We start from the raw sequence: 72,089 nt of genomic DNA, 5'->3' as shown, positions 1-72,089 counted from the left end.
ACACATTCCTAATAATCTTATTTTTATTATTCGATATTCATGGCCACAGGTCAGATAACCACATTCTTTTGCTTTGAATTAATAATATAAAAATGGCAGAACAACATATATATGTACCTTACACACGTGTATACACATACCTATGTATAGATAGTCCACAACTGCTTCAAAGAACAAATAGTGACATTCTAAATGACATCCTGAATGTACAGTACCACAACAGATTCTGGTTTCATTTAATGATAGAACACATTTGAGCAACTAAATCCCAGCAGAAATAGCCATTTATTTGCCATAAAGTCACCAAGAAAGAGGTACAGAAGGAGGTTTGGTCCTTCTGCCCCAGGACTTGCCTTACTGTCCCAGAACAGACCAGAAAACACTGAGACATTGCAGGTGTCTGCTCCACTACTCATAGGTGCTTATCCTTGATTATGCTAAACAGAAAATAGGAATGAGAATAGAAAGGAAAAGAAAAGCAGCTTAATGGAATCTACTCTTTTAAATACCAACTGATATCTCCTTTTAAATGCAATAAATATAGACAATGCCATCTCTGGCACCCCCCCCTAAACCTTTAGATCTATAGTTAGCTCAGCAAGCGAACAAGAGTAGAAGAGAACCGAAAGTGACGATATATATTTTAAGAGAACTGATAAATCATTCATCAGCCTTTAATTATCACACTCTATAATCACAGAATCAAGCAATAAGCATTTCATATCCAAATTAACACTTCTACCTGGCCATTGACTAAAATTGAGAAGCACTCAAATACTTCTGTTTTGTTTTAATTATAAGCAGCTCATTTTCAATCTATCCTTTTATTATATCATTTGCATCTCATCCTGAAAAAAATACATATGCATTTCATCATCTTTAATTGTGTGATTAAACCAATGACACTGCTATCAGAAAAATGTTTCTTTTATTTTTGAGTAATATTACTCAGGCAACAGAATGTATTCATTTTCATAGAACTTAATCACATTTCACTGTATTTTAGGAATGCCCTTCAGTATTCAAATTTAAGAAGAAAAAAAAAAAAAAAAAAAAAAAGAAAAAACCCACCATCTTTACTGACCTCTCCTTCTTTTGATTATGCATTCTTCTAAACATGTTATTTCTTCTACTATTCAAAAACTAGCTGGGACTCCAGAGAATTTATTCTGCTACCATCCTGGAAAAAACTATCAGCTAACAAACCGGCACGTCCAAGAACTAGATAGACAGACCACAGATCACTTGGGTGTCATAATCTACACACACAGTTTTTAATGTGGGCAATATCACATGAAGAATTGAGTAACTAACACACAATTTTGTGACATTTTAGTAATACTCGTAAAAACCTAATTCAGAGATAATGGAGAAGTGTTTTAAACAGTGTTTCATTAAAGCCTCTACTGCTTCTCAAGAGCAAACCCCAATCTGAGTAATTTTTCCTACAAATATGTAAGTCTGATACCTTAGAGGTTGTTTTCCATTTATTATTGTCATGCTCTGTTGCTGCAAATAAATGTTTATGTAAAAGGTCATTCAATTTTAAGTGTTTAAAAAAAAAAAAAAAAAAAAAAAAAAGACCAGGGTTTTACTCAAGGAAGAGGAGATATATGTGCAAAATTGCCTTTTATTATGTTAATTTAACCCCCTGGAAATAGGACGTTTTTCTACGGGCACAAAACTTGAATGTATATTTTTAATTGCTTGCTGTGTACAGCATGGCATACAGCTTCAATTAAGATACAATCTTGATAGTCTGTTTAAGGTATAACTATAAGCAACTTTTGATATCCTGTTTATACAATCACAATGAAACCCACTACTACTTCTGCAGTTTATTTAGTGAAAGTACACAAGAACTCTTTATTACAAGGTCTGACAAGACTTAAAAATTTAAACTTATTTGTAAACAGATGTCTCCTTTAACAGGAAATTGTTTTTTCCCCAGGATCTTGGTTATGAATACCAGCTGCACCTCAGAATTAATCTGCATTACAGCACCCTCACACATTATCTCGCCTAACTTTGTTTCAAAGAAAGCTAAATAAGTCATCCAAAACTGTCAGCCTAGATACCAATGAATATTGTTCCTCTTGGTTTCAGTTGTGTTGGTGATAGAATTGGCTGGAAAGTCTCAAGACCCATGGAGTTGTGAAACCACTGTAAGTTTCACAAGTCTGTTCTCAGAAAGACCACTGACATAGGCCTTAGCATACAGCTGAGGCATCCACTGACAAAAAAATTAAGAAATTTGTTCCTCATTTCTAAGCTTCGTATTTTGTATTCATCTGAGTCTTACCATATGGCTAGTAAAGTGTTTCCCTCTGAACATGTCTAAACATGCCAGTTAAAAAGAGAAGAACCCCACAGAGAATGACATTTTCCACAAAAGCCTAATATTAAGAGATTCCTTGAAGTCACATACAGAAGCAAGCACAGAACACCAAAAACTCTATAGTTTATAGAAAACAATAATAAAGTTAAACCAGGAACCATATATTTAACTGTATCAAAACATTCTGTTCTCAGGTTCTGTTTATCATTGCCAAATTTCAAATAAAATACACTTTGAGACTTAAACTGGTAAGTGACCTGGGAGAGTATTTCAAGTTCACCACTTAGATCTTTCTGATTAAAAGATGGAAAAGCTCCAGCACACGGCTCTAACACGTAGCCGTGCAACTCTTGTCCACTATTAACACTTCTTTTGCATCTCCAAGTATGTTAATACTAAGGACATACTTCTTCAGACTTCATACAGTGAACCCCAAATATGTAATTCCAGATCCAGATACAATAAAGTTCCAATTTACAGAGGTGTCTTCTCTTTTCTCAGCTTTTTTTTTTTTTTTTTTTTGGTAGGCAATGGGTCAATGTCATTGAAGAATAATATCAAACGTCAGGTCCTCATATTTTATAAAGGGCAGAGAGTTGACATTACTTCCTTCCTATTGAAATCTCATCCATATTATCTTTAGAATATAGTTCTTGTTCATGAAATCTATCAAAAAATAATACACACAAAGAAGCTTATCAATCCATGCAAGTTTTCCATCCTGACATGTTGATCAGTTACTGGCTATCAATACTCTCAATTATATCAAGGTTTTTCCCTAAACTTGATAGAAATACAAATACCATGTGAAAACTTAAGGCAATTAAAAAAAAAAAAAAAAAAAAAAAAAAAAAAGAAGGTCAAGCAACATCATTCACCTCTAGGTATAAATTGGGAAGGTGCTGGAATAGAAATGAAGTTTCATGTTTCCTGTTGGCTCCCATACTTCAGTCCTGACTACCGACTTACTAGAACTTCATTAGCGGAATCTCACACATTAGGATCTTAATGTCAGCTAATTTCCTGGTCCTGATGGGAAGAGGTAACCATATTTGTAAGTATGGGTTGTAAGGTCCCTTCCAACTTAAGCCATTCTGTGATTCTGTGATAGAATTTACTGAGCTCCCTGGGCTTTGATTGGGGAAGACCCCAAGTTACCAAAGACATGAGATAAAAGCAATCCTAGTTGCATCATAAAACCCATGGATAAAGTCTTGATCCTTTGTGATGGCTAAGCATACACTGACGTTCAACATTGACTTTCAGAAACCTTTAATTACTCACCATTTTCTGGGTAGTTCTATTTCCAAGTAACCTATTGAAAAGTGAGCTGATTAAAAGAGTCATAGTACAAACGTTTGGAATATTCAACTGCTCCTGCAATTAATTTGTGGCATACAGTTACTAGATATCCATCCCTCTATGAAAAGCTAATTAACTGAATGTATTAATAGTTGAAGAATGGTGCTGAGAGATTAAACACTGAGAATATAGTGCATATATTGCAGTTACATAATGCTAACACTTTATGTACAGTTTCTGTAGATGAATATAACAAATGTTATGCCTTATGAAGATGATGGACACAAAGTCAAAGATCAGACTTGCTAACAGTGCTGCAGGTCTTTTCCTAATACAAATTTGGCACTGTTTAATAGTTTTGACTTGCAGTTCTGTTTGTTACATCAAGATGTAACAAACCTAAGTTTTGCTGGTTAGATGTAGTCTTAGTTTAGCTTAATTCAAAAGTGCACCTGTTAACCAATGGTCCTTAGACACTGTTGTTAGATTCCTGTGTTATTTCTCAGATCACAGCTACCTATATTTTTCAAAGAAACAACCTCAATGCTGTGCTTGACCTTGGTTCTCCAGCTGCTGCCATACATCCCCACTTCATGTGTAAAAGCATTGTCTTCCTTTTCCTTGGTACATGTTTTTCTACAACATTTTTTAAATTGGCAAGTTCTTGTCTTATGATTGCATGCTTTAAAACAGAAGAAGCTAAAGCACGTACTCTCAGCTGTCAAAAGGTTATTTCCACAATTGTTACAGCAAGTGTCCTTCTTTGTCAAAATAAACCCACTTGCACAGACTGCGCTGGAACCTGTGGGTTTTGCCAGTTGGTAAGGCAAAAACAAAAAACAAATCACCCAACCAACCCCAAACCTAAAATAAAGCATCCTGCCAAGATGCAGGGCATGAAAACTTCTTTCCAGCCCAATACAAAGAGTAGAGTCACTCATACATTGCACTAGAAAATCCTATAGAATTATTAAGAAATAAGATATACATCGGTTGTATGATACACGGGCAGATCAAAAGGATGTCAACGTGATAGTCACAGCTTTGAGTGACTTAAAATTTCAATGGTAGTTAGCTTGTGCTAAATCAAGATGAAAGGATTTTGCCTATTGTACATTCCCATTACCTGACCCATGTCACGTGAATGTCTAAGCTGTCTTGTTTTGCATAGCAATGGAAAGTCCAGCAAATTATCAGTTACAAAAATTTAATTCTCCTGTGATTTTTTTTTCTTCCTAACTTTTAATACAGATTAAACACCGTTATCTAATATACCTAGCTCTGGGTACTTAGTGCAGGCTTCTCTACCTATTGTAAAGTACAGTTTCCAAATTACTGCATATAAAAAGCCTTCCAAGCTGTTCTTACTCTACGAGAGATGCAACATCATCTGTTGTTGATGTTTAATTCTTACCTTAATTATATAATTATTGCTATCAAATATGTATTTGCTTACTACTCAATATCGGGACACTATCTTTGTGCACCTTCGTGTTTCATGCTAAATTTGGTAACATGAATTACATAAGGATGAGATATTTTTTAAACATATCTCACATTTCTTCACAGTACCTTGGGTTTCAGCTGCCACAGTTGCTGTGTTATAGGTGAAAGACAGTTCTTATCACAAATTCCTTGTTACACTGGCTGACTATTGCCCTCTGAAAGCTTTAGGTTTCATATTTCTCTCACCTATTAAAAAATTAATGAGGTCTTTCCTGCACTGCTCCATATTGTCAGTCATTTTTCATTTCAGTGGCCCTTTAAATAGCTTTTCTTTCAGTGATGTTGCTCTAAAGGCTTTAACTTGGCATTCTGAAATAAAAGCATACATTCACCTAATATATAAAGTCTTTTCCTAATATTAAAAACTATTTGTTTGGAAGATAAGCTAAGTTAAAATTTCATTTCATCACACAGATTTTTCCAGTCAATATTTTTCTCTGCCCATTGTTGGGAGCAACATTGTTCACTTTACAACATTATTTGGTGTACGTGTTGTTTTCCATTCTTGTATAGTATTTTTAATAACTCAATACTTGCAAAAGAAAAAAATAGGCTAAGAGTTCTAAGACAGCATCTGTTCCTTCACTAAAGACACTCAAACTTGGAATTTTATAAATTAAATATATAAATAAGCTTGGAATTCTGAACTTTTGATACCTGCTACTTCACACTAACCAGCAGCTCTCTCACATAATCAAGTCTCTCAAAGTTTGCTTTTGAAGTATATTATTTTTTTAAGCATTATTCAGCATTCACACTGTAATAATTCCTACATTATCCGTTCTTGTTACAGTACCTAGGAAATAAAAACCTTCAAGCCCTAATGGAAAAAATCCAAATTCCTCTGTGTGTATAAAACAAAGTATTTGTGGAAAGGAAGTTTTAGCATTAGGTGGCAGAAATGATCATCTAAGAAGAATCTATACCCAAAGCAGGGAAAATTGCTTGAGTTGCTTACAGCTGATCTTTCTTTCTCCACCTATATTAATCAACATCAAGAACAACAAAGAAGACAAAAGAATAAAACGTTCATTAGAAAACTGGTGGTTTGGGGAAGCATTCATATTTTGTTCTTTTTGAAGAAAAAAAACAAACAGTAGGAAGACATAGAATAGGTTATATACAGAATTATGGACATAAACACCAGATTTTTTTTTTTATTTTTTTTTTTCTCCTAATGAACTTTTTGACTTCAGTTACTTCTTCCTTTCATTTCACTTCTTGATGGGGAGTAGGGGGAATCCAAGGCTAAGCCCATTCCATGCCTGCCAGGGATGTAATCTTTAGGAAGTTCCAGTAACTACTGCAAGGTTCACACAGCAGTTCTACCAGCAGCCACAGGGTGGACTGCTTCCCACCTGTGTAGCTGCATTACCGTCCTCAGAGAGGGACTTAACTTTATGCCTTGAAACACGTTGACACACCTCAGCTACCACAGCAAATCGCTGTTTTAACAATGCATTACCAGCAGTTGTGCAGTCACGAGGCTATTTGCGTCCCTGGCAGATGAGAAGCTCATGACACCACTGCACAGTAATTAAAGATTTTGCTGCATAGTACTGATAGGACAAATGCATCCTATGTCAATTGCTTTAGGATATAGAATTCAACCACTCCAACATTTAGGCTTCTCATTTTCTTGCTAAAATAACCTATGTTAGTAAATAACACTGCACCTATTTTTCTATAAAGAAAATATTTTGACTGTTGGCAAGTGACCTCATGTGTCAATGTTCCTCCCCTTCCCCTGAAAATAAAACAGAGGATAGAGTCACAGCAGCATACCTGGCCCAGCATCAAAATATTGTTCTGCTAGATATTACTCTTTATTTTACCTTGAACTCTCAACTGATTAGATATAAATAAACTGCAGAAAAGAACTTTAGAACAGTTACAAAACAGCAGCAATATTCTATAGACCTGACTTTACAAGAAGTGAAGAATCATGACATTTGTGTAACTAAATTTTTGTTGGTATTGTACAGCAACATATTGTGGAATCTCAATTGCTCGTTTTATTAAAAAGACAATGAGAACCACAGCGTTTTGAAGGGCGAGACACTTCTGTGCTCTGTATATAATTACCCACAGACTTAGAGGTCACATTTTACTTTTAAATAATTGTCATGTACAGAAAAATATACCTGAAGAAATGGAAAGAAGACTCCTGAGCCACTTAAGGTACCTGGTAGGAGAATAAGCACTTGTCTGCTACCCTTAATGCTGAAACTGAGCGCTTACTGAGGCTTTCAAATCTTTCAGCAACTTCAACAAGAGTTTTAAAGCCATTTGAATTCCATTGCATTGATGTTCTGATGAATTATAACTAAATAACAGATTTTACATTTAATTCAGTCCAGATAGCATCTCATCAAATAACCACCTAGAAATTTGGAATTGCACCTCTCAGATTCCTCTGTAGTCATCAGTAAGTGATACAACTTTATAAAAAAGTGTTTCATTTCATTCCAACAATCTCAAAATAAAATAAATAAATATAATGAGTCATCACTGTTGATGAAATCTAATTAATTAGTCATGGCTGAGGATATGCGAGATGAACTCTGCCTCTAACGACCTGCAAAGCAGAGTTTTACTTTTAAATCTGACTCCTTTTCTCACTCCTTTGTCATGATACGAGAATCAGACAATTTTCTCAGCAATTGTGAAAGTTTGCTAACAATAAATTTTTTTTTGCTCACAGCCTGACCCTGTTAATATTGTGCCCTCTCATTCCCTTCAGTAAGGGCACACAGCGGTAATTGGGAAGGTAGTTCTACAACCAGGTACTGAATTACTGATGAAGATACAGAGACACATTCTCCGCATCAGAATTGACATGAGTGAAGACTTCACAACTACTACTTTTGCCCTCAACACTGCTCTAATATTTTAACTTGATTGGTGGCATTAAAGAAGGAGAAAGAGTTGATGCTTCTTTTTACAGAACCACTAAAGAGGTACTGGCTGAACTCTGAAGCAAAGACAAATTAATAGTGGTACACAGAACCTCAGAAGAGTTAAGAGCGCACATCAATATCCATACCAAAAGATTAGATATTAACGTTTTAATGAAAGAAGCAAGTAAATACTATAAAAGTTAAAAATACCCTCCAATTAAATGAACTGCCTTTCCACACATTACCTGAGCAGGGCTAGATCTTTATAGCAATTGCTTGATTTGCTTCAACAGAGTCATTTAAACTGATATGGGCAAGGACCAGATCCACAGCTGCTGCAACAAACCAGCTGAACTGAGCACAGCTGTGCCAGTCTGTCTTCTGGGGGAACTGATCCTCACACCTATGGAGCTGTTTACCATAGTCAACCTCAGAACTTATTAGTTTCATTCTGAAATATCACTTGGATTAGCTTGGATTTCCAAAGGCCTTTAAGTGGTATTGCTATAGCTTTCCCTTAGGAAAATAAAGCACAGTTTCTTTTATTTATTAAAACAGTTTCAATTCTAACATCGACAATGATCTTGAAAAAGAAAAAAAAAAAAAAAAAAAAATTTTTTTTTTTTTTTTTTTTTTGCTTGTTTCTATAGCCCAGAAATTATTTCAGCAGCACATGAATGAAAACAGTGATTTCCTAAAGTAACCATATATACAGTCTATTGTAAAAGCAAATTCATATTGCAAATACTGGCTTATAAACTTAACCATTCCAGGATATATTTACAGGAGTGAAACAGACAATATTTAAACAATTTAAAAAGTGCTAAGTTCACCAAGCAGCACCCTAGCTTACACAAAAACTTAAGTTCTGCCTATGGGTGGAGGGCTCTCCAAGAAAATTATACATATCTATCTCCACGTCCTAACCTACAAGAATACAAACAAACAAAAAAGCAATAAGAAAACAGAATAAACCAAATTAATGAGAAAGAACTCACCTTGGAAACCAACTACACAGAAAATAGGAGACTTAAGCCAGAGAAGAGCTGCCTACAGCCTCCCCTTTTCACACTGCTGGTAAATGGCTGCCGCCAACACCTGGGCCTTCAATCAGCCCCACATGGCAGTTCTCATGTTTTTGTCTGCACAATTCTCCATAGATATAAAAATAAACATGAATAATTATAAAATATAAGGGAAATGCAGGGAAGCAGTGCTACTATCATTTGGATAAGTACTTTAGAAGAGACAGAGTCCAAAACTGAGCATGAAAACACAATGTTACAATGACATAAGTTTGTTAATGGCTGTCCCAGCACAATCCCAAATACAGATGCTTGACTAAACTTGAAATTTTAGCACTAAGCAGGTCACATAAAAATGAAATCCAAAATTCTAAATATCACTTAAATGTTTGCTCTATTGCTCCTGCAGGAGGTTTCCAACTCGAAGTCACAACAGTGTGTACAAGAGTGTTTTGACTGCATATTGCCATTAAGCACAGATATCTCCTTACAACAGCAGAGGTCAGGAAGCACCTGGTGTGTTCTGCTGGAAGATAAAGATCATCTGTAGATCCTCAGTGGAGTAAAGGAATGGTTGAATCAAACACAGTGGGTTTCTAGACGGTGGAAGCCAGCACCTGACAAGCTAACGCATGCATTATATTCTCTTTATAAACTTTTTTGTGCTCTCTAAACATACTTGCAAGAAAGCTTCATTTTGCTACTAGACACACTGAAAAAATCCCCCTGAAATCTAAAAGAATTTTGGCTAATTAAAACTTCACAAGTTGCAATGTTGTCATTTCAGATAAAAGCAGCAAGACAGGGAGAGGAATTAAATGTGTCCAAGGTCACCTAAGAAGTCAGCAGGGTATTTGGCTTCCAAAGCGCAAAGCAGCAAAATTTATCCCAGTATCACGCATTTAGGTTTAAGAATTCTTATGACCTATTGGCATTAACTGCATTCTTAAGTGTTTGGCATGGATTTGAGCACATTTTAAGCATATCTCTAAATTCAGGCTGTTATTTTAACTCTGCATCTTTTAGTTCAATCAAAGGCAAATTTATGTATTAGGAAAATGGTGAACTGAGTTTTTCCGGATTTTTTTTTTTTTTCTAAATTTAGGAATGTATTTTACCATTTCTTATCTCTGGAAATATTTTTTTACATATTCACTCATCTTCCTTATGAGTAAATAATAAGTAGCAAAACTCTATTAATGCACTAAATTATTTATCTCTAGACGAATTCTTAAAAGAAAAAAGAACTCTGAGGTTCTTCTGTTTAATTAGATTTTACCTTATCTAATTTTAGTAGAAATCTACAATATGAATCCATTTTATTCCTTAAGTCAATACAAAAGTACAGTGCAACTCATTAGTCCATAGGAATACGAACTGCCCGTTCATATACCAAACCACCAGGCATAATTCGAAGGTTTGAGTACCAAACATTTCCTTCCAAATGTTGAGCAAAAAGGTCAATGAGTCACAAAATCACTCATTGCTGAAGTGCAACTGAATGATACCCACAGTAGATTGACAAGACTGCACTCCTTCCTCTGTGGGAGAGATGTCTTGACGTAGGTTTGCTACATTTATACTAAAAGTGCGATGAAAGCTTTGGGGGGTTGTAGACGTACAGCAAATAGTTCACCTCACCAAAAGCACTGAGTTACAGCACAGGGAATGAACACATATGGTGTTCATATTCCAGTACAGATAAATCCAGCTGTTGCGGGGAAAGCTCCCTGAAAAAGATCTCATCCATGAGCACCACTGGATTTACCAAGCTTTTGTAATCCCTGCAAGCTCTCTGATTTTGACCTTTATTCTTTTTGATGGCTCTCATTAATTCCCCAGTGGATGTTGTTGCTTGTTTGTTTGTTTTAGAAAACACATTATTATCCCATTCTTCCTTTCTGATGTCAGACAAGAAATCCTACTGTCTAGGAAAGGATCTTTCATTCCTGACTTTACGGGTTGAATTTCACGGTGATGTTTAGTGTCTGTCTCAATGGATTAGAATGTCTGAGAAAACTGTCAGTAACTGGGCTTCCTGTTTGAAACATCACATCTGGGGACTTTAAATTCAAGAGACAAACATCATCTCGCAGTTTCTGGGCGTCAACTATCTTACAACTTTATTCCATTTTTAATAGATAATGGATTCAAAGAAGTGCCACTTCCAATTTTCAACACAGATCTAGAAACACCACTCATATTTCTTTAATGGGCGTTGTATCTCAGATGGACTCTTTGAAAGTAGTGCAACTTGGTTTTGAAGATTCTCATCTTTATTTCCCTGGAAGTTCTTCTCTTTCGACTCATTTTTTGAAAAGGAAAGAGATGATAGATAGAATCCTACTGTGAGCTAAAAGGGGCATAATAAGGGTGATGTTTAATTGAAATCATCAAGTGTGTTTTGTAAAAACACTAGCTGGCAATGACGTGTCCTGTTTTCTTTACCGTGGCTGTAAATTAATAATTAAAAAAAAGTTAAGCAACAACTTTTTTATGACTACTGAAAGAGCAATAGATATTCTTTGATATATTTCTGAAACACAACGAACTAGAAATCAAATTCAAATCATATATTAGACAAAATATTTCTATTTAATCACACAAGCAAGACTTGTAAATAACAGAGTTCAAAGCTCTGGAGCAGATGGGCTTTCAGTTTTAATTCTTCATCTGATCTGCTGTATGCCAGTAAATCTCTGAGTTTCATTTGCTTTATTCAAATCCCTTGGCTATTCAGGACACTTTGTGTCAAAGCATTCTGCTGTGGAACTTCAGCTGTTTTATACAGGCTCGTAAGCTAAAACAGAACATACGTATATTTTGCACACACAAAGCAGGACAGTATTAACAACGAACTAATGACAAACAAAATTCTGCCTTGGTCATTTGTATAAATGCCCTGCATGAGCAAAGAAGGAGGATGTAGGCACTTCAGTAGTAGGGCCAATTTCAAGTAGTGTTTACTGGAAATTCAAAAGGAAAAGATAGCAGTATGTTAGGAGTTAAAGACTTAAAACTTCTTCGCTACTATAAAATCTATGCCAGTCTATGCCAATTTGAATTTGACTTAATTCATGTATTCTACCAAAATAGGATTCAACTGCTTTAACAGCAGAGCTAGTAATCACTTGCATTAACATTAGGGCTCAAAGCACCACATGTAGTAGCAGTGCCAAGTTAGTTTTGGCTGACTGTTTAGATTTAATAACATCGTTTTCAATGGATTTAGCTTCACACTATCTTGTAACATGAAAGACATCGTAGAGTCCTTTTGAGAACTTTCCAGAGTCTAAAATCTGTCCGGAAAAGAAAGAGATCTTGACCACTTCTTTTTCCAAACGGAACTACAAAATCCTGCAGTGAGATGCACATCAGCTTATATTGAGTTACATGGAAACACTGAATCCAAATGAATCTTTCCTTTCTCATTTGACCAATTCAGTGAAGAACAAAATCACATCACTCACAGCTAATAGAAACATTCCTATATATCTGTACATAGCTTGAAATTTTCAAAGATATGTTTTTAAGTACAGTGCCTGAAACCCATTGATAAATGTATTACTCTTAGTGGTGTTTGGGAAGGAAAGAGAATAAGAATTGCAACAGATGTGTCCTCCAAAAACCACTTGTTCTTAGAAATAATATTCCTGTTGGTAAAAACAAATTATATTTGTCTTTAAAAGACTAGACATTTTCTTTTACGTATTTTTTTTTCTTAAAACCCAGTTATTTTGTTACCACAATTCATCTTAAAACAGCCTATTTGTTTGATTAAATCCAAGCAGTTTTAGCATTTACTATGGAATGACATGGTAACTGTGATAACAGCCCTTGAAAAGAAAAGAGAAAATCTGGGTTATGTGTGAGCACTGATGGACAGGAAGCTCAGCCATGAAGGAAAAATAGTTTTGTCCTACTTTCCGAGCAGATGAGAATTAGAGAGAGAATGAGCCACTTCCAATTTTAGGTCAATATTTTCACCAAGGGAGAACTCCGAAATACGTATTATCCTTTGGCATGCAGCACTCATGTCCACGGAGGCAGAACATGCTGTGTGACCTTTGACACGTTACTATAACCCTTGGCACTCTGCTAAAATAAAAACCGTTGCCATTGTTTAGATACCAATTAAAATAAATCAAGAGGGGAAACATGGGATGCAAGGTCATGTGCCATTGGCTCTGAAACTACTTCAGCTTGTACATGGCACAGAGGTACATGAACTATTCACTTTTCAGTCCATCTGTTCGTCTGTCTCTCTAGCCACCTATTTACAGACACACACATACAGTGAATGTATATAGAATTCATACGTCCATAAGAAATGAAGGGGAAATGAAATAGTGCAGTTATGCTGAGCATTTATTTATTTATTGATGCAAGCTTACAGTTTTCATCAAGAAGATGGTTTAAATGTGTGTGTCTACACTCACAAGGTCATTGTTAATTAATAATTAATGCCTTAGCGACAGGGCAAGGGATATCAAAGGTTTTTCAGTATACGACTTCTATATACTTTAATAAAAATACCTCACACTGTTTTCGCAAACTCTGAGGACCTCAGCACACTTGTTGCTTAAGCAAAACCCTGACACTTCATGACATGAATAAAAACATAGAAAATTATGTTAGCAAACATGTTGCATGTTTGGAAATAGTTCTAGCCACTAAGAAAGTGTCTGAATGCTCATGATTTGAAAAGTCATGACTTAAAATCCCCTTGAGAAGTCACCAGGTTTTCTTGTTCCCCACTTCCCTGTGCACTGTTAACAACCTTGAATCAAACTATGATGAACTACATTGGAGATGCCAAGAAACAAAGCAAGAAGTCCACAGGTCTCTTTAAAATAACTTGGCCATTTAATGCTGATCATAAGGACTATGTGTACCTGGTGCCCTGAGGGACTTTGATAAACAACAATTCTGCTTTCCTTGTGTTTAGGGAAATAATTGCAGTGTTATAAGTCAGGCACTTATCCAAAATGACCGCCACCTTGGAAGTTATTGCCAGCCTTAGCTATGAATGTCATTGCTTTGTTGGGTTAAATCAGATCCTTCTCACGCTGTTACAAAGCCAAAAGTACCATGTTTTTTGTGAGGATAGGAAGAATGAGAAATATTTGATTTTAAAAAACTGGGTAAAGCTTGCAATAAATGCATGAGCTGTAACAGAGGATGCCAACTTATCTCTGACAAAATATATGCATTCTGACCTCTCTTGGAGCAACACCATAGGAAGGAACAGAAAATGGATTGGTGATGGCATTAAGAAGGAAAGAAGGAAAGTGTACAGTATTTAAGATCCAGTAGGTGCATGTGATACAAGGATTCTTTCCTTCCCAGGAACGCTGGTAGTGCTTCCTAAGGAAGCACAGGCACAGAGGAGTTCGTATGGTCTTTGAAAAGAGCTAAGGCAGCTGACCACGTTCACGGCAGTTAGCAGCGTCTGCCACTTCTGCAGAGGGCTGGGAGCGGCAGAAAGGTGCGCCTAGCCACAGCAACCTGCGGCCGGCAGGTGAGCGGCGGCTCTCTGTACCTGCTGCACCCAACTTTCCCCTCGCTCCCCCGTACAAGTGCCGGCACCCGCCGAGCTCTCCCCGTTCGTTCCCACCCGAGGAACGGCCAACGGCTGCGGGGCGAAGTGCCGACAAGTCCGCGCGGCGCTCCCGGTGACACGCGTGGCCGGGAGGAGGGGGAGGGTCGGGGGCGTCCCTCCCGCCGCGACCGCGGACAGGGACGAGCGGGGCTGGGGGTCCGGGCGCAGCAGCCAGCAGAGCCGAGCCCCGGGGCCGCTCCATGGGTATCCGCCGGTAAAAGGCGTGGGAACGCGGGGAGCGCCGCTCACGGAGCCCATTTCCCACGGCTGTGGTCCCAAACGCACGCGACCCGCGCTTCGCTGGAATCGCACAGCAGCTCTGTCCCCGCCTGGCTGCGTACCCCGCTCCCGCCCCGTCCCTGGGGGTACCCCGGCTCTACAGGCGCACACGCCGAGTGCTGCATCCTCTCCGTTCCCGCTACACTTCATTCATATGTGTGCCGCGATTAAATATTTGATCAAAGGTTGAACGCTAACGCAAGTCGGTTGTATTTTTAATTTTAACCCTTAAAATAGAGCGGTTTGTAGACGGAGAGTGTCCAAAGATTCCCAGCCCTCCCACCCCCGGCCGTGCCGCCCCCCCAAAAAATAATAACGCTGCAGATTGTAGAAGGATTTGAGGCTGCAGCCAGAGAGAAAGGGATTAGGGCGAGAGCGCTGGAAGTTAAATTGTGCTGCATATAAAAAATGGGCGGATTGGTCTCTAGATGAGAGCTTGGTACCACCTTCCTTTCTAAAATAAAATCTCTCTGGCATGAAGTCACAGCCTATTTCACATCCGGTTTACCCTGGGACGTATTACTACTGTCTTGGTAAAGAGAAAGCTTTTGTTGTATAGCGACGGTCGGAATATCGGAATAGAAATTCGGGCTCCCAACCCGGAGGAGCGGAGCGGCGGCGGCGGGCGATGGCCGAGGCGGAGTGAGCGGCGGGGCCGGAGCCGCGCAGCCTCCGCGCCGCGGGCGGGAGCGCAGCGGCGGCACAGCCGGGCAGCGGCGCCGCGGACCCGCGCCCGAGGGGCTCCGGTAAGGGCGGCTGCTGGCACGCACCGCGCACACACACACACACACACCGCCGCACCGCACACGCACACCGCGCACACCCGCACCGCTCCGGGTGCTGCCGGCTGCGGGCACCGCGTCCCGGCGCGCAGGCGGCTGCTCAGCTCTGCTCTGCTCAGCTCTGCTCTCCCCGCAGGTACCGCCGGGTCGGGGTGGGTTTTTCCTACCCCCTCCAGCTCGAAAATCCGCAGCGATCGAGGGGCGTTTTCACATTTCTTTCGTTTATTTACCTTTTTAGCGTGGTCGGGTTTCTACTTGGAAAAGGTGGATGGGTTTGGGGGGGTTTGTTATTTATTTATTTTGCTCCCAGGGAGGCGGTGGGAGGGGTGGCTCGCTCAGGGCGAGGGGGAAATACAAAGTTGAAATGCCAGGAGGAAAACAAGTCCAGATTTGCGCCTCGGAGCCGTGCAAATCTGTCACTGGGGGGTCAAAATGCATCAAAATGTTTTTTTTTTTTCTCCCCCCCCCCCTCTTTTTTGTTTTTGTTTATTTTTTTTTTTTTTTCAGTGGGCGCTGCTGAAATGCTCGCAGCCGCGTGGCTCCTTCTCCCATTTTGAACCGGGAAAGCAGAGCTGGTGCCCAGCGGTGTGAGCCTGGGGAGGCCGGGGGCAGGGGATGCTGCTGTCCTGTGCTCCCTCAAAGTCTACACCGTTTGGTTTTTCCAGCTGTCAGAAACTTTCCTCCTCTAGGATTTATAGCGCCTTTCTGGATTTGTTGTAGGAGGGAATGGTGTGAAGGGCTTGGGGGGAGCGAGCGTGGAGCTCAACAGATCAAGATAGTTCCAAATAATTCACTTTCCCTTCCTCAGCCGGAGAAGCCTTTTGCAGAGGAAGAAGTTGGCGGGACTGGGAGAGGCAATTTTGGAAGCCAAAGATGTTGCCTCTCCATCTATGAGGGGGCTGATCCCAGAGCAAGTTCAGATGCAATCTCGTCCCTGAAAATCTTCCTCCCTGCCTTCCATCGGGCTCCTTTCCACCCAGTCAGATTAGCTCGGCCCCACTAAATGCTTATCTGCCGATCATTTGTCTATAAACGCATTAATTATATCTCGCTGCTTACATGCGGCTTTGTAATGATATTTTATTGATTTAAATTGTCCCTGAGGGTGTGCAGTGAATTGGGATAGCTGTATTTAAAGATACAAGAGCATTTCTAGGCACAGTGCTTTGTTTTCTCAGGCAGTTTAAAAACTCCATTACTGGGGAAAAGATGGGCTCCAGATTTTGTTTATTTAATGTAATGGATGGTAAAAATCAACTGGATTCCAGTGCACTAGGTATGCAAGGGAAACCTGCAGCATCTCCTGGGCAATCAGTTGAATCTAGAACACCAATTCCACAAATGTCAGACAACTTTGTGTTTTATGGCTCATTAGAAAGCAAAAGAAACAATCTGGTTGTGTTACTTTTTACTCAAAGGTAAAGTGAGAATAACTCACTCTGGAGAGAGGACAGGAAACGTTTGGAAGTGAGGAAAAGGTTCTGATGCAAAACCACTTTCCAGCAGCAATCAGAGCTTGCTAGGGACTTAGGAGATGGTGTGTAGGATGTCAAAACATGGTTTCATTGTGAGTTGTGTCCTTTAGCCTGACAAAAATATTACTGTGCATACACAGCAGGAGATCACAGAGTCTGATGATGATACTCCTGTGAAACAAATATTTCAGGGGAGAGGAGAGGAGTCTCAGCCAGAGAAGAAAGTTGCTGCTGCCACACCAAAGCAAAGCAGAGTCTGTGGGGGAAGCACCGCTTTCCTCTGGAGCACAGATACACACTGACACCTTACAGGAGCCTTGGAAGGGCTCAGGCTGGCTCAAGTCAAACAAGAGAATTACACTTGCTTACCTGGAAATGTCAGGAGGTGCCTTGTCAGGAAAGAATGGAGTAAGGACTGTCTCAGAGTTTGGGGACAGCAGCTTGAACTCATAATTACTTTTGTTGAAGTTCAAGAATAATGCAAACAAGAACAAACCCTGAGTGCAACATACATTCCTCTCCAAGCTTCTGTGTGCAAAAGGGGAAGGAAAACAAAATGGCCAAGGCCCCCCTTGGGCTGAATGACACAAGCGCTGGTATTGTGAGGTCACTGTCTGACACCAAACGATTCTGCAAAAGTCGCCTGGATGGGATGGCTTCTTCCCATAGTACCTGCTTTAATGTAGGGGGCACTGACGATTATTTTCCTTTCAGTTTCAGAGCCCACCATGAAGAGACTCCTCGTTCTTTGCGACTGCCTCTGGGCCTGGAGCCTGCTGCTGAATGCACTGACTGAAAGAAGGTGAGGAGATGTTTTTGAATGCATCGACATGTTTTGGGAACCTTGAATTTAATGCGGCAGTGTAATATTGCATGGGCTGCACTACTGCTCAGTGTATTGAGGAAAGTTAATCCCTATTCAAATCCCAGATAAATCTAACTAAGAGAAGATTGAAAGAAAACTGCAATTTGTTTGCATAACAATATATGTTTTTTAGCAGTATTGTGAATAAAACAAAGCAAAGCCTATCTATAACAAGCTAAAGGCAAAGTGAGTTTTAAACACCTATCTAGGCTTTTATATTCTTACAGAATGGCTGCTCAAGAGTAAAACTTTCTTAGAGAAAAAAAAAAAAAACACCTGTGATTAATGGGATTTGTTTTGATTTTTATTTTTCATTTGAGTGCTTGCTCATAACTTTTTCTCCTGTGGGCGCTGCTGGAATGCTCCCAGCCCCGTAGCTCCTTCTCCCATTTTATCCCCAGGGGAAAAGGGAATAGAAGTCATTTTTTGGAGGATTTTTTTTTGAGGATTGTGTTCTAAGTCAGTACCTGTACCTGTGACTCCAAAGCAGACTCCAAAGGAATAGGCAAGCTCAAACCTGACAGCTGAACTATTTGAAAGACAATGTTGCATTGAATTTTTATGCAATGTATGTAAAAGTTTTGATCTAAAAACAGCATTCAGAACAATCAGTAGTGGTACATTATCCAACAGCAAGTATGTTAACTAAAAACTGTAAGGTAGTTTGGAGTATACTGAAGGCTATGACATTCAAAAATGAGTAAAAGGAGTTACGAAGACTGGAAGATACATTTCTGTATTTTGAAAATATCTGTGTATTGTCAGTAGTGCTGCCTCATGACCCAGCAGCAGCTTCAGTTTTGCTGTGTTGAAAGTGATTCCTATAAGATTCATTTGCACCTGGATGTCCACAGTGTCTTCTCACATATGAGCAGCTCTAGATGAGCTTACCTTCTGGTACCTTGATGAATTTCAATAGACTGAAGTGTGCAAAAGGACAAAGGTTCATCTGCACAGCTGTTTTCTCTTAAAAAAAAATCAGAAATAAAAGCAGTTGATTCCTTTACTGTATAGAATAAGTGTGATGTTTTAGAAGAAACGCCTTTGTTTTGATCACATATTAAGAAACGTGAGGTTTTCAAGTGTTCATGAAGTCCTACACCTGGCCTGCCTAGGTAATCTTGTGAAAATGTGTTGAGTTGTTATATCAGTATGTGTACATCTACATGTGAATGTTCATGTGTGTTCTGTCTATAACATACGCAAGTGCATTGCTAATGCGAGAACTAAAATGCATTGGACTAGTGTTTAAAAATTATATGGTGTGTCAGTATTATAATGACCTGTAGATGGAGTTAGTGCACAGTGTTTTATTATACTGTGGCTTAATATGAAACCACAGTCACATACAGTCACTTTTCCCACAAATGTACATATTCTACATAAATTGCATCTGTTTTTAGAGCCATTTTGTCATAGTAACTTCCCTTGCCTTTTCTTCTGGAGTGCTGTTAATTCTTTAAGAAAAAAACAATTGTCAGACAAAAATGTTTGCGATGCAGAAGCACACAGTCCTTCCATATCATTTTTCATGAAAAACAAAACAAAACACAAAATCCAGAACAGCACACGGGCTGCTTTAACATGGGAGTTTTGACTGAAATATCACAGCCCCTGTGGAGCTGCAATGTGCTTGATACGTACACAAATGTTCAGATTCTTCCTGTTGTGACGATGTGTCCATTAAAACCAGCCCTAATGGTGCTCTTTACCTCTGAAAAAATGGTGGAAAGAACAGGTGAGGGTACTGACAGATGCAACAGCCAGGGTGGAAGCGCTGTGTTGTATTGCATCTGCTCAGACTGTGCTGCCTCTATAGTCCATCTTTCTGACAGTGCTTCTGCAAACACACTCAGTTATTTACCCCTAGAATTTCTAAAAATCTTTTGATATCCTTTTGCCACCTTAATTCTGATGACCTTCTGCTATCCTTGAGAGATGTATGTGCAGCAGCTTGTTTAATGACAATGAGTGTTAACAGAGAATGTAATCCAGTGAACATTCCTGTATTCAGTTCTACATAAGACCTACAAGAAAAAATGCTTTACAAGATACTGCTCAAAGGAGACAGCAAGAGAACTTGTTATTTAGTGACATACAGGAAAAAGAAAAGAAAAGCATATTAGCATCTTACAATGCAACTGTGGGTATGAAAAATAAATACAAATCAACCTAATCTGTAGTAAGTGAAATTGTATGATGTGACTAGAAGAAATGCATAGTATTGCCAGCATTTTTAAAAGGCTGTTTGAGATTTTTTCTTCTTCATTAGGAACAGTGATTTATATGCACTGAAGTACCTTGAAAACTGTTCTCCACAAGTCACATACGAGTGAAGTAAAACAATGCTGTGAATGTCAGATCTAAAACTTGTTCAAATATGCAGTGATACTTACTCAAATCTGAACTGCGAAATAGCTTGGAAGCATTTGCAGAGCATCCATACTCAGACAACCTCTCCTCCTCCTTTCTGTTTGATACAATGGAATATCTATGTCAGATATACAAGAATGTCTGACTTCAAAAGGATGCGTTGCTAGATAATTTTGCAGCTACTTTAAGGGGATCAGATTGTTTTGCATATTGGTAATATTCCTTGCAAGACGGCCTTTGCTGGTTAGAGCAGAAGCAACTGTCAGAGCACTGAGAGCCATGTACCACCGGGGTTGTACAGATAGCAAACTGCTGAAAGAGTCACGGCTGTGGCTGTAGCTGAGCTTTACAGACGTTTCTGGTACTGCACTGTTGATCCAGTTCAGTATCAAGCATGAGAAAGTGATGTTCTGCAAAGCAGTGTTTTGTATTTCAGTCATGATCACAGAATCACAGAATCACCCGGGTTGGAAGGGACCTCAAGGATCATGTAGTTCCAACCCCCCTGCCTAGCAGGGCCACCAAACACACACATTCAGATCAGGTTGCCCAGGACCCCGTCCAATCTGGCCTTAAACACATCCAAGGACGGGGCATCCACAACCTCCCTGGGCAGCCCGTTCCAGGGCCTAACCACTCTCCTTGTATAGAACTTCCCCCTAACATCCAACCTAAATCTTCCCTCCTTCAACTTCGATCCATTTCCCCTAGTCCTGCTGTTGTCAGCCCTTTTGAAGAGTTTACTCCCCTCGTGGGTGTAGGTTCCCTTCAGGTATTGATAGGCTGCAATGAGGTCACCCCGCAGCCTTCTCTTCTCCAGGCTGAACAAGCCCAACTCCCTCAGCCTGTCCTCATAGGGGAGGTGCTCCAGCCCCCTGATCATCTTAGTCGCCCTCCTCTGGACCCTTTCCAAAATCTCAATGTCTTTCTTGTACTGAGGGCTCCACACCTGGACACAGTACTCCAGATGGGGCCTCACAAGAGCCGAGTAGAGAGGGACGATCACCTCCCTGTCCCTGCTGACCACCCCTCTCCTGATGGAGCCCAGGATCCCATTTGCCTTTCGAGCTGCCAGAGCGCACTGCTGGCTCATGTTCAGTCTCTCGTCCATCAGGACCCCCAGGTCCTTCTCTGCCGAGCTGCTCTCAAGGACCACTCCTCCCAGCCTGTACGGGTGCCTGGGGTTCTTCCGGCCCAAATGCAAAACCTTGCACTTTGCCGTGTTGAACCTCATTAGGTTCACCCGAGCCCAGCCCTCCAGCCTGTCGAGGTCCCTCTGAATGGCATCCCTTCCTTCCACCGTATCAACCGCACCACTCAGCTTGGTGTCGTCAGCAAACTTGCTGAGGGTGCACTCAATTCCCTCATCGATGTCATTAATAAAGATGTTAAAGAGCACCGGTCCCAAGACAGACCCTTGGGGGACACCACTTGTTACCGGCCTCCACCTGGACATAGAGCCATTGACCACCATGATGACTACACATGTTTACAGTGGAAGTCCTCCCAGCAATGAATGAAAAAAATGGTACTGGGCTTGGCTTTAAGACAACTGTAATCTATGATTAAGGGAATTATCTATGATTGGAAAGGTTTCAGATTTAAGAAAAAAAGTCAATTCTGATGCCTTTTACAGCAGACAGAAACCACTAAGCCCAAGGACTTCGTTCTGATTTGCAATGATGGAAGTAAGATTTTGGTAGCTGAGATCAAAGAGCTTAATTCTGCCCTTATTCAAGCAAAATTTCAGGACCTTTGGCTGAGTTAGAGTAATACATTCAGAATCTGTAAGCAAAGCTTTAGAGATAGGACAGATCTGCTTCGCAAGAAGTGGTTCCATCTGTAAGGAAAAATGGGAGACATTCCTCTGAATGCAGCCACTAGAAGAAAACAGGAAGTAAAGCACGATTATTTACAGATTTGTGATAGTATACCCTCATATGATTTACTTATTTACTCTTGGTGGGATCTTGATTTTGTTTTTTAGCATTTATTTTCAGTTCTTAAATATCAGTGCTCTCACTTTTTTTTAATGCAAATCACTTTGTCTTTCTTAGCATGCAATTCCTTCATTATCTGTTGTAACACAAATGAGCCGTTTACTGAAAACATGTTGGACTATTATAAAGATTACTGAATAATGAGATAAGCATTGAGGAATTGAAGTTATATTTGCTCACCTCACCCTTCATGGAAAGGCACTAGTTTTCTCAGATTTCACTAAAAATGTACAATTTAAAAATAAAATGTTTAAGTGAAACAACCCTATATTGCAATTTCCTGGAGGAGATTTTATGGCCATAAATCAGAATAATCAGGATTAAACATGTTTTGGAATTATTGCTTTGTAAGGTTCCTGATAGCTGTGTTTCAGTTTTAACTGTTGTGTATTTCAGCTATGGACAAACCTCATCGCAAGATGAACTTAAAGACAACACCACAGTATTTACCAGGATATTGGATCGCCTGCTGGACGGTTATGATAACCGCCTGAGACCAGGACTGGGAGGTGCGTTAAAATTTTCAAAGTGTTAGAGAAAAAAACAATTAAAACAATGTTATTTTTCCAATATAAACTTGTTTTCCTTCAATTTATAAATATATATATAAACGTTGATATGTAATGTGTTTTTTTTCAAAAATGCTGTGCTGTCTTCCACATACTCAGTTTTCACACATTTTTGCTTGAAGAAAGAAAATGGTTGACAATTTTAGACCTCTGAATATCTATTAAAATTTTGAATGTAGGAAGAATAAAAGATGTGACCTGACAAATGGCAAAAATTTATGAATCAGACCCAAACAGCACATGCAAACATGCAAAAATCCCACTGACTAAGAGGATCTGGTTTTAAAACAGAAAACATCAATTAACCTTAGACATATAAATGTCTCAGAGAAGTTTATAACATTTTTTTCTCCGTTGGGTATGTCAGGATTTGTTTCTGTAACATTTTGTCTTTGTTGGTAATAATGTCTTTCTTCTGCTCTCAGGGCTGAATCCATAAAGAGTTATAAAACCATATAGCAATTACATGTCTATAAAAATATTCTTACAAACCCTACTCCTTACCAGCATCCCTGCGTTGACTCTCTGATTTGTTTGTCAGAGACATGATCCAAGAACTTGGTCTTAAAAGGTTGATAAAGGTAGAGATTCTAACTGTGCCACTTTTCCTCTCCAGCAAAACAAAAACAAAGCAACACACCCACCCCACAAAGTTTTACTTAACAGATTTCATATACCAGTTCTCAGCAGAACCACCCTGTAAGAAAAACAGGGCACACTGCACTAAGAATTCTTATGTCATCTGCTGCGGTTGAAAGGAAAGATAATTAAAATTAATATTATTCTGTGACTCAAGGCTAGCATCTTGCAATAGCTCTTGCATTGTGAGCCTTCTTCTTCCATGGTTTGACTTCACTGACTTAAAAGAATGACATAGATACAGAGATAAAATTCTGTTTATAAGGGGTCTATTAGGAAAAAACATTCAAAAATGGGTTGGTTTGTAAATTTTTGTGTGCAGTTTCAGATAATATAAAACAAAATAAGAATCACTTATCTACCAGTACTTTTGCTTATTTGCTTGTAAACCTTTGGATTAGTAGAGAAACAAATGCTCTTTAATCTTTGATTAATGCAACTGTAGAATTCAGTAAGCTACTATATCATAGTAAATAAACACAGCACAGAAGGCAGTAAATAAACGAAACTCTGCAAACTGTGTAAAGTCTGGTACACATCTACAAGAAAAATCTGAGAACATGATGATTTCTTGTGAGTTTTGTAGCTGTTAGGATTTACTTTACAGTTACTGGAAGAGTAAACAAAAGGAGACCCAAAGAAAGGAATTTCTCTCCTCTGGATTGCAATCCAGAGATTGGTCACAAGGTCTGCGTAGACCCAGGCCAAAGACCTGTAAGACTACAATTTGCCTTTTACTCAATACAGTGTACATTTGTGATATCAGTACCTCAGAATAAATTTAAATTTGCTCTTCTATTCCTCAGTGGAGAACACTAGAACTAAGTGTATCAAGACCTTTTGAGAATCCCACATCAGATGAAATTCTGTGCAGTAGATTCATGTTTGTATAATCAAGATGTTATAATCACAATATAATCAAGAGAATTAGGCAAAGTAGACAACGATCACTAAAGAGAATAAGTGGAAGAGCTTAAGAGCTTACCCTTTGGTTGAGCTCACCAGAAAACACCAGGAGAGGTGACCTCCAGAAGAGATCCTTCCCCTCTGGTAGCCAGCTCTTAAATAGGTCTAGGAGGGGTGCAGCCAGGCTCCACCCCCTTCCGGCAGCACAGGTGAATTGCCTTCACCTGTGCTCCTCTGGCTGATTCATGGCTCACCTCAGGTGATCAATCAGAAGTTCAGGCCGTGACTCAGCAGTTCCCATACACATGTTTAAAATGCTTGATTCAAAAGACATGATTTTATTCCACAAACTAGAGACATACATGTAGGCCAGTAGTTTTAATTATAATGCCAATTTATAATAAAGGGTTTATGCTGGAATTCAGCTGGAAGTTCAGCTTTTCAAAACATGGTGCCTAGGAAACTCGAGATAATGTAATTTTGATGTATTTCGTTTAGATAATTTGGGGGAATATATTCTGACATGTTCCAGACATAGAAATATCCAGCAAGAAGTGCAAATTTATGTATCAGTACAGCATGGTTTTTGGAGGCAGATGTTCAACAGCCTTCCATTACAGTTTGATCCACTACTGGAAATTCAAAATGTTTGCACTTTCTTTTTTTCTGTGTCTTCTAAGAAAGAGTAAATGAAGTAAAACAATGCATGGTACGGTTACTTTCTCCTATAGAAAGGGCCAAATTGCAGAAAGCTCTCTGCTTATCCCTCTAAGACCTCTCCTTATGTACTACACGTATACATATTCCAAATATATGGGAAACTGAATTACGTACATGAACAGAAACAAAAAAGAGAATGAATTTCTGACTAATTTTGAACCGCTCTTTCAGCATGAGTGGAGTCAGTGCCTGATTAATTTTAAAGCCTCCCTTTTTTAACATTTACTTTTGCGGTATCACCTCAAAATGAAAATGAAGAAATGCATATGCTTTTCAGAGAACAAGGCATTAAATACTATTAGTTGTCAGATTACTTAGTAAGACCATACCTGAAATAAAGTGTATAGCTCTGAGCATTCTGCCATTAAACAAAGAACAAATTACTTATCCTTAGAAAGAATATAAAAATATGGATTACGGGACCCATTGGGAAAAACTGCTGAATAACTGAATATGTGTATTATTTTAAAGAACGGCATTGTGGCTAACATTAATCTCATTTTTCTTTAAAGGAAAAACACAGCATTTCATTTTGCACTGACAAATTTCCACCTGTTATCAATAATCATTGATATAAATTGTGTTATTTAGATGTTCACTAACTGCATATGTGGGCACAGTCATTTAGTCAGACATCACTAGGAAACAGCATCCTTAGCATCCATCCATAAACGTGGACAGATAACTATATTTACAGTTATTTCTGCTTGGAAAATAGAACTTTAAAAATGAATCTAAAAATGTTCTGAATCACACTAGAGGACCCCTATTAACTCTACAAGAGGATACTCATCTACAAGAAGGAAGATGGAGGGATTGTACAGAGTAATGTGCTGAATCTGAAAAGGAGAGAATCATGGCAGACATTAAGAGAAAAAAATTAAAAGCGAAGTCACTTAGGTAAAAGCTTAATTTCCTGTGTGAACTGAATGCATCCTAGTACTAGGAGTGAAAAAGATGTTGCTCGCTTTTCCAGTGCACAGTGCTGAACAAAAGAAAGAATCAGACCGTAATCTGAAGGTGTTCTATAAGGAGGAAAACTGAAGTCAATGTTTGGTGACCTCCCGTAGTAAAATTCTGTATCTATGGTGGGAGTTTAAAAGAATGGAAAAGCAATAAGAAATGATACAAAAATAAGTTTTGTGAATAAATGAATATCACATTGATTTTTGTTCTGGGATGTATTCATGTGGAGAATACATACGAGTCCTAGCTTACTACCATGGCAGGCATGGAGGGCCACAGGGTAGAGAGAGCTTTCACAGGGCAAGTTGTTTGCACCCGGTGCTTGAGATTCAATAACATGATATCAGGTGTAGCTACAGAATTTTTTTAAACTATCATCTTAGTGGTGTACACATCTCCTCTATAAAACTAAATGATATCAGGTGGCCTGTGACCTCTTAATTTAGAACAACTGCAAATGCTACTTATCCCTTTGAGAGGGATTTTGTAGTGCAAAGATGGATTAATATAGAACTAAGAAGAGGTTTGATCAAGCAGGTCAGATAACATCTCCCTAAATTGAATTTGCTTTTATTGTTGGGTTGAGTGGCCATTAGAGCATCCCAAATAGATCACAAATACTACTTTAGTATTGAACAGAATTATATTTTTATAATGTTATCAGTAAGGGATATTTGTTATCTGTCTTTTGTGATGGATATCAACACTGAGTGTGACTGTCCCTAGGTGGAATGTTGGTCCATCTCAGGCAATTCATTACTTCCACAAAGTGCTTATATTTAAAATGACAGAGAATAAACTTGACAGTATTATGCTAAATAGGCTTTAAAATTCAGCTTTTCTAGAACACTGTCTATAAATATATGATAAACTGACCTTTTGGTGATCGTGGTCCCAGTGGAAATTGTTTAATTTAAGCTCACATCTAAACTAACATAATTTCGTGAAAATATGGTTCTAGTCTGTATATGCAATGAAAATTTAGTTAAACTTTATTTATTTCTATTTTAAATGAAAAGAGAGACCTATACTGAAGCTTACTCATAATCCCATAATGAAGAAGCATCAGATACTATACTTCACCCTCTAAGAACTTAAAGGGTTTATTTTGTTTTGTTTCCAACTTTGTAGGTAACTGATGTAAGGACAGTTGTAAACAGAGAAGACCTTAGGAAAATAGCTTTGATACAACAGTAGGGACGTTCTTCCCTATGAGAGTGGTGAGGTGCTGGCACGGGCTGCCCAGAGAGGTTGTGGATGCCTCATCCCTAGAGGTGTTCAAGGCCAGTTGGATGGGGAGCTGGGCAGCCTGGTCTGGTATTAAATGTAGAGGTTGGTGGCCCTGCATGTGGCAGGGGGGTTGGAAATTCATGATACTTGAGGTCCCTTCCAAACCTGGCCATTCTGTGATTCTGTGACTCTGTGGAGGCAGCTTTGAGCTGTTAACTGCTGTGGGGAGAGTTAGCATGTGATGGCGTAGCTGCCTTCATAGCAGCGTGGACTATGGCTGAGCAATGTCAGGACAGGCCATTGTTCTCCATTTTGGTATCTACTTTTGAAGTCCATGTGCAGTTTTTTCTTCAGTAGGAGCAGTTTACACCATACAGGCATCTAATTCCCTTTCATTCAAAACCACAGGAAGACTCTTCTCCATTTTAATAATTATAGCACACACTTAAACAAGACATGCAGGGGGAGCAGGTGCAGAATCAAAAATAAGGAAATTAATTTAAAATACGAAAATGAGTAATTCTGATAAGGCTTGTGTTCATATACCAGCAGGTGAGAAAGGGAAATAGTTAATGTATAGTTCTCTATGATAAATGGGCTTATTTCATGCTGTTAAAATCAATCTATATTCCTTATTTTGTTCTCAATTTGTAATCCAGTCACAATTCTAGAAATAATAACCTCCCTGGGAATTTAAATCAAAACACTTATTGTTTTTACGTATTAATTTAAAGCGTTTATCCTAGCATCATTACCAAAACACAGTGGTTGTAAGCAATGACAGTAGTTTACACTGACTGATGCTTTCGTAGGCATATCTGGATCAAAATAATTTCCCCCTGATATAAACTAGTTTATTGCTTGATGTTGTGTTCTGGTGCCTACATGTTAAACACAGTAGTCATTTTGCTGACCAGCTGGACCTTACAGTGTACATCATTAAACATAATGTAAAGCTAGTTGGTCACCAATAATTTACTTTTTATTTTATTATTATTTTTTAATGGAATTACACGATCTACAGATATCTTATCAATTCCTGGTCCAGGAAAAAGATGTTATAGTCAAGAGACATGGCCAATGTATTCACAATGGATGGATTTATCCTCAGCAGTAAGATGAGCTCCTGGCCTGAACTTGTTTTGTTCAATAGCTTAGAATTTTCTCTAGTTCTTAGGGACATTGTAAAGATTTTGAATATAGATCAGGATTTGAAGTTCTTGAAACAAATCTCAGTGCATTCTGAGCATTTGAAGCACAGTTAAGCCTTCCCATGATATTCAAGCTCTAAACAGAACATGGTTAACCTTGATTCTAAATATACATCCTAACTGTATGCATACAGTAAACGCATCTTCTGTGCAGGAGTGACTCACAACGTTTGAAGCTCTAAACACAGCACAGCTGAATCATCTATTTAGTAAAACAGTAAACAAAAATTTCAGAACTTCCACATAGATTTGGAAGGGCTAATTTATGTCTTCATACACATTTCCACATTTTTATCACTCCTCTTGAAAATGTGGTACATATCAAAGGAAAAACTAATCATCTGATGATGTGCACAGTGGGTTTTTTTTTGGATTTGAGGAGGACAGTGATTAGATGGTCTGTAAAAGTCTAACTGGTATGATGGTAACAGTCTGTTGTGATTTCAGAATCAAATTTTTCTATTACTAATTATGAGTTTTCTGTCACTTAAATTATCTTTGCTGCAGTATAGAAATGAAAAGCACCACTAATTTTCTATTTATTTTCTCAAAAACTTTCCATCTTAATTTGGAAGCCTTTAGTTTCCATTTTGTTTCCCCAAAATCATTTCCTTGAACTTTAACCTCCACACATGACCATATGTCTCCTAAATCTCTGAGTTTATATTATTAAGAATGAATTCCTTGGGGCTGATTCTGAAGAGCTTCCAGCATCTTCTGTTTCCTAATGACACTTGTGGGAATGCCTCAGTAGAAAGGAGATGGAGAAATGGCAAGTCAGAATGAAGGATCTTTTAAAGAGTTAGAGATTTGCTTTTCAGTATACAGAAAGCTAATAGATCTTATGATGATAGTAGATTCTCAGTCTCAAGAAAAGATGATAAAACATCTGTAACTTAAAAAGTGTACTCATGAGTGTCTTACTGGACCTTGTGAAAACTATGTCTTCTTTTTCTGCTGGCTGTTTCATACCAGACCATAGATTTCACCTCTTGAACTTTGTAAAAGTGATGAGTTGAAGGAGAGAGCGCTCTTCTTCCAAGCCAAGTACTTTCTGGATAACCGTATGCTTCTTCCCGTAATAGAAGATTAAATTCTCACTGTGGATTTCTTTAAGACAAGAGTCAATTAGATGTCAAAAGAATCCTTAAATTTCTCTGAGTCAGTTGAAAAGCTTGTAAACAGTGATAAGGTCATGCCTTCATTTCACTGGAGAGCCAAGTAGGAAATTGCACCTATCCAATGGTTTTGTCAGATTCAAAGAACCAAAAGAGCCACCATTAAGCAACTCAGCCACATCACAGTACTTTACTTTCTGTAATTACAAATAATAAACTAGAAATTTCATCCTTCAGTTTTTCCAACGAGTGCTACAGATTTCCTACTTCCTGATTTTTGAACTGATTTTCTAACAGAATACAAGGGTCATTCAGTGCATTACAGAAATGATGGTAGAATGAGAAGCAATTTTATATTCAGATTATTGCTATCTTACAACGAGAGGCATTTTTTTTGTATAAAGTTTTTTATTAAAACTATTAAACATATATATTGACAAGTTGTAGAGCTTTCAGAATGCAACTGAAAACCCTATGTACACTGTAGAACACTGACTCTCATTAGAATTTTTGGGTTATACATGGAAGTGTATATTGTTTTTAAACATATTTCACTTTTCTTTGTGTAAGAACTTCAATTAATCTTGTTTGTTTCCAGATGCAAAAAAAAAAAAAAAAAGAACAAAAACAATGAAAAAACCACCACCAACAAGAAAACACATCTGAAATGTTTTTCAAATCAGAGGATTCTATTAATTATTTTCATCTAATTTTACAATATTTAATAATATATAGATGTTATAGATCTATATATGTTTCTTAGTCTTATGACTTCTTAGTCAGTTTTTGCTTCGCTGCATGACCTTTACTTTCTGTACATGTACTTTTCTTTTAGCTTCTTTAAAATTAGTTTTAGTGTAGCAGATTTCACACATTATTTATTTTATTTGGAAGTTATTTGAGAAATGCATATCTCCTTCCACATTTGAAATTCCTAAAACAAACAAACAAAAAACCACAACAAAAACAAAAAAAACCCCAACCCACACTGGTTTCTATAGTGCTCATAGTAAATAGTAAATATTCTGAGATCACTCTGAGAGCTGATGGGGTTACCCCCACTCAACACTGTTAGGATGTATGCCTTCAGGTGTTGTTATTCCCTGCAACTATATTTAACTCAAGAGAGTTATTTTGATACTTGCCATCCTGGGTGAGCATTTTCTGATGTGTATCCTAGAAAATACCAGGATGCTCAGAAGTGACTGGTAGTCTGAGTACAGGGGGCAGGGAGAGGAAGGAGAGAGATGCAGTTTGTGAATTTCTTAAAGGAACTTTAAACAGTGCATCCCCATAAGCCAAATGTTTGGTTCTGTGTGGAAATCAGACAGACATAAAAAAGATATAGTAGAGAGGTTGAGATTATGTTCATTTGGATAAGTTTTAACTTGTTTTTGTTTCTCATAATCAGGACTAATGAAGCCATCTCATGCAAAAAATAAATAAAAATTTTTACTTTTTTATACACTAGAATGTATTTTATCTCTCTCTTTTTTCTGTGTTTCTGTGTCTCAGCACTAAATGCATAATTCATAAGCCTGGGGTAAATTATTAGAGACCTTCAATCAGCTTGCCCAGCAGCACTGGGTACCCAATAAGACTTTTAAGAGTAAAGTGTAAAATACCTGGCACTATCTGTATTGTCAGACAAAAACCTTTAATAGTCAAAGAGTGACAGGATTTCTACAACAGCAGAACTATGTCTGCTGTTTCAGTACAAGTCATGTCTCAAAAAGTCCCATGGAAACACGACAACAAAAAAAAATGTTGCTGACAATATTCACTGTGAAATTACATTGAGAAGCAATAAATTATCAGGACTGTATTGTAGACCAATTTTAGAATTGCTAATCAAAGCCAATAATTTTTCTATTTATTGTGAGAATTGGTAATGGTTAGATCTAATGAAGACTGTTGATAGACACTCACTGTCCTAATTTCCTGCTTCATCAGAGCGTGTAACTGAAGTGAAGACTGACATCTTCGTCACCAGCTTTGGGCCTGTTTCAGACCATGATATGGTAAGTGATGGCCTATATTTCTAGAGCATTCATTTTCTCTTGTCTTTTTAATTTGAAGGATGGAGGATGTAAGCAATAACTTATTTACTACTGTTTGGTTTTTTTTTGAGCACTTGATTCCAAAATGCTGTCAGCATTTATGTGCAGTGATTCCTGCTAGCTGTGACTGCATTTAAGTGCCCTGAAATTAGCATCCTCGATGACTTTAATAATGTATTTTAACAGACCTTATATTTGCTACCTAATATATTATGAAATGCATTAAGGTTTGGATCAGTACTCTTCTGAGAATGATTGCTCAGGTCCTTGCTGGCACATCATTGATCCAATTTGCTGAGAAAGATCATAATCTTAAAATGCAATTAACACTTGTGCTTACAATGTGACATCCATACACTCTAACCTGTATTTTTATATTAAAAGCTACTGATCAATGGGAAGTGAGTTTCTTCGAACTTGGCTGCTGAAAGAGAAGAGAAGATTAATGAGAGAATTAGTGTCACTTCTTTATGGCATGAATGTGAAAATCAAATTGCCAGATAACTGCAGGGGATTCAGAAGTTCAGAAAACTGAATGAAGATGTTGCGATCCCTGGTCTTAAGAGATAAAAAAAAATGTGTAAAAATATGGATAAAGTACTTTAAATTAAGCATATAAATGAGATCTTCATTGCTATTGACAGGGAAAGCCTGGTTTGCAATTACTAGTATCTGTTGGATCCTGTATAAAGATGAATGCTGAAAACAGCCTCATTAATTTAAATGGGGGGGAAAAGAAAGAAAATTCAGTCTTGTTACTGCCTGCATTTAACTAGAAGCATTCACAGAAGAAAGAAAAAATAAGAACATGTGGAAAAAATATCATAGGAAGTTCAATTTATCTCTTCAAAATTGTCATTTGTTTAATCAAAACTGAAAATGCAGATGGGCCTTAAACACCAGAACGACAGAGCAAGTAACTCTTCTGAACTACTTTATTTTCATAAAAGAGCTTTATGCAAAGCCACCATTTTCCTGACTGCTTGGATGACACTATTTATAAAACTACAATCAAAACTGTATTTCCAACTCACACCATCACATTTACATGAGAAAGAAAAGCTTGGACTATTTCCACCTTCTGCTAGGAAGTCCTGAAATCAAAGGGCAATCCAGGGAAACAGTCACACTGATGACTTGTCTCCTCAGTTCATGTATGGAGTGCTGTGTCTAAGTACTATACCATGAAGAAGAATTCAGAAAAATTCAATAAATTACTCCTGCACTTTTTTAAAAAATGTTTTGAAACACAATTCCTAGATATTGGTCTAAATTATACATTAAAATGTGAGGTTTTTTTTTTAATTAAGAATTGCTTCTGAAATCTAAACTTCTTGCTCTGGTGATTGAATGAGCAATTTTTGCTTTTCCAGTTCAGTCTGGAAATAGATAACCAACCATGAAACTAAATGAAAACTTCAGACACAGTCATGGGTCTAATACACACTTAATTTTTAGCGTTGAATTAAAATTGCAGCAGCTGTAGCTTGTGAAGGCAGTTGCTTGATTTTTTTAGAGATCTGTCTTTTTGGGAGGTAGATAGTTAAAAATTCCTGAAAATTAAACTCCTTTGAAGTATTAGAGTGGACACAGATGCTTGGAGGAGGTGAGAATAAAAAGAGTACTAGATACATGCTGGTGAAAACACAAGGTAACACTTGTTAGAGTTACCTGACCAACCTACTGTATCATCTGTTGAGTCAGATTTACTAGGAAATTCAATTAAGGAGCAGCAAGTTAATAGGCACTGATGCTTTCCTACTCACAGACATAAATTTAGAGCAACTAGTGATCCTTCTATATTATTTGGGAATAGTGTGTCTGGACTTCATTGTGTACTTACAGTTGATAGTTTCAGATGATTTCATTATTGAGTAGAAGGTAAAGCTCATTTGATGTTCCTGGGAAAACTAATATTTGCATAGGATTTGGGTTTCTGGGGTAAAATATTGAAGTAAAAAATAATCTACTTTCAAAATTACAAATAAGTATACTTGGAAAAAAATAAATTGACCTCAGTATAGCTGCATGATTATAGCATAAGCAATCACTGCCAAAAAGCAGACAGGCAGGTGTTCACAGATTTTGAAAAGCAAGAGACCACAGAAAAGGATTTAGTGTAATACTCCTACTCACCTCGCATAGAAAGTAATGTGTGTACAGCCTACTTATGCTAACTCTTCTGCTTAAGGAAATGTGTGAAAATGAGAGAAAAACATAGAGGGAAAGATCAAATGAAGAGCTTATCCGAATATAAATTCATGTTAATTCCATGCACATTTAATGCAAAGCCTTCTGTGCATGCTACAAGTTGACTGTGGACACTATCTTTTGAGAGCTACCCCAAATTTGCTCCAGTGAGCAGAATGACAGCATTGACTGGGTTATGGGATCTGGTCACAGGAGGGTCTCACAGGCATCTGTATTGGCATGCCAAGGGGATGGTGCACTGCTGTCTGAGCCTAGACTGATGGCTTGAGGCTGGGAATGAGCTATTCCAGCTGACGCCATATGTTATAAAACTACAGCCATAGTGAGACACCAGCATACCTAGACCATCTGTTTTCAGGAATCCAGTGAGGCAGTTATATAGATAGTAGGTTGATATATCAGGCAGAACATGGTGTTCCTACCCACTCTCAAGACACTCTTTTAAGAACAGCATAGACATAACCTGTTATTCTATAAAAAGAATGCCTTCTCTCCATCTTAAACCTGTGAATAAAGTTAAACAGGAGAAAAACACCTTTGGAAATAAAAACATCTAATCTTGGAAGAACCTCACAGATCTTGAGGCACGATCTTTCAGATGGTAGATTGAACTAATAAGCAGATAACTGCTTATTCTCACATAAGTGTCATTTTTTTGAAATTTATCTATGTATATATATTGTCTGGAATAAGAAGCATTTACAGTAATTTTGTTCATAAAAAAAAAAAACAAACACAGAAATAAGCCAACAACAGAGTTTTCCCAGTAAGCCTTCATTCCCACTGCTTCTCTACTGTATGCTTTTTGGGAAAGAATTTCTGCCTTTGTACCTTCCTATATATCACCTAGTACAATACAGACCATGTTGTGGTCTACCATGTACATAAACAATTTCCAGGGAGAGAGAACAGATGAGTGGCTTAGAGAATGTATAAAGTACTAAAGATTTCCTGCCTGAATCTCTCATTTAGGACAAAGTACTGTAAATATTCAGTACTACACAATTCATTGGCAAAGTGCAAATAGGAATCTTCTTTCTTTACTTGCATGCTAAGGATAGAAGAATCTCCTCTGTGGAAAATTTATACTGAATTTTATCTTGCTCACCCACTTGCACATAAAACAGTGCTATAGAACACGGTTTCTTCTGATGGCACTCTGTGGTGGAAGAAAGCTATAATCAGAGTAAGAGTTATCTGATGACTTGATCTTAAAGATCAGCTGTCTGTCGGGATTCATTTGAGGAGAATTATTGTACATGTTGAAGCAGGTAGTGAAAGCTAAGGGGGTAAGACAGCTCAGCCAAAATGGTTTATGGCGCAGCAGCCTGGGATAGAGAATGATGCAGTTTACGCCAGGCAAGATCTGTCAGCCCCTTTTTAACTGAATCTTGTTTTCTGCTGTCAGATTCCTTTACCAAACCTTCCAGACTCTTTGTTCTTTCAACATCAGAATACTATGCTCACATAAACGGAATACCCATACTCACTTCTCTAAACCTGCACCACCTCCCACCTTTTGCAGTTGCAAGAGAGAATGAGTGGCTTAAATGGCACACTGAAGTGGGATCCCCATCTGGGCACGTCTTTTACTCTTCCCATGCATGTAAGAAGAAATCCTTGGAGCTAAGGAAATACAGTATTTTACTGCCTTTTATACCTCCTCTATTTTCTACTCTTCTACACATTTGGGACAATATCTTGCACAGGATTCAACCTGAGGCTCTGATCCAGCAGGGTTTTGAAGGAAGATGTGGCTAAAAGTGCACAACTGCTGTCACTGGAGCTGAACAAATCCAGCCTCCAGCAGCACACTGAGCATGTGATTAAGAAAGTGAAAATGCTATTATCTTTGCAATTAAATATGCATCAACGTGATTCACAGGTCTCAGATGAAAACACCACCAACAACAAAGATCATCCCCTGGAACTACATTTTATTGTCCATAATAAACTTATTTAGGTGTTTTGAGCCCTGAAAACAGGAAAAAAATGCCACAAGACTATCACCATCAATACTTGCTCATAGTTGCTTATGTTGTACAATGCTGCCATTTTTTCAATAAAAACCAGAAGTCTAAAGGAGACTGCAAGAGAAAGATTTTAAATGTTCACTCCGCAATGTTTCTCTTTACTAATATATTCCTTGGGGAAGCTCTTTTACTTGTAGCACTGTGTGCCAGAAACATTTGCCTTCAGGATTTGCCATCAATCATTGGCAGGAGATCTCAGAAAAGGTTCCATTTCTCGGCCAAAAGATTATCATTCAGGGTAATTTGAACAGTGTTTGGATGGCTGCTTTTGACATTTATCACAAAATCATAATCAAGAATGATGGAAGGGCCAGGGTAATCCCATATAGCACTTCACTTTGGGATTGGGTATTTCCCCATGTAAATATTACAGTATACTGCATCCGCAAGACTTTTCCATATTTTCTCCCATCCAGTGTGAAACTGTTCTGTGTTTTATTTAGAAAGCACCAACATATGTTTTCTAACTTCACCCTCTGCCTCTTAATTCCTAAAAGAAGGAAATTTGTATGAAGTCAATCTTCAATTTCATAATGAATGTTGGTTATTTTGATTCTCCCTGTATACACTGAACTCAGCCAATACATCTCTTCCCTATTGCCCCACACTATAACTCTTGGTCCAAAGTTGTCCTCATCTTGTTCTCTCTCTAGTGCAATAATTTAGACTCTGAGCCATTTCATGTCCCATAAACCAGACCACATAATTTAGTGAGCCATGAACTTTTCATAAGTTGACTGCATGTTCGTGCTAAAGAGGCACCTAGAACAAAAGGCTCTGATAAGATCCTGTCTCACCAGCCTTGTTTTATTCAAAGAGACAAATTCTTCCTGTGCTATGCACAATGGTTCAGTGTCTGCAGATTCAAATTACAGTTCTATGAAAGGTAAAAGTGAAAGGAGAAAGGGGCGGATTATGTAATTTCCTATATCTTATATCTTCAATTCTTTCTAACTTTTCATATGCCATTCTTCCTAACATTTACTCTGTTCAGTACAGTAATGATGTTGTAGCTGCTAAATAACCAGCTTCAGATACATTGTAAGTAATTTAGAGAATAAATGTTCTGATAATTACTAATTTCATTAATAGTCTTGCTTTAAGGGAACAGTAAAATTATGATTTCCAAATTCCTGTGTTGCAACACATGGCAGTATTACCTTTTCTCTTCTGAATTGGTATAGGAATACACTATAGATGTATTTTTCCGCCAAAGCTGGAAAGATGAGAGATTAAAATTCAAAGGACCTATGACTGTTCTCCGGTTAAACAATTTAATGGCCAGCAAAATTTGGACACCTGATACCTTTTTCCACAATGGAAAGAAGTCAGTGGCTCATAATATGACGATGCCAAATAAATTACTGCGAATTACAGAGGATGGGACACTGCTGTACACAATGAGGTGAGCCCTCAAATATTTTATCTTTCATTTAGTTTGACAATTTAAGTAGGTAAAGTTATTTTCCAAACAGGAAGCAGGTTCCTTTTTGGGGATTATTTGATTCTTGTTTAATAATCTTTTCCATGACATGTCCAGGAATGATGGACAAAAAGGCATTTGCAAGTGTTTTGTTTTCCTTCCACTGTGCTACCTTTACACATGCTGCACATTTCTTAATACCTGATTTTGAGAAGGTAGAAGGCCTAGAGAGTCAGGAAACAATCAGTTTGCGGAGGACATTAATTTTGAGTTGCTTTCAAGGATTCCACCAGCAAAGTAGAATTACGGAATAGTTAGGTTCAAAGGTACCTTAGACATCACTTAATTCCACATCATGCTCCGGGACATCTTCCTCAAAACAAAGTTGTCCAAAGCCCCATCTGATGTCACCTTGAACACACTGTAATTTTTTGTGCTTTTTGGGAATCTGAGAATCTAAAAATTTATTATTCCATTTGTAAAAAAAAGAACATTTCACTAAAGCATTTGAAATGTTTGTGGGTTTGTTTTGCTTTGTTTTGGTTTTTGTTTGCTTGGTTTTGCTTGTATTTTTTTTTGTTTGTTTGTTCTGGGATCATTCTTATTGTTAATATATTCTTTTTATGACAATAATAACTTGAGCTAATCAGTTGTAAGCAGAGGTTGTTATTTCAAAACAATGATGATGCACAGTGGTGGAAATGTTCTGAATTGAAAAGAACCATGAACTGAGCAATGAAAGAAATAACACGTTGTCTCTACATAGCTATATTTATGTGACGCTTTTGTCTGGAAGTCAAGATGGGTAGTTCAGTAAGTAGGTGAACAGTGAGCTTTCTTTTAACAATTCTAAAAATATTTTTAAAAGAGTACAAGTATTTGGAGAAAATACAGTCTCCAGACATTTGAGAGCTTACCAAATATATTCAGTTTGTTCTGAAACATCCTTCAAGACTGCCAAGGCTAGGGTACAATCTGGTTGATTGGTACTTACACAAGTCTAGGTCAGTTTTTCTTTTCTGGCAAAATGCTTGTTCAGGAATTCCCAAGAACACTACCTTGGTAGCACACTGTTCACATCTCTTTTTTGAACATAACAATTTCTATTTCCTCATATTTGTAAGTGTCTTAATGCAATCTTTTGCTTGGCATTCAAGTATTGCAGTCCATTCCTTGCTGACTTGTGTGTGATATGTGATAGTTTGAGGAAATGTTTTTAGTTTATTTAATTTCTCATTCTAAGCAACATGTTGCTAGTAGCAACAAAATGATTTCAACAAATGTTTCAGCACTCGAAACTGGACAATTTTGTGATGGCAGCATGGAAACAATTTTGGTTTCTGAGATTTTACTCCTTACACCAAGTTAAAAGTATAAGCCTGTCTCTGCTGTACAATCAGACATGGTAAAGAGCAGTCAGATTCACTGCTGTGTTTACAAAGGTCTATCTGCATTCTGAGACAGGCCATTCAGGTCCTGCTCTAGCTGCTTACTAATCACATAACAGATGATAGACTATTTTATGCGTCTTAATAGAAGTCTATTTACTATTTCTATGAAAGTAGAATAAATATGTGTTTTTGCTCATTGATCCATTATAGATTGACTGTGAGAGCAGAATGTCCAATGCATTTAGAAGACTTTCCTATGGATGTGCATGCTTGCCCCTTGAAATTTGGAAGCTGTAAGTTTATTTTTAAATTGAGATTTCTCCATTTTGAGGCCACTCTATAGGCATACTGCACAACTGAATAAACGTCAAGGTTTTAATTTTGGGTACTTTTAACTTAACAGTAGTCTCATTCTTACATATGTTTGTATTTCATAAAATGAATAATTCATAATATAGTGAATAAGACATAGAAGTGCCTTAAACACGTTCCAGTGTCATGCCTGGACATTCACAAAGGAGAAAAATGGTATCATCCTTAACTTCTAGGGAAGTAGTTTGTCACACACAAGATGTTGTTAATATTCGGGTTACTTTTTTATTGTTTTTTTGAAGTCACAAAGTCAGTTTTAAACATAAGTAATACAGTGAAGACAGTGACAGTGAAGACAGTGAATAATTCAACTGGTATAGGTAAAAATAATTTTCCTACCATGATTTTGTATGTTTAGAACAAAATTTCATCTAAGATTACAATACCATTCATATTTCAGTCATGCAGCATTTCTCAAAGTGGAAAATGTCACAAAATTCCAAAGAGAGATTGCAATTTGCAACAGATTTAACCTTACATTAGAGAATGCACTAAACAAAACATAATATAATTGAAATCAGAGTAATAACTGACAGCACTTCAGATAACTTGAGAATTTCTCCCCCAAAACTGAATTGGAGTAGCAGCCCACATGACGCTGATGGTTAAAAGTTTACTAAACTTGTTATTACCAGAAATTAAATAAGGGGTCTGCTCTGAAAGTAATGCCTCCTCTTTTGCTTCATTCGCCTGAAATATCAGAGATAGATGTTGGTGAGATGGCAGCAGAGGTTGAACCTTCCAACAAACCTCCCATTCCATTTTCTTGCCATGTGACAGATGGCAGCACAGGGACAGTCTGACAAAATGGCATCTGACATGGAAGCATGTATGAAGCAAAGCTGTGTCAGTGAATTCCTCCATGCAGAATAAATGGTACCCATTGACATTCACTGACACTTGCTGAATGTTGTTGGAGACCAAATAGTGATGTGAGCACAGTGAGGCAGCATGTCAGCAGTGGCAACAGTGTCAGTGGGTCACTTGCACAGGTGCAGGTCTTTATGAGCAGAGCAAGTAGGCTTTTGTTCATCACTGGCATAAATGGATAGCTAATGGTAGCAACTACATTGAAAAACATTGTTTTATAGTTGAGAATTTGCTCTATCAAATAGTGTTATTGTGGTCTTTGTATCTGTTGTAGTTTCCATGGAAATAAAAAGGAGGCATTACTTTTGAAGTGACCTACTTTCAACCCCTGCTTAAATTCTGAAAGGAAAGGGGAAAAAAAAGTGAAGATCTGCTTTATTTCACTCAGTTCAACACAAACTAGGAAGATAAAATGTGTGGAAAATACAATATTGTACAAATTGTTTTCTCAGTGGCAATTTTTTTCTAGTAGAAATGGGTCGTTTCACTGATAATGGGTACTTAGTGACTAGATCTATTTTAGAAGCCAACAAACAAAACACCCAATTCATTCTTCACATGGTCCCAGACAGGATGATGATTTACTTTAGACTGGCTACCTCTATGCTTACTATGAGAAAGCACTGGTGTTTTCTCTTTAAAGAGCTACTAGCCTCCTAGATACAATTTACAGAATAGAATCTTATACAAACTTGAAGTATAACTGACAGGAATAGCTTAGTACTTGAATGTCAACCTTTCTTACAGCAATTCCAATAAACCTTTTGAAGTTTCCTGTAAATCAGAAAGGGGAAAAGAAGTCGTAGTCTGAATTATATATAGATAGATGCAATGGATCTTTGATCAATGACAGCATATCTGTGCATTTGGGATCACCTGGGATCCCACTTATACTAGAAGCAGTCACGGGACTGAATTTCTTTTGAAATGCAGATTGAATGTATGCTGGATCTGGAAGACAGAAAGATGGATAAGCATGCATAAAACCTTCTGATAGAAAGCTAAACCATCAACAGTTTTTGAACAAATGTGAACTAGCAGACTGAATTTTTGTATACTTGATGTCTGTCAGCATATCTGTGTATCATTTAGCCACAGCCTCTAACATCAGACACTAAAGTGCGAACAATAGTTTTCATTCTTTTCCTATACTCAGCTATTTTTGGCTCAGTGTGTCCCAGATTAGAGTACTCTTGGCTCAATGAGTGTGTGGTTTTCCAGATTAGTAGGGATCTTGCCTTGATTAAATGATGAAGAGATAAAGAAATTATGCAAAGGATAGATAATACGGATGCAAATACAGTTCTGGAATCACAAGGTGAAAACAGGACAGCAAAAATATGTGCTTGTAGTTCTGAATATCATTTGTATCTAAATTTGTTTCCATTTTATTCTACAATACATTTTTATTATCATATTATATATTATTTCCCTTGAATTAACTAAAGGATAGTCTAAACTAAAACTAAAGGACAATCAGTGAGTGTTATTTCTAATTGAAATATCATTTAATTACCCTAAATTCATAGGTGATAATTAGTATTCCAGTCTCAGAGTGTGGGTTATTTTATCGCACAAACTATTTGCAGTATTTTTTCCTTTTTGAACACAAACTGGCTATTATCATGCCAGCTGTCCCAAACGGGAGCTAACAAAGCAAGTGCTTCCAAATGATGGGAAGTGTTGTGAGACAAGATCAAAGCATTTTCAGGGAAACTGTATTCTCCTAATAATTTTAAAGGAGCTTATAACGTGGGGTAGTGTGTTCTGCAGCATGCTTGTACTGCAAACACTGCAGAGGAATCCACTATCCAAAACAGAACCTTAAATCTGGACCTCCCCCATCCATCTCATTAGATTATATAGCATAATTACCAGATTATAAAGTATTTCTGTCTCAATATTTGGTTATTCATAAATAGAAGTCTCTCCAACTGGACAAGTGGCGAGACTTGGACAAGTTATGGAAACAGGTCTCATAGCTGTACATATGAAAAGAGAATAAATTTACTCTTACAAATAGAATATATTTTATCTCAAACTTAATTGCTGCTTTTTCAGTGAGAGCCACCTTCCAATACATTTGGGAGATTCCCTTCAGACAACTAAAGCAATTCATGAAATTAATCTTAATGGACTGAAGAATTTACTGAAAAAGACCTTTAATTGTAATGAAAGCCACTTTTTATGTGCAAATTGCAATACTAGACTTAGTAGCTCCCCAAGGTAGTGTTTGCTCAGCCCAGCAGTATTTGTTTTGAATTAAATTGGATAAGAGTTTTTCCATGTCCTCCACTGTTACCCATCTCTTGTTGGAACTGGATTCAGAGAAGCCTAATACTGAAGGAGTGCCACATCTCCCATGGACTCTGCCTGTACTGTAGAGGCCAGTAAATGCTTGACCCAGCTCCAAGGCTAAAATGATTTGCCAAAATAGCAGCTTAAGCTAGAGGTTATTCCAATGTAAATTCAATGTGACAAATGCTAAAGAGGCTTCTGGAACAACAAAAAGCCATATGTTGGCATAACAAAATCAGAAAGGCAGCTGCTGTCCTCAACTCTTTCCACAAAAATCTGATTGTTCTCAGTTCTTCCCACAAAAATCTGATTGTCAGTATAAAACGAAGGCAACTCTGCAAAGCAATAATGAAAGGAACAAAAGAATATGCTGCTACTTATGCAATATGTCAACTGGATCCTGAAGATAGGAGGGGGAACACACCATCCATGGTGAAAATGGTGAACCGAACATGGCTGGATGGCAGCCACTGGGCAGGATAGGGCCCATTTCCAGCCCTGGTGAGTGTGCTGCCTTCCCTCTGAGTTCTCACTCAGTGGTCCTCAGCAGTTCAAGAAATCAGCCCCCTCTCACAGACTTCATGTGTGCTCCAGAGCAAGTAAAATGTTTCTAAGCTGATTCTGTCCCCTTTTCTTTATTTGGCTAAAATAGCAGACAAACCCTTGTAATTACTGTGGCCATTATTTTTAAGGTCAGAATTATAAATAAGTACATTTGCATTTACAGTTGCTTCCAAAAGAACGATGCATATGTTACAGTGCTTGGGGAATATGAAGTCTGAGGGCAAAAGCAACCTTGCACTTCAATAATGCAGGATCAAATGCCATGCAATTAATTTACCAGTATGCTCCATCTAAAACCACCTCTTCAATTACTGTTATCTCTTACACTGATAAGATAAAATTATTAACTCACAAATGAGGTCAAGTGAATCAGATTCCTCCTTTCCCTTTCCTGCTTACCAGGTCTGAAATGTACAGGGAAATTCTCATCTAGGAGGTAGGAGTCAGTCAGTCATTTAAATAGACATTTATAGTGGCATTTTAGATGCCCTAAGATGTCCCATCTGGCTTTCAGCTGCCTCTGGTGGGAGCAAGCTTTACATAGGTTCTAATCACACATTCAGTCCCATACATGTCTTGGATACTCCTAGGTGTCAAGAACGACACTCAGTGCCTCTATGTAGACAGCTAACTCCCACCCCAACTGCTGAAAGCGAGAGCTGTCAGACCGCAGACTACAAAAAATGACAGAACAGTATTGCAAGACTGAGGTAAAAAACAGTATATAGTTTAATTCCTGAAACAATATAAATAATAAACTAATAATAGCACATAACATCTGGATGGCATATGTAGGATGCTACTAAATATCTATGTAACATGCTTAATGAATTGAGATTGGAGATTCCAAAAATCCAGCCTCAGAAATATCTGCTATGCCTGTTATAGAGCAAAGGCAGTGTAAGAGGGTAATGCCAAAGTAGAGAGCTCTGGTCAGGCTAAGAAAGAGGTCTGTGAAACTATTCTGAGGTGGACTTAGTTTATTACAGTGGCTCAAGCAACACCACACCACCACAAACTGAAAATACTGAGGCTTATCTTTCTCGATAGTTGATAAAAATTAGAAAAAGAACTTGAGTTCTTCAGTACCCATGAAATTCCATGCCTAACTCTCCTTAATGATTATTTAGATTTTATACAGTTAGGAACAATGTAAGAAAGATAAAGTCCTTCGTACCACTGAGGATGAACCTTAAACTTGCCTGACAGCATCTATTTATCTGATCATCACAACAGGCATAGGCAGTTATACTTGCCATAGACAAAACGTTGCAGTAAGCAATCTGTAGGTGGTAAAAGAGAAGTTAACGTTCATTCTACTGCTCAAAACAATGGTCTGTTTAAGTCATATGGCAACAGAAGGTGAAAGGCTGAAATGTGCTGTATTTGTTTTAAATTAGATGCTTATACCAGAGCAGAGGTTGTGTATGAATGGACACGAGAACCAGCAAGGTCAGTGGTGGTGGCTGAAGATGGCTCTCGACTGAACCAATATGATCTGCTTGGACAAACTGTGGACTCTGGAATCGTTCAGTCCAGCACAGGTCTGTGAAAAAGGTTTGCTGGGAAGGGTTGTGGTTTTGCTTTAATGGAAGATCTATAACATCAAAGCAGAATTTAGAGCAAAAAAAGAAAAATTCAAAAAACAACAGATGAAAGAGAGAGAGAAATTGCAATATATGGCTTTTAGGTTAGGGAAACACAGCTCTGAAAAGATAACATATCCTGGGATTATTTCTTACTTTAATTGGTTGTTAAAATATTTCAACAGTTGCAAAGCTTCCTAGAGTGGCGAATCTAACCAGAAAGAAAAAAAAACAGAGCAATCTACGCTGTACAGAATCTTTCCTCATATCTTTATCATATTGTCTGCTTACTATATATAAGAGCATCAGAATATAAGTCCTCAAAAACCATGTTCTGGAGACAGTGGAATAAGATGCTGAAAGTAAGCACGTACTTTCTCATGAAGGTATTTAGAGGGTGAAAAAAAAATTCACTGAATTAAGAAAAAACATTTGGAACATCCAAACATAGCATTTGTGTATCTTAGTTTGTGCCACCAGCTTTAAATCTAAAACTACTAGAAGTGTGGTAGAAAAAAATAACCCACGTTTTCATGCTATTTATCTATATCTCTGAAGCTGGCTTTTTTTTTTTTCCACTTTGCCATTTCCATTTCAAAATATAATCCTTGCGATTTTACTTTAATTACTTTGGAAGGGCACAAAGATCTAAACAGTCATAAGCTGAGCATTGAGGATGAACAAGACCTCACAGCCTTGTCTGGCTTGAATGTTCAATGGACCAGAGAAAAGAACTCCATTACAAGTAACTATGGCTTTGAGAGCCCATGCAGTTGTGTCAGAGCTCAAGAAAAGCACGCCTGCCTAAACTTAACTTTCTAATGAGTCATATGTAAAGTAAGCAGACAGTTAAGAGAAAATGAATTAATGTAATATTAACCCTAATCACTGTCTAATTTATTTGTTATTTAGCTTGTCAGTATTTATTTGTAAGTCCACCTAAGATATAAAATTTATCTTATAAGCATAATATATTTCCAGTGCTCCAATTTTCAAGTTACTGCTTGGAAGCTTCTGTTCAGTACATGTAATTTTAAAAGTAAGTGGAATGGCAGAAATAAGGACTTTGCATAAGAACAATATAAACAGAACTGCTTCCATAGACTTGTTACTTCCATTATTGAGCAACGATTTGCCCATCAGGCAAATAAAAGGAGAGAGAACTTTTGGGCAAGGCACATCCAGAAATGTTCCTGTTGATGTCTGTGGAGCCATTAATTCACCCCACCTGCCCCTTCCTGAAAAGGCAGCCTAATTTGTGAGGGACTGTACGGATCCTGAGCCCTTTGCTCTTTCTGTTCTGAAGCTATTCGCTCAGACCTTGGCACCTTCATGGTCCTTTTGCATTCACCACCAATTCTCTGCTTACCAGATGCATTACCATGGCAGCAATACAGTTAGAAGAGACTCATGAGCTTGGGAATGTACAATACCAGATATAGTTCAGTACTGCGAGAAGCACCATGTAAATTCTGAAGACAGATAATAAATCTTTAAACAGAACTGAAGGCAAACCTAAGAAATGTAAAAACTTGTGTTACATCTTCAATAAAAAACTAGATTATATTTCTTTTGCCCATAATATTTCACAGGATTGAATTCTGTCTCATTTTTGCGCCTGATAGAACTCTTTACCACTCCCATCCTAAAAGCAGTATAGTTAATACTTGCCTAAATAAAATTCTATTGTCTAGATGCAGAACAGGTTTATAAAGAATACAATGGATAAAAGCTAAAAATAAGCCCATAAATAATCTTAGTACCAAATTTGCAACTCTCTTTAGTTAATACTAATAAAATGGTTAATAAATAGGCGGAAGAAACTTGTTTGAAAAGTCAGTGTCTTAAAAGTACTTCTTGACATTTGTTTTCACCAAAGTAGTGGTGGGGATCAGAAGTCAACTTCTGCCCCACTAAGACAGCTGGGCAGCTATCTCACCACAATCCTCCAGCACATCTTTATCCTCTCATCACCTGTTTTAAGACACTCTGTATGTAATGAAAACTGTGAAATCCCTCCGTTTCCAGATTTATGGAGGTTGACTCATGTGACAAAAAGACAAAAGGAGCTGAAGTCAGTCTTCACTAAGAATTCTCAGCATCTCTTTTAGGCGAGAAAACGATGCTCTCACACAACTGATTCTATGGTTCATTAAGGGAAATTTCAAACACTTCAGTGATTTTAAGATATTGATAGTTGTCTGGAATTCTAGACACATATTTTCCAAGAACTTGGGCAGAACCTTAGGTAGGTATTATTGAAAGTATAAATGATTTGATGAAACTGCTATTTTGTTTTGTTTTGTTTTTCCCTTGATAGTGGTCCATCTGCTATGCTCATTTCTGGATCTAGAACAAAATCCTGATTTTTTAATGAAAAGAGATCTGCAATTTCTACTATTAAAAAAAAAAAAAAAACCTGTTTTTCTCAGTCTACTTATTCACTCATGCCACCAATGGAAGAATCTATTCTGTTTCCTTACACGTGCAGGTTCCGCAAGCTTAAATATAGCTTTCAGTAAGCAAACTAGTACTGTTGCTGCCATTTTGCTTAAGCAGGGAGCCAATCATTTTTAAGTTGCATGTGCAGTTTCTGTCACTCTTCAACTATCAAGTCCTATTCAGATGGACTTTAAAATCACATTATTTGCAAGTGCTTGAACAGATGCATAAAGGGCTTGGGAAAATTCCCCATTTGCACAGAATTATTTTGCCACCTTGAAAACATTGTTTTGCATAGAGAAACAGCAGGGTTTGTACTCACTAAATGATATATTCTTTTGGTCTAAAAACCTGCTGAGAGAATACTTCTTAAGAGGGGCTAATTTCTCTTGGGTTACACAGCATAAGAAGAGAAATATTTTGCTTTAAACTAATGTCAAGGAAAGCCTCATTTCTACCCACAGTGATAGGATAAGTATTATTACGGTAAACTCATTTCCCTCATCGAACCTCATGTCTGCATGTCATTAAAATTAATGTGATGCACAGTAAGTTTTGGTGCCCAGCTGATTAACTGGGTTTATTAAAAATAGCTTAAAGAACATAAATAGGTCTGATCTGACTTTTCTGAATATCAGCCATTTCATTATAAGGACACAGGTTAATTTACAATATCTGAACATTGACTCTTAATTGTGAAACATCATAGAATTAAGGGCTGCTTAAATACTGCAGCGAAAGTGCTGAGCACAGACACAAACTCTTTCAGAGCACTGGAAAGACTGAAATGTGAACATGGTTCAAAACATTGGGTTAATGTAAGTGCAGGAGTTGTGTGGCCACTTTCAAAGGTTTCATATTGTATAATATGTGTAAATTATATGTCCTGTAGTTATTTAAATAAGTCTCATTAAATGATCTACAATATTTTAATAAATGATTCAAGTCCATTCGTATTTTGAGGATCTAAAGAAACATCTTTGATTTCTAACTGAAAGCATTTCTAACTGTAAGCATTATTCTAGCCCCGTGCTTTGCCTGATGCACTTCTTGTGGCATTATCTGCCTTCTAACTCAGACCTGTTGTAGCACTGAACTGATGGGAGCAATCCTGGACTTTTTAACTGCCTTCATGCTTTGACTCCCGTTCTCATTTCTAGAGGTTAAAAATACATTCATAATTTAAGCAGCTAAATAAAGTTTTAGAGCAGAGCAGTGTGTTCACTCTATATTCTTAGCTTGCCTTCTATGGTTGCTGAATTAATTCTGGAAAACCATTGTAAGCATTCCATATGAGACTGCATTAAAATAGCTATAGCGATAAAATTAAATTACTGTTTTTTCTAGCTAGGATTGGCATTCTTCCTAAGATTACGATCATTGCTGAAAATTAAAGAACAATGGGTAAAAAGCACATCAACAATCACCATGTTGCTCTGAAAGTTCTATTTTTTTGATAGAATTTTTTCCTTGTATAGCCTTTGCTTTACCTTTAATTTTTAATTGATTCTCTTTTGCCCATTTGCTACTGACTTATATTTTATATTGAAACAGATCAGGAGTATTGCCACATCCTATCTATAAGATTTCCTCAGGGTTATACATTGAGCAATTGCTCAAATGAATGTCCTTCTAGACTTTCTTTTAAAGAAAAGTGCATTTAACATGCTCAGTGTATCAGCAGTCAATGTCTAGACATAGTTTTTCAATCCAATTTAAGCTATTACTGTTCAGGAGCAACAGTCTCTTTTCAAATGCCTGTATTTTAAAAGAGAATAATGGTGATTTCACGTCATCTCTAATCTAGACAGAGGTTTTCATCCAGTTATATTTCCACCTGTTTCATTGCTAAGATAACATCCATTGTGTAAAGAATCAATCTACACTGAACGAAATGTTGTAGCTATAGGTTTTCCAATCTTTTAGGAATATACTGTTCTTCAAAATATGTTTCCAATGATGTTGTAAATAATAGTCCGAAAATAAGGCATTATTTGCTACCGTCTGGAAAGAAAGAATTGTAGAGTTATATAAATGCTAACAATGCCTTTTGTATGTAACTGGAATACACAAATCATATGTTTTTCTAGCACTAAACGCTAACAGTAATGAAAATATTCTATACTATTCCTGCACTGGCCATTTACTAGGCAAGAGAATATTAATTTAGTAAGGTACTGAATTTAGTAGGGTAGGGGTGCTTAATATTCAGAGTAGATAAAGCACACACATTGATAATAGAAACATAACCACATCACAAATTACAGTTTAAGCTTGAAACATTTCTGACTTGCTGTCATCACTTCGTCTTTGGATGATGTTTCCGTGTGCATATTACGGCAGTTTTCCAGCTTCTAATGGAAGGAAATCTTTCACAAGAGGCCTAAACAGCTTCTAATTAATGCAGACGTCCATTCACTACTCACTGGAGATGAAAAGATGCAAATTTAATTAGTGTTTCCTAGAACTGTCTAATTCTGTTATTATTAGTGGAACTTCAGAATTTGCTTTAAATGTTTTCTTCGGAACTGACCCAGTACAATTTGAAGGTTGATTTTTTTTTTTGCTTAATCAGAGTTGTACATATAATGAAAAGTGACTTCATTAATAGTCTCCAGATTTTTGTATTTATAAAATCTTTACAGTTTTTTTTTGTTGTTGTTGTTTAATTTTATTTTAATTTATTTTTAGGGGAATATGTTGTTATGACTACACATTTTCACTTGAAGAGAAAGATTGGTTACTTTGTCATTCAGACTTATCTGCCATGCATCATGACAGTGATACTGTCACAGGTGTCCTTCTGGCTCAACAGAGAATCTGTTCCAGCAAGAACTGTATTTGGTAAGAAAGACTTATAAACTCCTTAAATAAATGTAAGAATTTTTATGGTAAAAGTGATGTGCGCAGAGTGATATTGCAGAAGAGCACATCTGCTGCGCTAGTACAGGCTCAAGAGATAATGTGTTGTTGTGAGATGCACCAGAAAACTATACAAGTTCCAAACCTTTTAAATTAAGAGTAAAATTGGACCTGAAAATATCTTGAACAATCTATTCCAGTTCTACTTTTCCAAAACAGTATATATATGAATGACACATTTCTGATGATGACATGTGACATCCATGATATCCATGGTGGGGACTGTCAGAAAGTTTTAATTAATGGTATTCATCACTTGATGTCCTTGACACCCTCAGCCTCTTTGAACATCTTTAGCTAAAAAATCCCCTTAGTAGGATGCTACTAAACATCTCCTGTTAAAATCAGTGATGATTTATTGTGCTTACAGCAGTGAATAGATGCACTCAATGAACCCAGTAACAAGGGAATCTGAAGGACTCTAACTTTATACAGTTCGTCCCCAGTGCTTTAACCACTGCTGGCAAGCACTTATTTTAAAATTAGAAACAAACAACTAGCATAATCTCTGAAGATAAGAATCAAAGGCAAGTACTTTGTGAAAAAAAGAAGAAAAAAAAAGAAGTAACATACCTTTCAAGGAAAATAGAACCTGATATTTCTATGATGTGACTTAGTCTTTTTTGTGATGTATGGATGGGACACCTGAGCACATTTGACGGGAGGATGCAGAAGAGCACAAAGCCAAGCTGGCTGTCTTAGGGCAGAAGGATGCCATGGGCATGATGCAGAGCAGGAGGGAATTTTCCCAGTGATGCAGCTGGAGAGAGTTACAAGGCCTGATGTTGAGAAACATGCAGACACTGAAACTCTTGTTGATCAAAAGCTGTTTTTATTGACCTTTCTCAGGCACATTTCATAGATATACTTTCGCTTCCCAAAGGCTCTGGAAATAATTCACAGCTTGCATAACCTTAGACCTCATGAACCAAGTAAAGACTTTTTGTAGATATATGGATATGCATTTACAGAAGAACAGTTAAAGCACAAGATAATTACATTTTATTTACATAATGTGATTTAGATTAATGTCTAAAATTACTTCAGAAGTTTTATCACCAACTGCACTGAGAATTGATCTGGGACTTTTATGAGCCTGTGTACTCAAAACTACTGAAGTTGTATCTATTTTATCTCTCTTTGCACTTGCCATTTAAAAGGAAATGTCAGGTCAGCATTTTGCAGTGCCATACTTCATTGTCCCTAGATAGAGGACAACATTTCCTAGTCTTACAGTGAATAATACATAATACTCCATGATCTCCAGCTGCTATCTTGAGAGCTCAAGAACCCATGTACTTTTGCAAGTTCTCCTTTTAGAAGACAGTTATTTAGTAAACAGTGTTGTGTTTACTCCATCATTATGTATCCAGATAGGTGATTTTTCCACTTCCTAATGGCAGTAAAAAAAAACATCTCAGGATATCTCGCATGAACAAATGCATACAAAAGCACATCTTACATCTTTTAGCCCACTTACTATCACAGATAATATAAATTATAAATCCTGCTTTGCACAAGAGAAACATAAGCTTGCTAATACTGAGTCAGATTAGGTTGTCTCTCAGGGATGGGAAATTGCTTCTTCACTAGGCACTAAAATTTCAAGCTCTTTACACTAGTATGTAAATACACTGTTCATAATTTGGCCTATTTTAAACCACTGCACATTCTCACTAACATTCAGTGCAGCAAAGATGAACTTGCAAAAAACATTCAATACAGGATACTGCAATTGTCAAGGTAGCTTGTGGACACATGATTTGATGTAAATGTCCAGCCTACGCTTGCAGATTTTGCAGAGTGAGTTCAGTACAGCCCTACCACCGCCAGTGAAAGCTCCATGGGGATCTCAAGTGTCATCAGCTATGGGAGCTCTGATATCGCAGATGCAGATAACATTCTTATTGTTCTTAAGTAAATTCTGTGCTATTTTTGGAGCATCAGGGAACATTGCAATAATATGAATTTAAATAAATTTAATGCTACATAAAGCTTAGAGAATTTATCTATGAAGGAACATATACTTCATAAACAATTTTAGTATTAACAATAACCAGGCTGAGAAACAAAACCAATAAGCTTTTAAGTTTTATGTTTAAATATATTAAAACTACCAGGAGAAGTACACATGTGAGTCGATGTATTTTTATGGCAGTTTACACAGTTTGGGTAAGGAAGAGCAATGATGATACCTTATGCTCCATGAAGCTTTAAGTATTATCCAGTCCAAAACTTAAAAAATAATTTACATCCCCATTTAAAAATTACTATTGTACTAAAACAACTTGAAAAAAAAAAGTATAAAACTGATGTTTCAAAGATCCCACAACTTCTACAGAGTTGGAAACCTGATATCCTGAGATAGCAACTGAATTTAAGTGGAGAGGTCCATAAGAATGATGGGTGCAGATGAGGGTTTCCTATCTATCGTAGTAGTTGAGAACTGAAGTGCAAAATAAAACTGCTGATACGAGGACAAAACCTGTTTGTTTTGCAGGAGTGACAACTGTCCTAACAATGACCACGCTGAGTATCAGTGCGAGGAATTCACTCCCTAAGGTGGCTTATGCCACTGCCATGGATTGGTTTATAGCTGTGTGCTATGCCTTTGTGTTTTCTGCACTCATCGAATTTGCAACAGTGAATTACTTCACAAAGAGAGGTTACGCATGGGATGGCAAAAGTGTTGTTCCTGAAAAGGTAATGCCACTTAATATCTACTCCAACAATTCACATTATGTCACACACTCTCTCCATATATTTTTAATAGCTGTTTGTTTTTTTTTTAATTTATTTGATTGTTTGTTTTTTGAGGGAAGCCAATTCATTCTGTAGGGCTGGAGCAAGATAAAGTGTCCATGCCTTAGTATATATGTGGAGGAAAATCTTGTGGCTGCTGTATTTGAGCTTCCGGAGTACATTGCTCCTCAACTTAAAGAGGATTGCCAATGATAATGATCAATCAATCAATCAATGCATGGCTTTTTCTTGCCTTTGCCTACTATCATTTCCCTGTTTTTTAAAAATAGAAATATTGTTATTTTTAATTCTTAGCCTATATATGAAATTAGGTTGTTTCAGGAGTCAGTAACCCTGATCCACACCTCCCTCAGGGCAAAGGAGGACATCAGTTTGTCTCCTTGTAGGGATCAGACTGTCTGTAAGTCACATATGCATCAACAAATTGTTGCGGATGTACAGGGAATGAGTTTCCTATTTCCTATGAAATATCATGTGAGCTCCTTTTGTGAGGAAGCTCATTTTGGTTATTTAAGAGATCTTGAAAGAGACTTTTAACTTGCCTAATTGCTTATCGCCTAATTGCTTATGAACATTCACAGATTAGAGAATCAGCAGAATAAATATTTGGAGGAGCAGATGTTACTCATTGGTATGCGAATATATGTGTTTAACTCAGGAATGTACAGATAGGATATATAAATATTCTTTGTTGTACTGTTTCTTCTATTTTTGTTGTGCAAGTCATTCAGTGATAAAATAGAAATAAACTCTGAACATTTACACAGTGACAACCAGCCATAAAAGCATCGTAGAACAAAATGAAGCAATTAACTTACAGATTTGAGTGGTGTTACTGCTGGTCAATATTTTCAGTTACTGATAATACCTCCATTGAAAGTCATTCTTTTCTGTTTCTCTGTGCTTTTATCCACATTACAGCTATTTTTTAAAGAACGAGTTATTTTAATAGAAAATATTAAATATTAATTATTCCTATTTTAATACTATCTACCTACTAACATAAGTAACTATAACCAGCTATTTATTTCAAAGAAAATTAAATTTTCATACCAAATAAGAAAAAAAAAGAAAAAAGAAAAAAAAGACAAACCAGAGCAGTAAAAGCACAATATTCAAATGCTGTCTGAAACATTGGAGGATGTACGATTTTACATTCACTAGCAGGTAAGGGTCTTCATTCTTGCCTTCGTTATAGGGCAACAAAGATATGCCACTACCCAGTAAAGCGTGTTATCTGCAGACATTAAAGCAAGCAAAGCAAGCTAACAGCAAACAAAGCAACACAGATTAATAAAGTTTAGGGCTCCTCTTGGCTGCTCTGTTTTCATTAATTCAAATTTGACATAAAGTGTCAGGCCCCTGATTGGTGTCAGGGCTTCCTGTGGATCAGATTCCTCATGAAATTTGTATCTGTAGGCTGAGTGTCCCCTGACTCTTCTGCAATCTGGTTCTTCGACCTGCTGGATTTAGAGCTGCTCATTAGCACATCTTGCCGATGGGGAAACAGTACAGGCTTCATACCAAGCATGTCAGCAGCCCTCCTGCTCAGGAGGAGAGAAAAGACAGGCAACCAGAAAGCCTTCTGACTTGATCTTTTTTCTTTTCTGAGTATTTTTTTTTCAGTTGTTTGTTTGTCTTACTCAGCAGAGATATTCTAAGATGTTTTGAAGCTTTTCCTGAGCCTCAAGCTACAGTGAATATTATTGTCTTGAAACAAAGAGCATCTGCACCACAGGCACTATCCGAACCCCTTTCCTATGAAGGAACCAATTTAACATTTCATCAGTACGTGTTTCCTTCCTGATTGGGGCTCAGTGTCATGCTTCAACACGCTTCTTCCCACGTGCCCTCATGCTTTTGCAGCTTTCCTGCACATTCTCAGGTGTCCTTCAGGAACCTTTGTGTTCACCTCCTTAATTTTTTACTTATAAACTAAAACCGCCCTGCCTCCCCAGGGCCTTGCCCATTTAGCTATTAAACTATAGTCAACCTATGACAAATAGCACTGTAACTATCTTAAAAAGTATTTCCTCTCTGGGACAGGTGCATCTTGCTAACAGATAGTTCTATTTGTTATTCTGTGAAATGATGCAATAAAACCACTCCTACTATTTTTTCTTGATCTGTATTATCATCTTCCTTTTAGAGGACAACATGGTCAACATTCGCTTTTCTTCCCCCCTCAGCAAATACTATGATGGAATCCTAATGATTTTCCAAGCTGTTGGCATTGTTAACTCTTTTTGTTTCCTGATAAGTAGTTTTTCTTCACACCTCCCACTGAAAAACATTCAGTATAGACTTGCTTTACAACATGAGTGGCTGCAAAAATCATGTGGCTGCTGAAAACCCTTTCTTCAGAATGTAATTTCAGCCATTACAATCCAATTGCAACATTCAAGTAGGAACTGAAAATTTCTCTCTTTAATTCATATGCTTCTGGTGTATATCCTTAGTATAAAAATGATTGGTTTGGTGTGTTTCCAAATAATCCACTTCTTTGTGTCACGGTTACATATTTTTATTGTATATTTTTAATATAAGAATTGTGTCAGAATGAATCATAAAAACACTGTTTGTCTTAATATTGGAAAATTACATTAAGAAATTCAGTATCTTTTAAGGTTCTTATGCTGGTCAAGTGGCAGAGTTGATTAAGGGAACGTTGAATTATGAATGGTTCATCACTGCTCATTACCATTAAAGATCATTTTGTCTAACAGTGAGCCTAGCTACCAGGGTAAGTCTTCACTATCCATCATATACTTCAGTTTAAGTGATACAAATAATCTAGATGAGTGATTCTGCCCCTGTCTTCATCTAAGTATTTTGCATGAGTCGTGTACCCCAACATTACCTTCTTACTTACAGGTTATCACAACTTGTGAAATAAAGTTAACTTGAAGCAAAATTTGATTGTGCTTTTTTTAGTATGTTATCTACTGAGAAGCCAATAGGAATAAAATATTTTCTTCTTTCTTTAGCCAAAGAAGGTGAAGGATCCTCTCATTAAGAAAAATAACACGTACACAGCTGCAGCTACAAGCTACACCCCTAATATTGCAAGGGACCCTGGGCTGGCAACCATTGCTAAAAGTGCAACGATAGAGCCCAAAGAAGTTAAGCCAGAAACGAAGCCTGCAGAACCCAAGAAAACTTTTAACAGCGTCAGCAAAATTGATCGGCTATCAAGAATAGCTTTCCCACTGCTTTTTGGAATCTTTAATTTAGTCTATTGGGCTACCTATTTAAACCGGGAGCCTCAGTTAAAAGCCCCGACTCCACATCAATAACCTCATTTATTCATCTAGCTCTGTTTTGTCTTTTGCTCTGGGAATTGCTTCCAGTTTTCACATACAGTAATTCCCGTTTGGAATATCATAAAGGTTTCTTCATTTAACCAGAAGTAAAATATATCTGTATATTTAAGAACCCTATATACAAGGGAGAAAACAATATAAGCTATGTAACTTTGGGAAACTGATTCTTAAAAAGGGAAAGAAAGTTCTAGTAATGGGAAAAAAAAAAAAAGGCAAGCATTTGTAGATAGCTTAATACTGAATGTCCCCAACATATATTGTATATGTACATGAAAAAGATATTTTTATTCAATGGATTGTGAGGAGCAGGAAAATATTCTTTTTGATGTCCATGTTGCACATACTACACTGCACCACTTTTTCAGTCACTGTTTATAATCTTTTCAAGGATTTAAAGCTTTCCGTTTGCTGAATCCCATAAGTTATTTTCCTATTCCTTTTTCCCTTCTATATTCCAAAAGACCTAACTTAAAATATTAAATGATTGTTAAAGAAAAATTACTCACTGTAGATACAGTTCATCACTGTATAGCACATAAGATCTAATGGTGAAAAATGCTTTAATCTGCTCTCTTACTGCAGTCTTGTTCTAAGCATTAAGTTGTTACTAGACTAGATTTTAAACCAGTTGCACAATCAAGTGCAGATCCCAAGTCCCTCTTTCTCCTGTGTAATCCAAACAAATCCCAGATGCTTTTACAGATAGCTTTTACTCATCACTGTTATAGAGTTTAAAAAAAAAAAAACCAAAACACAAATTTTGCAAGCTCTAGATATGTTGAATGTATTCTTTTATAAAATGATACATTAAAAAAAGCTTTAGGATGAAATTTATGGATAGCAGAAAGACAAAATATAGTATTTAAATAATATATGTAAATATGCAGCATGAGATTGTACATTTTTCTTATTTTCTTTTTCTTTTTTTTTTTAAAAAACTTTTTAAAAGTTTAGTTCTTAAAACATTGTTTAGACGTCACCTCTTAGCTCTTAATATGTTGTTAAATGCTCAATAAAACATATTTAGAGCCTAGATAAAAAAAATCATTGGCATTGGAAAGTCTAAAAAATAGATAGGAAGTGCTTGGAATTAATTCCATTTGTAAAGTGGTTAAGTGTACAGTAACTTGCAATTTGACAATGTCATCCAATGTTTACTATTAGATTAATGACTGGTCTGCTCAGGTCATGCATAAATACTAAAGTATGGGATTATATTTGGTAGGTAGAAATGGTGAAATATTTGCTAAGACAGAAGTTCATCTGTATATTACTGCTATATTTGCCGATACACAACTGTTACAATAAGTGATGTAATATATGTAGCATTAAATACAAAAAAGTCATACAGAAAAGAATGTACAGGAAAATAGATTTTATTGAGTAAACTTATAACATTTCATTTTTACTGTAGCAATATATTTGTAGGAACAATATGTAAGGGCTTTAAATACAAGATGTCCATTTTGCAGGTATTGTGCTCCCTTAAAAACAATTCTAGTCAGTATCACTATTGCTGATTGTTAGAAATAAAATTTCAGATAAATCTTTTTCAAAGAGACGGGAATAATGGTGAGTGTTGGCAAGGATCAATTAAAAAACCACAGCACACTGTACTGAGTCAATTTTGAAGAAATGCTACATAAGTCTCTAGAGAAACAGCTAATCAAAGTTAAATTTCACAGTCATATTTCAGGCAACGTTTTATAAGCCTCAACAAGTCAGAAGGTTGACGCTCTCTATCTACAAAAGGAAGTAGTTAATGTTTTATATGTTCTATTTAGTTGTTTTCTTTTTTTTTTTTCTTTTTTTTTTTAATAATGCTTCATTGTCTAACATCTAGTCCTGTCTAAACTTGATAAGTTATCTGATTGGAGCTTATTAAAGGGGGATGTTTTCATCTTCTGACATCATGTGTAGATATATGTATAGAAAAAAATAAACTATGGCTCTTTAACTTCAGTGTACTTGTTTATCTTGTTATTTTTGGCGTTTAACTAGTGTGTTCATTTAGGACATTTTATCCTTCTAGTAATTCATAGCTACCTTTTGGTCTGCATTTTGCACATTAGATGTGAATATTACTTAACTAGTCTGCTTTTTGCTATGCAATGACTGCATTATATCACCTCTTAGTTTGTTAGTCTATGCCAATAGTATTATACTGTACAAACTTGATTGCAGAGTTTATCAAAGACAAGGTATTCTCTATGTAGCTTTTTTACAGTGCTTTGCTAAACCATGTAATAATAGTAAGTCTTCCTTGAAAATAATGATACACTCTTATAGAGGACAGTTTGTTTACTCCCGGGATAATTTTAAAAAGATGACATTGAATGTTTATTGCACCTCAGTGCAGTGATGTGGCAATAAAACCTAAATCTAATAGAGGTTGTTTATGGCAGAAGCATGTATTGCTTTACAGAGTTTAGCAAAAGCTCTTTATTTTATGTCAGACTGTAATTCTATTACAATAATAAAGCTAAAAATAATGAAAGTAAATGTTTTACTTTGGTTTTCTTTAGTTACTTTTTTTTTTTTTTTAAACAACACATCACTTTATGAACTGCTATTCATTGAAAAGTATAGTTTCATTTGATAAAGAATGCAGTTTAATGGATGTAGTTTTCTGCTCAGTGTTTTCAACAACAGGACTGTTTCTGAAATCTGATTTGACATTAAAAAAATATTGCTCAGTCTGTATAATGTGCACCCACTGAAACAATAACTCAAATCAGATTAATAACTGGTGAGGTTAAGTACAGTGAGCATGATACAGGATAGGAAGAGAACGAAACACACTATGAAATACAGCTAAAATGGCAGATAAACCAGAGAAGAAGAGTAAAAACTGGGATTTTTTTTTTTCTTTTTTAAATTAGAGATGTCATAGAAATACAGATCTAAGAAAGACTGTTAGGATGGACCTTAAATTATATAAAATAATACTATTTCACTTATTTAATGAGTTCTGGGAATAGCATTTAAACAAACGTACGCATAGCTAGAAAATATTAATTCAATGCAGAACACAGAGGGAAAGCCATTCCAGTGTATTCAACCCTCCAATTTTCTTGGGAAAGTTCCTGGCAGCAAGGCTCATGCTTTTAGACAGAGAAACAATGAGTGGCAGACGTAATTCTGAAGGATCCAATGCATGAAAGGCTCTCATAAGTGCAAGTGTGTACACAGTTATATTTAGAGTGATCTTCAGTAGTGACTTCCACAGGAAAAAAAAAAGTCACCACAAAGGAAAGAAAGCTTGTATTAACACAGGCACAAATTCTGTTACCTTACTCTGGTTTTCTCTACTTTGAAGAACAGTGCAGTCCAAATACTTGTTTCTTACCTCCTACTGATAACTACATGGACTTTGAATCCCTATGGAAACCCACACAGGATTTTCTGGAGAAGCAGGGAAATGGCAAGTGACACTAAACACCCACCTCCTACGTTCATATGCTAGATAGAGAGTATATATGAGGACTCTCACATCTCCTTTGTCACTGCTCTAACATTCTTGGGTAGAATTTTACTTATGTAAAATGAGTGAAAATGACTAGATGCAACAGGAATTGACTGAGTAAAGCGTATGTAGCACCTTTCAGCCTCACAGAGTGAAGAAGAGCCCTGTCAGAGGGGAGGTTCAGTCAGCAGGCAATCCAGCATGACATCCTGAAATGGAGGTGCTCTGTGATACTACATAAGGAGGAGAAAATCCTCCAGTTCTTCTGGGATCATCCCTTGATGGTACTGCAAGAATGCAAGGGAACAGTTTGATGTGAAAACTGATAGTGCCTCACACTTTCTGTAAATAGTAGAATACAAAATGCTGTGTCAGAAGCCAGCTCTTGGGGAAATGAAGATGATGAAGGATCCCTGTATGTCAAGAGCAGTATTACCTAACCATAGGCTATAGAAAGACTTCTTTAGACAAGCATTCTGCTGGCTTGATCTTCCTGGGGCTGATCACAGTATCAGAATCACAAGTGGTAATTCACACAACTACATTTAACAGCATGATGTTACATCACGCTGAGTAAGACAGGCTGAGCAAATAAGTGCTTCACTTGGTGTAAGAATGTACAGCAGAAGCATCCTCCAGCAAAGAGGTAACCCTTTGGTTCAGCAGTCCAAGCATTCAAAGTGTTAAAGATTTCATGCAGTCTTAGTAGCAGAAATGGGTGTATTAGGTGTGCATGCACTTATTCAAAAGTTCAACAAAGGAAAAGAAAATCTTTGACTTTCCGATGGGATCTTTTACTCCCCTCCCCCCCCCAGTTTTTTCTTTAATCTCCTTCTATTTTCTACCAATATGGTAAACAATAAGAGCTTATGAAACACCCTAATGGCCAGAAAATGGGGCACGCATGCTTCAGGGAGCAAATAATAAGAGAACTTCTTTCAGCCTGTGCTTTGTATCTGAATGTCCAAATAAATTAGCGTGACTGGGGGAAGTCTGACTTTCTTAGAGGCTTGAAAAATAGCAGTCACACTTATAAAAACCTCAAGATCTCCTCAGACTTTTACTAGCAGATCCACATGGAAAAACAAAACAAAAACCACAAAAAGGTCCTCCTGTGCATAAAAACAACACAGCTTAAATAAAATGAGTTTTCATTCTTAGCACATAAATTTTGCAAGTGAAGTACATTGTCAGCTCGTCAAGCTGTAGCTGTCAGGTTACATCTGATTACAAATCACGCCAAATACAATAAGAGAGGCAAAAGCCTCCCAATGCCAAGTTTCTATAGGCTTGCTCACTCTGGTTACAGCGGCATCCAAACAGGCAGGATGACAACGTGGCTGCTGAAGTCGTCTGATTACACAGCTCTAGGGCATCTGAAGATGCAGCAAGCAGATTCTGTGCTTGCAGTACAGCTGCCTGTTACACGAATTTCACCCAAAGACTAGAGACATTTTCTCTCAAAAACCTGCAGACCAAACTAGCAAATAGGAATGATTTGTTCAGTGTGCTGTCAAGGGAAAAAGGACACATTTGGTCAACTCTGGTGAGAAAAGGGCATTTGCCTACAAAGAGATCTGATGAATATCTTTCCAAGTGCTTTCATATACAAAGTATAGCTTAACCTCAAATTACACAAGCCAAAGACGTGAACTAGGACTAAGGTAATGAATTTGTCTAGAAAGAGTTTGCTAACAGCCGCTCAGAACGTACCACCTTTGCTACGTGATCACTTCATAAGTATTCATCATCCACTGACATGACTGGAGTGCCTCACAGAGGAAAAAAAAAAACCCTACCTGTTAGAGTCTCCACTCAACTTAAACAATACCTACTAACAGCAAAATGCACAAAGCTCCTATTTATTACTTCCAGCAGCAGTAGAACAACACTTTTAAATAAGTGATGTATAGGCTTCTAAGATTGCTCTCCATTACAGTAATACTCAATCATACAATAAATTTTTGACAAGAATATGAAAAATTCCAATTGCAAAAAAAAACAAAAAACAAACATATTTATAGTCAATCATAAAGAAAACTCAGTGAAGCTACAACACAAATATCCTTATTTTCCTCTTAAATTAAACTAGCTTACAAAAACAGAAAAGTTCATTTAAAATGAATCTTGACTAAAATCAGTGCACCTTCTGAATAAGAGAATAAGCCATCAGAGATCATGGTATAAATAAATATCTGCCAATTGTCAGGACCTGCTGGAAGGCCATGAATTTAAGAAAGAAAACATCTTTGAACAAAGTGTAATCAAATAAGAAGCTTTCTACTCTTCGTATGAAAATAGTGCAATTTCAGTAGTTTCAGTGGGCCTTTTCAACAGGCTTCTTTTTTTTGTTTGTTTGTTTTTTGTTTGTTTATTTTGTTTTGTTTTTTTCTTTGATGTTGTCTTTCTTAAAAGAGAAAGGAAAATAACAGCAAAACACACACACACACACACACACACACACACAAAAAAAAAAAAAAAAAAAAAAAGCCCCAAGCCACTCAAGAAATTGAACTTCTGCTTCTTTTCATCCCTGTCTGAGTGAGGGGCTAAGGCAAGCACGGAGATGCTTGAGGTTCAGTTCCAAAAAGTAATGGTGCACAGCTCAGGAAACAGCAGTGTGGGATCTTAAATCAAACAGTTCTAAGACAGCAATGTGAAATAAGTTTTAACTACAAATAAAGCTCAGCTAAGCCTCACAGATACAATAAAATAACATGCAGATTAATGTAAAACTCTCAGGACTTGATAAGATTTTGTTTCTTCATTTATACCAGACAGCTAAAGCAAGCTTTGGAGAAAAAAAAAAAAAAAAAAAAAAAAAAAAAAAAAGAAAAAAAAAAAAAAAATACAAAAAACAGCTACTTTGAAGACAATACTGTAAACCAGTCTGCTGATTTCTGTACTTTTTCATCATCTCCTCTAGTTTGCTTCGTTTGTAAGGAACTGTGCTAATTTAGACCAAGCAAAACTGATCCTTGGGTCATGAGGGCCTTTACCAGCTTGTTTGTGATTATCCTCTCCCCAAGTCTCTTATGCAGGAAGACACAGAAAACAAATGAGAACACATTTCATTTCAACAGCTTAATTCACTGCATATTATGAAAGGGATCTATATACACCAATATAATATTTAGGTAACTGCACAGCCAGAACTCTCAGCATTGGAGTGTACTTCTCTTACACCCATATGTAAATGCCAGATTACAGATCCCTAGAAAAGGAGAGTATTTCTGGCAGTTCCACAGTAAACTTTGTGTTTCAGCCAGGAGATTACTAGCACTTAAGAATGGAGAGGAGTCCTTTTCTTGACACGCAGTTACTGAACCTTAATAGAGAGATTCATTTGTAAATACCTCTAACTTCTTTTCTAACAGAGGTTGGGCTGGGAATGTCCACTTCCAATCATTTAGTTTGTGAATGGAAGGATATTTTCCTTACAGCTCTCAAGGAAAGAGGTTTAAAATTGAGTAAGTGAATAAAACAAACTGAGAAAGAAAAGAAAGATCATTATGAATAACAAAAAGATCTGGTAATCCACAAATTCAGTTTCAGATATTACAGCTTCAATAGTGATTGTCAACAGTTTCTTCCCCTCCCCACAAATCCTTCTAGACACTGGCCTCCTAAAAAATGCATTAATAAAATACAACAAAAAACCTTTCAAGTGGATAAGAGCAGAATAAAACCAGCATTGGGTGCATTTGAAAACCTTACCAGGTATTTTTAGCCATAGAACAAACAAATTTTAAGTATTCTAACGCTACTAAAGAAAATGTAAGAGAAAACAAAGAGTATTGGGCTTTGCAGCAAGTGCAGCTTACAGTTTTCTTCTGTTTTGCCAAGGCGTAGGACTAAAGATCTACTCTTACCCAGCATGCCATGCAAATACAGATTTCACGTGATTGAAAGAGGAAAACTCCCTCATTTTATTCATGCCACTATCAGAGCTTTTTTAGAACTTGATGTTTATATTGAGGATTGTCACAGAACTGACACACAGAAGAAAAATTAGAGTCACAAGTTAATTACCTCAGGCCTTAAGAGTGAAAGCATATATAACAGAACAGGTTATATAACAGGTAACTCAGGTATTTGAAGTACACCTTTCATATTGTTCTAGAACTGATGTTATTTATATTTCAGTACTTTTTCATTTTCCTCTAAATATAAGCCCTGGTTCATTACGAAGCAAAACTTAAAAAAAGGTAAGACTACTTCTGTTTTTCATACCTTTTGAACCAAAGGCTACAAGTATATGGTCATACATCCAAGAAGAAGCCCACCTGAAGAAAAGCACTTTTATCTGGCTAGTCTAAGAAGTAAATGGAAAGAAGTCTATAAATGAATATGATTCACTTATAAATGCAGAGATTTAAAAAAAATAATAATAATCTGGTGTGGCACAATCTGGCATATTTATTACTAAACATAGTGTACTTAACAACAAGAGCTGTAAGACAATAGGCTGTTTTACTACTGCCTCTTAATGGGAATTACATGAATAATGAGCCTCAGGAGGCACTTGCCAGTGATAAAGGTAAATATTGGCTCTAAAAAATGTCAGACAAGCTATTATACCTCTGTATTGCAGGCAAGCTAGATGGGTTATTAGCCATTATTTTGTTTTATTATATCTAACATTTAATAGCTTGGAATGTATGTTTAAAAGATAAAAAGACTGATGAGATGAAAGAACAGTCAGTGCAAATGCCAAATATACATCCATTTCTCTTCACTTCATAACTGTGACTGGATGGTGTGCATCAATGAAGTAAAGAAAGCTTGCTTCAAGGTCAGCAGCTTGAACAGAAAACCAACACAGCAGAAAATGAGTTGCAGAATGTCTCATCTCCAGCCTCAGATCAAAAAATACACTTGATTCTGCTATTATTAGTTTTCATATCATAACAAGGAAGTACTTGCCCAAGATTTCAGCTCCATTACTTGAGGCACGCTACAAAGGTTGCCAGCCTTTAGCACAGTCAGAGGAAAGGGCACACCATTCTCATCAACATTCACATGGGGAAAAAAAAAATAATGGGAAGAAAGTCGGCCTACTGAACATCAGCAAGAATTGAAGACAAGAATTTTTAGAATATTTAGAAGTGGAGCAACTTAATTTGGGCAGGGGAGGTTGGTGCACATAGACATGTGCATCTGTGTAACTTGGGAGGAGGCGATGGCACGTTTATCAGACTGCTGCTCAAAGCAGGGCCCAGGTAACAAGGGAGACATGATGCACACTACCTGCTGCCCAGCTTGCCCTTCTGCTCACCAGGCAGCTGGCCCTGCAGGAGCAGCACAGCATGTCACAGCATCCCACCAGCCAGGTTTCTGGAGAAAAACCTGACTTTGCATGGGGTTGAATCTGTGGTCCAGTCACAAAGACAACATGAAAAAAAATAAGGCTGAAGGAGGTCCCAGAAGTTGGATATTAGGAAAAATTTCTTCTCAGAAAGAAAGCTAATACACAGACTGCCCTGGAATGGGTACAGTCACTGTTCCTGGAGGTGTTCAAGAAATGTAGAGATGTGGCAGTAAGGGCATGGTGGTGCTGAAGGTTGGAGTGGATGATTTAAGATGATTTCTTTTCCAACCTTAACAATTCTATGAGAAGAGGAACAACCATCCTCACAGAAACCATTGTCCCATATAACTGAAAAGTACATATATATACACATGATAAATATGTGCACGTTATTAACTTGATGATGTTGCTGATCTGCTTACAAGTACTGAGAATTCACATTTCCCTCTTCAAGCAAACAAAGGAAAGGAAGAACGACCTTGCCGTTCACTAGGTTTGAAGGTATCAGGCAGACCCACTCACTGCTTTCTGAGACTTTCAGAACTCTTAGGTTTTGCTGAGAAAAAAGGATGCATATCACCTAGATATCATCATTATTGGTTTCAGCAGTGTCTGGAATGTGCAATGAATGATCAGTACTTCCCAGCAGTGATTACTGCACAAAGACATAAGCAGCAGGTTATTACAAGAAGTAGGAAAAGACTGAAATTTCACCACAGTAACAGCACTGATGTAAGCAGCAGCACTGGCTTACGTTTTACGGAGATTTTTTTTATCCTAGAAAGTATCTGAATAGAAATCCAAGGTTTTGAAGCAGATGGTTCTCACACAGTTTGTGAAATCTGTAACAGAAGTCTAAAATATGTTCAAAACTACTTTGAGTTGTATACTTAGAGGGTAGATACATTCTCTCTCTTGCAGGGAATTTCTCCATAAACAAGAAAGTTACCTAAAAGTTTGGACTGCCTCTTTGGCAACTGGTTCCCAGTAGTACTATATTTCAGAACTGCCTCCACTCTCTTTACTCATTAAGCTGACAGCCTCAAAGTCCCAAAAATCTCTAACTGCACTCACATTTCTGCTACTACTCACACTGATACTGGCCACTTCCATGCAATGGATCAGGAGAGAAAGCTGTAAAGATACCCCAAGACGAGGAATATCAATCTTGGAGCCCAAGAGGCAAAACAACTGATGCTGAAGATTACTAAATACAACTAGATGCCTCTTGGCACTGGATTCTTTGGAGAGAATACCATGGGGCTATTTTTCAATAAATATGAAATAAAGTCTTATGGCAAACCACAGAGAATAAGATATACTGCTTTTTTTTTGTTCATTGCTCCTAATTAGTATTTGCTCAAGGAGAAGAATCGAGAGATTATATTTGTATAAAATATACTAAAATATTTATATGGCTAACATGACAGAAACTATAAAACATGCTGACCCTTAGACAAATTTGCATCCTCCCTAGGACTTTGCCAAGGGCATTATGTCCCTTGTTAAAAATAACTCTGTACTAAATAGGTATATTTAGAGCTCAAATTGCAGGATAATGAGGAGATTCAATTCTAATGAAACTGCCAGAGTACTAAACCTCCAATCAATTTATTAGAATGCTGTTAGTAGTTTATATATATTAACACAGCATTTACATATATTTTTCACAGATTCACAGAATTATAGGGGTTGGTAGGGGCCCTGAGTTGGAAACCTACTATTGGGAAGCCAATTGTAGGTTGCATAGCAGTATGTCTTCAATATCTCCAAAGAAGGAGATGCCACAAGCTATCCGGGCAGTCTGTTCCAGTGCTCCATCACTTTGACAGTAAAGAATTTCTTCCCCGAGTTAGAATGGAGCTTCTTGCCTTCTAGTTTCTGCCCATTGTCCCTTCTTCTATTGCTGCACACCACCAAAAAAGAGTGCACACCTACTGACTAGGCTCCCACATGTTAGAAATTTATAAACAGTTGAGATCCTCTCTCAGCCTTTTCTTCTCCAGACTGATGAAACCCAGCATCTCTTAGCTTTCCCTCATATGGGAAAAACATACACGAACGCATACACATGCATGAACTTCTTCCTTAACATCAGGTGGTACTTCTCTCTGCCTTAGCTTCAGTGTTTGTTTTCACTTGCTTAGGCTCCGTTGCCTAGTTATCTACTATCACAGAAGCCTTCACGTAAAAAAATACATGTAATTTCTAGAAAACTGTGAATAGTGCCACAGTTTCCCTCTAAGCTTCATGAAATCAATGAAAAGTTTTGGATTTGGTACGCACTTACTTTCCTCTTTGATAAAAATAATTAAAAATACTAAAAGCTTAGGTACATCACACCACTACATGACAGCTGTTAGGATAGTTAGTTTTAATTCATTAAAATTTAGCCTAAATTTTATAAAAGATAATAAAAGAATTTAATGGTGCACTAGACCACAAACTGAAAACTTGTTTGTCCCACTCCAACTACTAGCATTTTGATAACAAAATAAAAGGTCTTGTAAAAGTAATTTATCCAATCTGGTGCTTTTTCTTGTACAGTACATGTAAGCATCTTCAGTACCTAAGAAGAGCACACAAGCAACTAACTGCTTAGGGCCACTAAAAAACACTAAAATGCAGGCTTGACAACCTGTGTGGCCAATGTAAACCAACCCCATTTCACTCACTCAACCTGGAGTACGTCTCTGATTTGCTATGAGTTGAGGTGAGTTAGCTCTGAACGCAGGAACAACTGTGATAAATCACTCTAGATTCACAGCCTGAGCTGTGACCACAGATTTAAATGAGCTAGAGTTGCACTCCATGAGTGATGCACATCACAATACCCCCCAAATCCTGGTTCCAATTTTCCCACGGCTATAACTGGCAAGTTATTTGCATGTGAGTCATAACTACATGCCTATTCTGGAAGCCTATTTCTAAATAGATTTTTACAACCTGTGAAATATACAGAGCTCTACTTTCTGCTTTGGTACTCTATTGTACTACCTTTTCCTTCTCCAGTCTCTATAAGATAACTGTGTTATGAGAGGTATATTTGGTTTGAACATCTTCAGCTTTTTCCTACAAACCCGCTTTTCAAGTGACATTCACCTATATAACTGAGTCATTTGAAGTATGAAAGTTAAGGTGGCCAAACATGACAGCAGAGCAAATCATCCCCAGGTATCTCTTCCCTTTCTGTTAATCACTGTGATGGAATTGCCTGAACAATTTTGTGCCTCAGACCCCTTTGGCTAAAATGGAGTTTTCATTTTCAATTCATGATGCAGCTTGTTCAAATAAATGGTGAGGATGCAGTCCTATGAGATATTAGTGGAACACAAACTAGAAATCCCTTGCAGATTTCTTCTAGCTTTCTAAAGCTTCAATTACCTGCTTTTGTTTCCCTCTTCCTTTTGCCAAGAGTTGCGAGGGCTAGCTACAGGGAATGGACTTGGGACAAAACTGAGATGACAGATTGTTTTATGCCATTGGGGACTGCTAGATTTAAAACCACAAGGAGCTTGTGGAAAGATTTAGTAGCTGCAGGCAACCTATGTCAGAGTTAGAAAGCAATAGTCCTGGGACAGCAGTGCCTCACAGCTGTGACTTGTAACAACTGTATTTGGCCTAAGTGACAAAAAGTGTTTAATCATCTCTGATCTATTCAAAGTAGACAGAAAAACAGAGAAAGGAATAATCAAGTGGCTACTGCCCATATCCTATTCTTAACAATGGAATTAACATCTCTAAGTAATATTGTCACTTCCTTGGATTTAATAAAAATAAGCTTTTAAATGACTTCTACTCTCTGCAAGGCATGAAGATATTATGACACACGAAGATTGGATCTTCAGCATCAGAGCTATTTCAACTTCCTTTTTGATTTTTATCTTCTACTATATGGTCAATTTTACTTGCAGTCAAGAAATGGAAGGGAAGGGAGGGGAAGGTCACATCTTTCATTTTGATTATACTGGAAAATTAACCTTGTTTCCATAATGACTACTATCCTTGAAATGATCATTCCTCCCACAAGCCTCCAGCAAGGGAAAAAACAATTTGAAAAAAAAAAAAAAAAAAAATGTAGGGAGGGAGGTGAGGGTGCTTTCCATTTCCCAGAGTGAATTACCTTATCAAAATAAATGAATGCTTATTCATGTGTTTATTCATGTGCCATTTGAGATCTAGTAATATTCATGTCCCTCACTGTAAGGGCAGCAATTGCATTAGTCTCATTGATCATCATTTGTAGGGATTGGTGCAGTTTAACATCTTAAAATATTACTCATTACTCTAACAAAGGATAAGAGAATATATTTCTCACTAGATCTTTCGGAATGTTTTATTCCTAATGCATGAAATCAGTTTGTCCAAAATGACCAGAATTTTCTTTTATTAAATTATATCTACTGACAAGGTAGATATAATTCTGAACATATAATTCTGATACAACTCTGAACATCAAGCTTACTGAACACCAAGTGTTTTTGCATCAATACTGTACAGTTTGTTTTAAAGCCAGGAAATAGATTTAAGAACATCATTCTAACATTGCTCCAGTCAGAAAAAGTACACCATGGGATATCATATGGACTGTAAAGTTCTCATCTATCAATATGAAAAATAGCTTGTTAAATACTGGAAGATAAAATCTGACTATGCTCACAAGATTTTTATCCTGCAGGCTTTTAAACATACAGATGTACTTTATTTTCAGCAATATATTCTTGCTGTAAAAGAACAGAAAGAATAAAAAACTAAGAATTCTATTTCCAAGTGAGTAAAGAATAGAATATGCTATGAAAAGAAATATGAAAGTCTAAATACGATGACTAAAATTCGAGGATGATAATGCAGTAATATTAATACAGCATCATATGATTCACAGGGAACGAATAGCTGACAAAAAACTCCCTCAATTCCCCCAAATTAATAAAACTTATTGTAAGAGATAGATAACTTCTGCTACAAATTCTCATCTTCTGTCTTTGTTGTGTTGTCTGAATACATCAAAAAAGTGTATTATGTGCAGAAGGCAAAGTGATAAGCAATGAAATCCCCTGTGGCAAAAAGCATAACAGTAATGGATTCTGGAGACTTGATTGGGAGTAAAAAAATAATAATAATGAAGAAGCCCTGCATGTAAGAAAGGGAAATCCAGGACTTTATTATTTAGCTGCATTTGTACATCTTCATTTTCTAATTCATTTTCAACTAAGCAGTGATTTTAGCTAAGTACTCAGGTCTCTCTCCAGACAGATCACAAAACTTGGGTTATTATAGGAATTGAACCAACACACATATAATCCAAACAGAATTTAATTCCAGATTCATTTGGAGGAAAGATACCTGGGAAAAAGAAAAAGCTGCACTTTAATCAAGATAATTGCTACTATCATCTCATGTCTGGTCAGGAGATCTGATGAGAAACTACAGTCCTAATTAGGAAAATCATTTCAAACCAACTAACTACAGACCTTTACACATTCAGAGACTGAAATTATGTGGGTTATAGCTGTGGGCTTTGTGCACCTCAGCGCTGGAGAGAGATTTGAATAATGTGAAACAGTTCGCAAGCTCTGAGTATGATGCTGAGTCATTTGTGGAAATAAAAAAAAACACAAAAAAACCTGTCTCCCAGCCCGATTCCAGCATGCAAATGAAAGTTTTTCTGTAAAGCAATGTTTTCAACTGTAGATAAATAAGATTTCAAGGCTGTATTGCAGATTCAGAGGGCCTATTCATGACTGTAGAAGCAGTTCTTAGGCAAAGATTATGAAGATAAATATTATGAGGTGACTAAAAACCGAAACTGAACTAACAAGGACTGTTATGATTCGAAGTGGATTATGGCATCATTTTGCTTCCTTGGTTTATGCAGTCGAAATAGCAGATTAATATAGTATCTCTCTCTAGCAGTAAGAGGAAAGCTTGCAAGCCACAACTGGAAAAGTAAGGAAATATTGACATGAAATCCAAGTTTTCACTGCTACATACTGATCAGGACAGGGATTTGATGGTTACTGGCTGAAAACTTACATACTTCACTCCAATGCACTGCTATCATGGAAGAGGAAAGTGAAAGTCAGAAGTGAAGCTCCAGAGAGACAGAAATGGAATAAGAAGAAAAGGTGTTGTCTCATTCAGAAGTGAACAGGATTTCTAAATAATAGAATAAAATAGACAACTGAAATAAGAAATGAAGGTTACTCAGCAGTGACAGTAGCAACATACCTACATCGCATTACTTGAAGATAATCAGAATTTATTTTTAAAACATGTTAAGTGAAAAAATAAATACATTTCTAGTAGAAAGCAAAGTTTAAAATGAAGTGACAAGAATAAGGAAAGTCTGCTCAGCAATGGGTTGCTAGAGTAGTGGGTTACTAGATGGTTAGGTTGAGGTTGGATGATGATCTTGAAAGTCTTTTCCAACCTCAGCAATTGTATGAAATGAAACAGAAAATGTTACCTGTTTCATTACAAAGCTGTAATCAAACTACTTAACTAGACCAATTATAATTACAAAGCAAATTCAAATTAATATGCCTTCTGGGATATTTTCTTTAAGGGTAGAATTATTGCTAATCAAAAAATTCACATTCCAAACCTAAGGTGAAGGAAATTACCTCCTAGTCAAATCTTTCTGACAGGCCAAGTGTGAACCGCTACAGGCAAATTTTTGCTCACTTCACTGCTGAGAAGCACATCGAAAAAACTGTATGTCATACTGGTGGATGACAGGTAATCATCATTAAGAGGGATTTGGAAATGCTTTTCTCCATGTCCAAAAGACATTTGGTCCTTCCTGGGAGAAATATGACAATTATCCAGCACAAGAAGCAGTGCAGAGCCCTAGATGACACTGTGACTCAGTTGGAATAGCCTCTAAACAAAATGAGAGGTCTGCAATAGACTTGCACTAAAAAAGTAAGAGAAATAAAGTCTTAAGGGAGAATCACACACACGGATAAGAGGACAGATCAATTTTACAATGAGAAGCAGATCTGGGCATTGCCTAATGTTTCCTCTCAGTACCACACTGCATCTATCACACTGTGAATACATAATACCAGTAGTTCCCCTTCCGTTTTTCTCTCCCTGTCCCAAATAACTCTTATTTTTCCTCCTTGTCCTGTGAGATACAGGAAGACTGCAGATTGGAGGCTTGCTTCCCAAGCTGGGTAAGAACAATATTCCAAATAATTGAAAGGCTGAAAAAAGTTGTATAACCTCTCTGAAAAATTAATCTCT

At 37.1% G+C, this 72,089-nt stretch overlaps 1 protein-coding gene across 1 annotated transcript; it reads left to right on the top strand.

Moving 5' to 3' along the window:
- Positions 1-17,937: 17,937 nt before the first annotated feature.
- GABRA1 (gamma-aminobutyric acid type A receptor subunit alpha1) lies at positions 17,938-56,037 on the top strand. Its single transcript, XM_042826384.1, has 9 exons — positions 17,938-18,011; positions 22,844-22,956; positions 31,760-31,827; positions 37,295-37,515; positions 39,135-39,217; positions 44,429-44,572; positions 49,748-49,900; positions 52,479-52,681; positions 55,729-56,037. The coding sequence occupies exons 1-9, from the start codon at positions 17,938-17,940 to the stop codon at positions 56,035-56,037; spliced, it is 1,368 nt and encodes a 455-aa protein (XP_042682318.1).
- Positions 56,038-72,089: the final 16,052 nt, after the last annotated feature.

The sequence above is a fragment of the Centrocercus urophasianus genome, unplaced genomic scaffold (assembly GCF_019232065.1).
Source record: "Centrocercus urophasianus isolate 14NV4802_14NV808 unplaced genomic scaffold, USGS_Curo_1.0 seq_26, whole genome shotgun sequence".
In the NCBI taxonomy this organism is placed as follows: Eukaryota; Metazoa; Chordata; class Aves; order Galliformes; family Phasianidae; genus Centrocercus; species Centrocercus urophasianus.
The sequence above is the reverse complement of the archived record's forward strand: the minus strand, read 5'-3'. Positions and strand labels throughout refer to the sequence as shown.

Excerpts from the sequence above, each read along its gene's own strand:
- GABRA1 (XM_042826384.1), top strand. The coding sequence starts at position 17,938 with ATGAAGAGACTCCTCGTTCTTTGCGACTGCCTCTGGGCCTGGAGCCTG. Across the intron at positions 44,573-49,747 it reads AATCGTTCAGTCCAGCACAG|GGGAATATGTTGTTATGACT; the intron begins GTCTGTGAAAAA and ends ATTTATTTTTAG. Across the intron at positions 52,682-55,728 it reads AAAGTGTTGTTCCTGAAAAG|CCAAAGAAGGTGAAGGATCC; the intron begins GTAATGCCACTT and ends TTCTTTCTTTAG.